Source organism: Dromiciops gliroides, chromosome 5 (assembly GCF_019393635.1).
Source record: "Dromiciops gliroides isolate mDroGli1 chromosome 5, mDroGli1.pri, whole genome shotgun sequence".
In the NCBI taxonomy this organism is placed as follows: domain Eukaryota; kingdom Metazoa; phylum Chordata; class Mammalia; order Microbiotheria; family Microbiotheriidae; genus Dromiciops; species Dromiciops gliroides.
The window spans coordinates 187,703,365-187,775,453 of NC_057865.1; the positions used below are offsets into that span (position 1 = coordinate 187,703,365).

The 72,089-nt window shown below is 39.9% G+C and overlaps 2 protein-coding genes across 2 annotated transcripts in view; one reads left to right on the forward strand and one right to left on the reverse strand.

The window, feature by feature from the left end:
• Positions 1–19,952: 19,952 nt before the first annotated feature.
• On the reverse strand, positions 19,953–33,234 carry NECAP1 (NECAP endocytosis associated 1). The gene is made up of 8 exons (XM_043967901.1): positions 33,014–33,234; positions 25,663–25,763; positions 25,423–25,527; positions 24,077–24,158; positions 23,633–23,741; positions 23,351–23,537; positions 22,223–22,340; positions 19,953–21,865 (listed from the first exon to the last, which is right to left on the reverse strand). The coding sequence occupies exons 1-8, from the start codon at positions 33,106–33,108 to the stop codon at positions 21,817–21,819; spliced, it is 846 nt and encodes a 281-aa protein (XP_043823836.1). The 5' UTR covers positions 33,109–33,234; the 3' UTR covers positions 19,953–21,816.
• A 37,642-nt stretch (positions 33,235–70,876) lies between these two features.
• Positions 70,877–72,089, forward strand: part of C3AR1 (complement C3a receptor 1) — a 3,451-nt gene continuing 2,238 nt past the window's right edge. The window contains exon 1 of the mRNA XM_043968737.1: positions 70,877–72,089. This exon is cut by the window's right edge and continues 303 nt beyond it. Coding sequence (XP_043824672.1) covers positions 70,877–72,089 — 1,213 coding nt within the window.

Sequence of the window (72,089 nt, forward strand, 5' to 3'; positions counted from 1 at the left end):
AGGGGAATCATTGCCAAATAAAGGGGAAAAACCCTATCAAATTTTCTTATTATTGTGCAAGATGGTATTTTATCATTAACTAAAAAAATATAATTTTCAGGTTGAAATCACCACAATTTTTTTCCCTTTTCATTTCTGATGAAGAAAATTTATCAACCAATCCTCTGATTAAAACACAATTCCAAAGGAGCCACACAATGGAAATCTATTCCTTTTTCTTCCAGTGTCTACATCTAAGAGTATAACTATATCTTAGCAACCAGTAACAGATGTTCAGCTTTAAACAATATGATTAGGAGGTATCTTTTATCTTGATAAATTCAATATCAGCTTATCCATATGACACAAGAATCTGCAGTCTCATAATCTTGGAATAGAAATAGATTCCTAGAAATACACATCACATGGCACAGAGAAGGTAGTTGTGATAGAACGTTTAAAAAAAAAAAAGACTCATTCTGTCGTAATCTTTTGACATCCAGAGATCATGTTGCTTGATATATGTGTGCCTCCAACTAAGAACTAAATTAAAGTCGTGATTGTGATTATAGTATTTTAAGAAAATGAATTGTGAGAAAATGTATTTTTCTATAAGGACAACTTATTTGGATGGCCAAATTTTATTTCTGTTCATCTGTAATTTAAATTCAATAAAAATATCTCTTTGAATACAATCAGATGCTTAATTTTGCATTGTTGATACACACACACACCCTTTCCTATGGACAATCGGTTGTAAACCCTTCCCTTTTACCTCACATGCTCCAAAACTATTCCATTCTTCCTCAACCTTTGCTGAACAGTGACCAGGCTATCATGTGCCCAATGGCTTAATCTATGGCTACTGCTAATTCACTATCTCCTCCCTAGTAAATAAGCACTTACTGTACCTGGAGCACAATAGACACAATATTTATTGACTGACTGATACCATAGCTCCTTCCTAAAGTGTTTTTTTTTTAAAGTGAGGCAATTGGGGTTAAGTGACTTGCCCAGGGTCACACAGCTAGTAAGTGTTAAGTGTCTGAGGCCGAATTTGAACCCAGGTACTCCTGACTCCAGGGCCAGTGCTCTATCCACTGCACCACCTAGCTGCCCCCTAAAGTGTTTTCTTAACCTACTAAGAGCCTTTTTAACAATGCAGATTAAATTAGTGATTTAGAGCCTTTTTATAGGACTAACAGTAGCTTGTATTTCTTTCTTTGAAAGCAGTCCCATTTGTCTATTGGGTTATGTCTCTTATTATCAATTTGAATCAGTTCCTTATGTAAATTAGATATGAGATCTTTATGTTTTTTAAATGCAAAGCTTTTTCCTTGTTACTTGTTTTCCTTTCTATTTTAATTTCATTAGACTTGTTTGAGCAAAAACTTTTTTAATTTTTATAATCAAAAAATTGTCCATTTTATATTCTGGGATACTGTTTACCCCTTTTTTGGTCATGTACTTTCTCCTCAGTCATAGATCCAAAAGGAAAGTTTGAAAAAGGACTATATTGGGGGGGGGGGAATGTGTTCTGTTTTGGACATGTTGAGTTTCAGATGTCTCCATGACATCTAGTTTTAAATATCCAGCCAGTTATGTAGAACTGAAGCTCAGGAGAGAGGTTATAAAGATCTGGAAGCCATCTGCATAGAAATCATAATAACCTAGCCCCATCCTCCCTTTCCAGGCTCCTCATACTTTGCTCTCCTCCAAATACTCTTCTATCCAATGACACTGGACTCCTTGATCTTCTTCCTCACACAAGACACTCCATCTTGGGGGGCAGCTAGGTGGCGCAGTGGATAAAGCACCGGCCTTGGATGCAGGAGTACCTAAGTTCAAATCTGGCCTCAGACACTTGACACATACTAGCTGTGTGACCCTGGGCAAGTCACTTAACCCTCATTGCCCCGCAAAAAGAAAAAAAAAAGTAATGAGGGACTGAACTAAGTGTGAACTGTGTAAGTGAAGGAATCAAGTGTGAAAGATGTGGAGGTAGAAATGGCAAGGTTTGGTAACTCATTAGATATATGTAGTGAGAAACAGAGAGGGATTGAGAATAACACTAGGGTTAAGAACCTGGAATGCTGGAAGAATGATGAAAACTTTGACAAAAAAAAAAAACCAGGAAAGTTTTAAAAGGACTATGGGGGGGGGGGTCGGAATAATGTGTTCTGTTTTGGACATGTTGAGTTTCAGATGTCTCCATTACATCTAGTTTTAAATATCCAGCCAGTTATGTAGAACTGAAGCTCAGGAGAGAGGTTAAAAAGATCTGGAAGCTATCTGCATAGAAATCATAATAACCTAGCCCCATCCTCCCTTTCCAAGCTCCTCATACTTTGCTCTCCTCCAAATACTCTTCTATCCAATGACACTGGCCTCCTTGATCTTCCTCACACAAGACACTCCATCTTGGGGGGCAGCTAGGTGGCGCAGTGGATAGAGCACCAGCCTTGGATTCAGGAGTACCTGAGTTCAAATCTGGCCTCAGACACTTGACACTTACTAGCTGTGTGACCCTGGGCAAGTCACTTAAACCCCATTGGCCCGCAAAAAAACCAAAAAACAAATAAACAAAAAAAGACACTCTGTCTCCCAACTCTTTACATTTTCATTGTCTGTCTCCCATGACTGAAATGCTCTCTTTCCTTGCCTCTACATCCTGGATTCTCCTCTGCAAGAAGCTTTTCTGGGTTCACCTTAATGTTAGTGCTTTTCCTCTGAAATTACTTTCCATCTACCTTGTGTATATTCATAGTTGTTTGGATATTGTCTCCCCCATTAGAATGTGGGCTCCTTGAGGGTAGTTATGCCTTTCTTTGCATCCCCAGTGTTTTGTGCAATACTTGCCATATTTTGTTGTTGTTCAGTCGTTTCAGTCATGTCTGACTTTCTGTGACCCCATTTGGGGTTTTCTTGGCAAAGATATTGGAGTGTTTTGCCATTTCCTTCTCCAGCTCATTTTACAGATGAACTGAACCAAAAAGGGTTAGGTGACTTGCCCAGGGTCACATAGCTAGTAAGTGGCTGAGGCCAGATTTGAATTCACAACAAATGTTAATGAAGCAGATTAAACTTAAAAGTGTATCCTGCCTATATTTTTCCACCCTGAGACCCAGTTGTTAAAATTTCACCAACATACCCCAAGATATAGGCCAATAACTTGAGGGGATTCCAGAATCTAATGAAAGTTGTTTTGTTTTGTTTTGTTTTTAAGGATGGGAAAGACTTTGTTACGTTTGAAGCCAATAGGGAAAGTGATAGATACAAACAAGTTGAAGGGGAGAAAGAAAAAGAGAAAGACAGAGGGAGAGAGGGAGAAAGAGAACAATGATTAAGGTTTCAATCTGCTGAATAATCAGTGAGAAAATAGGATCATAACTGGTATTTCATAAATACTTGTTAATTTAGGGAAAGATGGAATTACTACCCATTCTCCTAAGGTCTTTAGTTTCTTGATGAAGATTGTTATCTTTAGCAATCATTTTTAAATTCCTGACACTGCTCATATGAATTGCCAAGTCTTGTGAGGTACTTTGTAATATCTTGGGTATGTGACTCTGGAGTAGATCAGACCTCCCTGTTGTTCTCAGGTCAAGGTAGAGCAGCGTTAAGACACCACCCCAGTAGGGAGTCACCAACCACCCACTACTAAGCTAATCATCTTTTATTTCTCTGAACTTTTCAAAATGATCTCTCATTTGACAGTACCTGTGGATATATGTGTGTGTGTGTTCATATGTGTATACACATATACATATACACATATACACATATAATTATTTCTTGAAGGACAGGAAGTTTGCCCTTCATAGCATCTAACTCTGAATTCTTTGAGAAGAGACTCAAATGCATTTTGTAGTTCCAAGTGTCAAGTGATTCCTCTTTCCCTCTCTGTTTTGTGTGGTAGTTTGACAGAACAAGATTCTCCTCTGCCTCTTCAAATCCTTTTTCTTCTTTCTTTTCTCTTCTTTCACTTTTTAAAAAGAACATTTCATTCTCCCTGAAAAAGTTTCCCTTCCAGACTCTTTACCTTCTCTTCTAAGAGGAACACTAGCATTTACTTTTAGGATACATTAGTAGTCACCTACCAGTGGAAAAACCTAAATAGTACATAGTTTATTGACATCACCACAAAACTGACCTTGGTCTCTCTATTTGATGCAAGTGAAATCATAAGCTTTTGTCATCCTTGCTAACAGCATCCCCTAGAGAGCTGCAAACATTTGTGAAATTCATTTTTACATATGCCCACAGTGGTTAAGTGATTCACCCAAAAGTTTACGTAAGAATATAACTCCTAAATCCTGTACTCTTGCCTGGGCAGCCTGGCCTAACAGTAGACTCTGACTCAGGAAGGTCTAAATTCAAATGCCACTGCAGATACCTGTTAGCTGAGTGATCCGAAATAAGTCACTCAACCTCTCTGAGTCTCAATTGCCTGATCTGCAAAATGGGGACAATAGTAGCACTTCCCTCTCATAGGACTATTAGGAACCAAATGAGACTTTATATAGTGCATTATGTGATCTCTAAAGAAGCATATATGTCAACTATTATTTTAATTGCCTATACATCAGACTATCTCTCTCCCTATAGTTGGACAATATTTCAATATGTTGTAAAAATTGGAGTGACGCCACCTGCTAGAGAGTTACTGTAGGAAAGCTCCATCATGAGGAGAAGGCATCTTAGGGCAAGCCGTGTGGCTTGGGAGGTCAGTTCCTTGGCATCAGGAAGTGACGTTTGCTCGTGGGTATTGTTTATCAAAGCTATCATCCAATTAGCTTGAAGCTGTGTGTAGATGGGATGTTCCGAGTTTCAGAGGAGGCTTGTGGGACAAAGAAGGGGTGAGATTTGCTCTCTCTCTCTCTCTTTCGCAAGGACCTCAGCGGGGAGAGGAGGTAGAAATGCTGGGTCCCTGAGATATACAGCTGTAGGCATCTAGGCTTCTTTCTCTCTTCACCAAATTCTTATTCTCCTTAATAAATGCTTAAAAGTCTAAACTCTTGTTAAAGCTTATAATTTATTGGCAACCATTCATTAGATAATTTTAGACAGTATAGCTAGATAGCAACTTTACAATGTCAAGGATCCATAATTTCCTTTTATATGTTTTTGATATGGAGTTCCATCTACCTATGTAGACTGCAACCTATTTATAATCTGTAGTCTTAGCAAATTGCCTAAGGCTCAGAGACATAGAATGATTTCACAATAGCCACACAGGTGTCAGAGATGGGATTTGAACTCAGTTCTTCCTAACTTGAAATTCAGCACTCAATCCAATATTTAGTGCTGCTTCATGGTTGGGTGATAGTTCCTAGGTGGTCTTGGCTTCCTTGAAACTTATATCATTCCTTACATGGGGTAGAAGCAACCCTACTCAGAATCTGATTGGAAACCATGGCAGCAAGCCCCACTGCACAGAGGGAAATTCACCACACATGCCTAAGAAGACTGCAATATCTCTTCCCTATAAACTAGTTTTCCCCTAAAATATCAATGAAACCTTCCATGAAACTAATACTCAAACCATTGCTGTAGCTTCCTGATCACCAATGGTATGAAGCCCAGTCTATGAGTAGTCAGACAGTCTATGAGTAGCCAGACAGTCTATGAGTAGTCCTATAGTCTATGAATAGTACAACAGTTTATGAGTCCTCAGATCTGACAGACTTCCCCACTGCCATGTGAGTCAAATACCCTTCTGACCAGGTGCTCACAGTGGCAAATACGGAGTCAAGACAAGCTGCATTTAACTGAAACAACACTGTATCTTTGCTGAATCTCTTTACCATGATACTTTTGAGTAAACTTCCTGTTGTTAAATGATATATGGTATATATGTGACTCATTTTCCAGTCCCAAACCTGAACCATGGAACCAGCCTGAGTCACTTCTCGCCCACCCAGAACACTATGGTAATATGTGCTTTATATCTCATTCCTAATCCTGCCTGATCTTTATGTGATTAAACTTGAATATTGTCTCCTTAAGTGACCTATTTTGCTCTGAAAATTTCAACTATGACCTTATAATTTATTTGAACTTAATTCAACCAACTTTAAGCACCTACTACTTGTACAATACTTGGAGATACATAGTTTACATAAAGTCCTTAACATCACAGAAAGTTAGTGTCAAAAAAAAAGAAAGAAAAGAAAGTTAGTGTCATATGAATGACTACACAATTTTAATCTCCAGGTTTTACCTCTCCCCAAAGTTCCAGGTTTGGAGTTTTTCTGACTGCCTACTTTATATTTTCATTGGGTTATATAGATACCACATTTCCTTCAAACTCAACATATTTAAAAATGAACTCTTCATCTCTTCCCTTTCCCCCCAAAAAACCACCCAACTCCTCCTGACTTCCCCATTTTTATAAAAGGTACCATCAATTCTCTTAGGCAAACAGTCTTAAAACTTAGAGTCATCTATAAATCCTCCCTTTCCATTGACCTCCACATCTAATGAGTGATCAGGTCCTATCAATTCTCCCTTTATAAGTTTTCTCATACTGGATGCAGTTTTATTCTAATGGGATCCCAGAAATAGTTATTAGGTACACAGGGGTAAGAAGATGATGTCTTCTCCCTCTTTCCACTAATGTTATTAAATGACTGAACTTTCAATCAACTTGGAGCCAATGAGTGAACATCTTAATTGGTGGTTATGCCTTTATTCTCTGGCCAGATGCTAACTTGACAGTTCAACCAGAGATCAAAAGATGAAGTGAGAACACTGGAAAATGCTGGACAAGAATATAAAAAAGTCTTAAGTCAAAGTCTGAAGATTAAAAGTGTCCACTATTGCTCTGAAAATGCTGGAATAGTTAAGAGCTAAACTTTATTTTTGTTATGTGACCATCAGTTGATTCAAATTAGAACACGTGATATTTTCTTAGTCTTTCTTTAACAATCTTTTTTTTTAATCCACCAGAAGGGAATGCATTCTGTGTTCTAGAAAGCAACATAGAATAAACTTCTGAGAAAATATTGAGGACCCAATTATATTGAAGATTATATTTTCCCTTCCTTAATCATAATATCTTTAAAAATCATAAAGTTTAGTTTCTTTTTCATTAATATCCTTATTTTTCAAATTTCATATTTGTATCCATTTATCACATTAATTTCAAATACTTGAAAATTAGTTAATAGGGGAAGCTAGGTGGCGCAGTGGATAGAGCACTGGTCCTGGAGTCAGGAGTACCTGAGTTCAAATCTGGCCTCAGACACTTAACACTTACTAGCTGTGTGACCCTGGGCAAGTCACTTAACCCCAATTGCCTCACTTTAAAAAAAAAGAAGAAAATTAGTTAATAGTCTAAGGTAATAATTTCCCATTATAATTCCACTACCAATTTAGTCATTTCATAATCTAACACAACCCTCCATGTATTATAACAATTTCTGCTACTCAGAAGAGGCCTCTTCTGAGGCCTTCATCTAGCTGCCTTCATTGTGGAGCAATGAAAAGACTACTCAATTTTCAAATTCAAAGACCAGAGTTTGACTCTCAACTTTGTCACCTACTCGCTGCATAGTTTAGGGCAAGTTATTTAATCTCCCTGAATCTCAGGAAATGCATGAGGATAATGGGTTAAATTTAACTAAACCCAGCCCAATCTAAAATAGAATGCTGTACTCTTACCTCCCTCTTTCTGAAGCTAATCTTGGAAAATCCCTGGCAAGCCTTAAGGACATGTTACCTCAAGATCTTGGGGGGGGGGGATGGCTAGGTGGCACCTAGGTGGCAGTGGATAAAGCACCGACCCTGGAGTCAGGAGTACCGGAGTTCAAATCCGGCCTCAGACACTTAACACTTACTAACTGTGTGACCCTGGGCAAGTCACTTAACCCCCATTGCCCCACAAAAAAAAAAAAAGAGCTTGTGGGGATTCTCTTCCTTTCAATAGGTATCAGTTAACTAATTACATCTTGGTGTCTAAACAGTATAAACTGAGAAAAAAAAATGTAGCTTGTCTGCTCCCAGAACAGTAGGGAAGTAATGCTGCCCTGTCCCCCCAAGAAGTTGTGCTTAATCTTCATGTTAATAAGTAAGAAGGACATCAGAGGACATTTTAATTAGTCAATCAGTAAATAAGGTTAAGTGCTTCATTTTCTCAGAAAGTCCAGTTTAGTAACTGAGAACAAGAGGAAAGAATATGTGGATGGCTCTACACTCTGATTTCCTAGTGGACATGTTCATTTTTTCCCATCAAAAACCACCCACTACCTCTACTCATAAATTTGAAAATCAGGAGAGGATTTAAGTCCCCTGGTCTGGTTGCGAATATGCATGCTTTCTTTTTAGAGGGCTCTGTCAAAATTCCTTAAAAGAGCTGTTTTGTAAAGTGATTGCCACTAGAGGGCTCTTCAGGGTTCCTGCTAAAAGCCCCTAGCTAAAGGTAGCACTAAGAGTAACTGAGCTGTCCAGATGCTGAATGATGACACAGGAGCTATTTCAGTTCGAGGAACGTCTAACAGAAAGTACAACCTGTCTGTTCAAGACCACTGGGGTGGTATTGCTGGAGAGAGAGAAGAATTTCTACCAAAAAACCTGGTGGAATTGTTGGCCTAATAACTCTGAACCGAATCTGTCAGCGATTAATAGAGATTCTAAACAATATCCCAGCCCTTGATTTTCTAGCAGGAGAGACAACAGAGAAACAGACTTATACAGATTTTTGGGGGTGGGTGAGGAAATGAAACTTGCTATTAAGAAACACATGGAGGAATACTAATCCACACTGCTAAAAAACAATCTAAGCCTCAAAGGTTGACATGGAAGTGATGCTAATGTAATACTTCACCCACCCACGCACACTTCGAAAGACCTTCTTGCAGTTTCACACAAACTGGATCTGATTGAGAGGCTGAAGTCCAAAAGCCTGTGTTTGATTCCTGACTCTGTGATTTATGAGCTGTCTTTGAGCAAGTCATTTAACATCTCTGAACAAAAAGTACATAAAAATTTAGTTAAATTAAGCCATATTAACCACAAATATTCTGCAGCCCTTCTAAGTATGAGAGGATTCTGGAATCACATTGCCTAGAAGACCAAAATCTCCACATCTCATCCATGATTAGGTTCCAGAATATTGTCCATGATGTCTCTTGAGCTGAGTGAGAATACAAGTTTACTTCTACCTGGTGCTTCCACAGAATCTATCAGAGCTCTAGAAGCAACCATTTATTATGGAAAGTCTGCTCTTGGGCACTCTCAGCTCAAACTATGTACAAGCATACTCTCATGTGCTTCTGCTGCAAGTTTCCATCAACTGTCTATGCAAAAGGTGATGCAGAAGTCAATTCCCTTTCCTTCCTTGAGATGATCTCACTGATCATGGACTTTCCCTAATCAACTCCCCAAACTACTTTACAACAGCATTAAAAATATGTCTGACTGAATTAGAAAATCTATGTGTCACTTCACCCACTCTGGGCATCTGTGTCTTCCTCTCTGAAATGCAGGCATTATCCTCAATGGTTTCTAAGGTCCCCCTGAGATCTGACACTCTATGAGCCTTTGGGATTTGATATTGGCAAAACACTTTTGTTAGAGAATACAATCTTCAGGCATTTGTTCCCAAAATAATCCGAATGTACATTTGTGTCCATTTCTTAGAAATTTTGTATGTCAGATTTTCATTGGAAGTGTTTGATTCAATGATCTTTCTAAATTGTTTTTTACCTTATTTATTCAGACATACAGACATACACTCTGACTTATAACCCTAGAGACAATTACAATCCCAGTCTATACAAATACATTCAACCACTGACTTTTTTTCCAACCACTGACTTTTACACATAATCACAGCTTTAACCTGAGTTTCTCTATTAGTTTATCACTGTAGTTTTTCTTCCCTCCCTTCCTTTACTCTTTGTTTGCAGATTCCCCAGTACCTACCCACAATACTCTTTCTAGTTTTGGATTCATTCAATAAACTCTGTAAATGTCTTTATAGGTATATGTATTTGAGTTGGGGGGGGGGGGTGAGAGGATTACACTTTTAAAGTATTCACTCCCATCCAGCCTCTCACCATTCCTAGATAAGGAGTGTGGCTTTTAAGATTACTAATACTAAGGGCAGCTAGATGGCACAGTGAATAGAGCACCGGCCCTGGAGTCAGGAGTACCTGAGTTCAAATCCGGCCTCAGACACTTAACACTTACTAGCTGTGTGACCCTGGGCAAGTCACTTAACCCCAATTGCCTCACTAAAAACAAAAAACAAACAAAAAGATTACTAATACTTCCCTTTCCTTACCCCAGGCCTGTTTACTTCATATTTGTGATGCCCCAAATTTTTTAAAAAATAGTATTCTTAATTCTCTCCCCTTACCTCTTTTTTCTGTTTATAAGTATATGAATGTTATTTATGTAGAGTCTACACCAAAGAGGATCTAGTTAAGAATGTGATGAGATATATCAAAGAACCTGAGCCTCAGAACCCCAAAACAGAAATTCTCTCTGTTTTCAAGGACTAAGAAAATTGGGAGTTGAACATCTAATACATATAGCTGGGTTGCCTCATCCCTTTCCATCTTTTATTGAGGCTACAGGAATATAAGCCAGTGAGAGTCCATTGTCTGGTCTGGAAAACCTAAATAAGTTATTTATTAATCAATAAGCAAATTTGATCAAGGATATGCTAGATACTATATTATGAGCTAGGAATAAAAAAAGTTCCCTCCCCTAAAAGTGTTTGTATTCTAATGGCATAAATAACATGTACACATATGTCCCTTTGGCCTAACTCCAACTCCCAAGATGTATCTGGAGTACAGACTAGGGGTTTGGGTTTGGGACTGAAATAAAATGAGACCTCTATAGACCATCTAGCATTAATAAAAGAAGCACCGTAAGGATATTCAGCAAGGATATATCATCTTGTTATGGGCCCAGAACACCCCAGAAGTTCTCTGGGGCACATCAAAGAACCTTCTCCTTGAGAAACTAAACCAAAGGACAGACACACCTAAAGAGATGAGTGGAACCAGATCGGACTGAGCTGGCTCTGGGACCCCCACCCTTCATTCCAGTCTCCCCCACCCCTGGGGAGATAAGATTAGGTGTGGCTGCTGCTTTTGTGCTGGGAAGATGAGAGAGATGGCTTGAGAGATCTGCAGCCACCCCTCACCCAACTCCCCCAGCCACCACCAGAGCGGGGTGGTCCTCCCTCAATAGGGGAACTTTCACAGCCAGATGATCACCTCATCAGACCACCATCGGACCTCTATAAAAGTATCTGCCTGTCTCCTGTTCAAGGAGATTGGTATCTCAGAGCCACTCTTTGTGCCATGCCTTTCTCCCCTTGAGAAGAAGTCCAAGGATTTCTCTCTTGGTTTCCCTTCCCCAGCCCCTAAATAAACTACTATCTTATTCTAATTGCTTTTGTGTGCAAGAGGGTATAATTCTTTAAAGAGGAATTCCAAAGGACCCCAAACCCCCACCCCTATCCCAAACCCCCCTACCCAATTTTCCCCACATCAATCTTTAAGGCAGGGTTTGTAAATTTGGAGAGTTTACATCTATCTCTAGTTGCTGAATGTCCAAGAAACTGTTTTCTTCCTCACCCCTGGGATAATAAGGGTTGCCTCTCATTAAGATTGATGATGGACATCACAACGGATCCACATCTGTTGGCTCTACTCCAATCACTGTCCCTTCTGAAACAAAAAGGGGAGAAGCAGGACTCTTCCTGGTCATTCCCTGGAGCTGAGTCCACTTCCCAAGGGACACCCAATGCATACATGAGATGCTATGAAAACAGCAGACAGGATTGCTTGGGAAGAGTGGGGAGTAGGAATGTTCCCAAGGGTATCAGCACAGCTGTTACTATGGTTGCCCAAGTCATGTTTAGGGTATAAATTCCCAGAGGGACTGATACTGGTTCAGAAGGGGGAAGGTTGGGAGTTTGCATGGCAGTGGAAGGGAGCAGAATGATGAGTGTCAGAGCAGGAGGTGGAGAGAATGGGGTGAAGGGTAGGTATGGTTGTGCTGGTGTTAGGCACAGGCTAAGCTGATTGTCACATTTTCAGTGTGAGCTTTTATAACTCAGAAGTCAGCAAACACTACAAAACAAAGCTTGATTTATTGTTTTGTTCATTGTCTAGAACTAAGAAAGTGATGGAGGGGCAGCTAGGTGGCACAGTGGATAAAGCACCGGCCCTGGATTCAAGAGTACCTGAGTTCAAATCCGGCCTCAGACACTTAACACTTACTAGCTGTGTGACCCTGGGCAAGTCACTTAACCCCAATTGCCTCACTTAAAAAAAAAAAGTGATGGAGTAAATGTTAGTGATACTGATTAAACTTAAAAGCATGCTGTGTATACATTTGTGGTTGTTCTCACCCTCTAATTAGCTCATCACACCCCCTTCAGGTCATACCCCTGATCTAGAGAAGCTATGTTTACATTAGAACCAGAAAGAAGAAAAAAGTAGGTGAAGAGAGATAGGATGAAATAGAGTTTGTTAATAGATCAAGGAGTGTGAGAGAGCACAAAGGAATAGGAAGACAAACTAAGATATAGACATCATATATGAATTGTCCTCTGGGACAATTAGAGCAGGAGCAGAGCTAGAAGCTTATTTATGAGACTGTCATGGGACTGGCAGAAGAACTTGTTGATTGAAGTCCCCCAAGCCTACCAACTCCAGGGATGACAAAGTAAGGGGATTAGTGTCAGTTTCCAGGGCTGAGCTAATGGTACTGGGGGTGGGGGTGGAGAGATAGGCCAACAGGAAGGAGACAAGCTAATAGGTCTATCCAGGCCTATATCCCTAGAAGGGTCCCACACCATTCTGCTCACCTGCCCCATAGTTCTGTTGCTTTTCCTGCTGGCAAGGGCACATCTCTAGCACAATGTGTGCCCCACCATGGTCTACTCCACTGATTTCTACTGCAGGCATCAGTACAGGGACACCATGAGGTGAGAGAAAATGGAGAATATCCTATACCTGTCTTCACCAGTAGAATTCTCCCAACCACCATTATTCTACCTGGAATAGTTAACGACCTCTTACCCTCTCTTAACTTTCTCCATCTTTTTGATACAGAATTCTAGTCTACTGAAAATAACCCACCCCCATATCCCTGTTGCCTCTTCATTTATCCCCAATGACTTCAATACCAGCCCCATGATGTCCCACACTATAACTTCCTGACTTCAATATTTTTTATCCTTTTTAAATTTATATTTTGAAAAAACAAACAAAAACAAGTCAAGCACAGAAGAAGCAGCTTCCCAAGTGATCTGCTTGACCCAGATCAGCAAAAGATGAGATTCTGCTAACAACTTGTCTAACAGTTATGCTATTATGATGTGACTCTAGAAACTGCTCTAAGTTTGAACCTCTTCAAACCTATACTTGAACCAGAAACAGAGACAGTATAGGAGAAAGCATGCCCTAGGTGTATGGGGGGGAGGAGGGGAAGGGGTGGAGAAGGGAGGGGAGTTTGTACTTCTGTTCTCACTACCAATAATCCGCAGACAAATGAGATAAAGAAAATTGGTTCAGGATAGAGCACCTGACCTAGAGTCAGGAGTACCTGAGTTCAAAAAGAAAAAAAAAAATTTGGTTCAATAAAACAAAGCTTCCAAAGGCATTTGTCATCTGTCTGGTAGAAGTCTCACGCTTTCAGCTATGGGTTGTGCTAGTAAATCTTTAATAACTAGTCTCTGGGGGAAAAAATGTATGCATGACATATATTTAAGTGTAGCCTGCATTATTAACACTTTCTCCATCACCTTCTTAAGTTCTGATAACCAACAGAAGAACAAATCAAATCCTGATTTATAGTGTTTGCAGATTTCCAAGGTGTAAATGCTCACAGTGAAAATTTAACAATCAGTTCAAGTTGGTAGGACTTGGCTCAAGGATACCCCTGCATCTCATCCTCCGTAAGATAGCCAATACTGGTGAAACAGACACAGAGACAGAGACAGAAGGAGACACAGAGAGAGAGGGAAGTAGAGATAGACAGTAAGAGACAGAGGGAAGGAGGAAGAAGGGTCAAAGGTTGTGAACAATTTGGTAGATTGTCTTGAATAATTTCAAATCCTAGTCCTTTTTTAGAGGCTTCTGAGTCTCAAGGTAATTTGTGTGACCCCACTCACCCAGGAGGAGGATGAGAAACGGAAAGAGGGGTTGGTGCTTTTCCCCATCCCAAAATGACTGCGGCAGGGGAGAGATAAGGGAGGAAAGCTACCCAGGTAGAAAACATTCTGACTTGGCACAAGGAAAGGAAGAGGTGCATGCAACCAGGTTGCCTTAATTCACCATGAGTGAGAATGGAGAACCTCTGGTTGAAAATGTATAAGAGGGGAGGTGGGGGCAGCTAGGTGGCACAGTGGATAGAGCACCAGCCATGAATTCAGGAGGACCTGATTTCAAATCCGGCCTCAGACACTTGACACTTACTAGCTGTGTGACCCTGAGCAAGTCATTTAACCCCCATTGCCCCGCAAAAAAAAAAAAAAAAAATGTATAACAGGCTTGAGGAAAAGGAACAGAAATAGTTAAATGTCTCAGAGGTACCCCAACCCTGAACTTTCCTGACAGTTCCCTTAGGAAGAGAATAGATCACCAAAGGAGATGAGAGGACCACAGTGTGCTAAACCTTATTAGAAGCAAAGGCTCTCCACCAAATCAAGTGGTCAACTTTCTAAATCATTGCAGATGCTTATAGCCCCCTCTAGTGGTCTTGTGCCAATCTGCAGTCAGATTTACTCTAATACAGCAAACTGAGTCACTAACCGTTTATTAAGCACCTACTATGTGTCAGGCACTTTGCTAAGAACTATCTATACAAAGAAAAGCAATAAACATACATAGTTCCTGTCCTCAAGAAGCCTACAACCTAATAGACCCTTTGATGTGACAGGATTGAGATAAAGCAAAGAAATTAAAAGAAAGATCTGAAAATTTACAATTTGAATGTTGAGAAAAGATGCACTGAAGGAAGAATATCTGTTGAAATACCTATAAACTCTTAAGATGAAAAAGAATCTAAGAAAAGAGCCAGTAGTAAAACTCCATGGCTTCAAACGTATCTACACAAATGCACAGTGTAGGCAATAAGCAAGAGGAACAAGAGAGCATAATGCAAAGAAGCAAATTTGACCTCATGGCTATCACCAAGACTTGGTAGTATGAGACCTATGTCTGAAATTCGGGTCTGCAGGTATATGCCTTTTGCAAAAGCAATAAGATCAGTACATTCATGTGAATCATCAGGAACAGAGGACTCACAAGAGCTTTTGGGTAAAGATCAATGGAGTCCGAAACAGAAGTAATTTTGACACCAGAATATACTTCCAACCACTTGGACAGAGAGAGGTAATCTATGAGAAATCTAAAAGAAATCACGGTAAAATGGTGGGACATATCAATTATCCAGACTGCAAGATACACTCTCTTGTCAGAGTAGCTAAAAATGTCTTGATATGCCTGAATGATTATTTCTTCCTTCAAAAGGTAGAGGAAACCAACAAGGAGAAATTTCTACTCTGGATCTGATTCCCATTGACAGGAAGTGCTTGTTGTAGTATGTCAATACATATTCAAGCTTTGGGAAATACCAAAAGCCAGTACAAGGAAACCGGAGGCTCACAACAAGACAGTAAATCTAGCCAGCTTAATTGAGGAATCATGTTCACAAAATGAAGAGCAGTCAGAAAAAATGGTGGAGGGGGGCAGCTAGGTGGTGCAGTAGATAAAGCACCAGCCCTGGATTCAGGAGGACCTGAGTTCAAATCCAGCCTCGGATACTTGACACTTACTAGCTGCATGACCCTGGTCAAGTCACTTAACCCTCATTGCCCTGCACCCCCCCAAAAAAGAGGTGGAAATAAATCCTTTAGGTCCCAAGGTAGAATTGGGTACCCACTGGGGACCCAAAAGAATTGGGGTATCCCCTCCTCAGCTTCCCTATCAGGTGTTTTTGAGCTTCTGTTAGACTTTTTTAAGTGAACAGAAAGGATAATGTATTCCTTATATGGTAAAAATGATGAAAATGTTGAAAGAAAGTCTTTTCCTCCTAGATTTTGTGACAGAAATGCCAAGTACACATTCTAGAATTTAAAAGAACAGAGGGTTTTTTTTTCCTTTTTCTTCTTTGCATTTTTAACTTTATATTTAAAAACTTAATAAGAGTACATTTCAAAGGGAGGATAGACAGGAAGATCAAAAATCTCAAGAATTAAATTCTGAAAAGACAGAAAAAAATCCTAATGAGGAAAAATTGAAATCATTAACAAGCATTTATTTTCTCTCCCTTCTACCTCCTCCCTCCCAATTAAGGAAAAAAAAGTCTTGTAACAAATAGATATAGTCAAGCAAAACAAATTCCCACAATGATCATATCCAAAAACGTATGTCTCATTCTGCATCTTGAGTCTTCTTAAGCATCATTTTTCATCATTTGTCCTCTGGAATCATGGTTATTCATGGTATTGATCAGAGATCTTAAGTCTTTCAAAGTTGTTAAAATGGAAGTCATTTAAAGAATACAATGTGGGGGGCAGCTAGATGGTGCAGTAGATTAAGCACCAACCCTGGATTCAGGAGGACCTGAGTTCAAATACAACCTCAGACACCTGACACTTACTAGCTGTATGACCCTGAGCTAGTCACTTAACCCTCATTGCCCCAGAAGAAGAAGAAGAAGAAGACGACAACGACAATGTGGATGCACAGAGAACTCACCAACCAATCTAGATTTGTTAAAAGACAAGAGTGGGGGGGCAGCTAGGTGGCCCAATGGGTAAAGCACTGGCTCTGGATTCAGGAGGACCTGAGTTCAAATCCAGATTCAGACACTTGACACTTACTAGCTGCATGACCCTGGGCAAGTCACTTAACCCTCATTGCCCTGCAAAAAAAAAAAAAAAAAAGACAAGGGTGGAAGCACAAGCAATTAACAAAAGATAAATACAAAGGCGTAATAGAGTTCTGTAAGAATAGTGTCAGGAGGGGACAGCTAGATGGCGCAGTGGTTAAAGCACTGGCCCTGGATTCAGGAGTACCTGAGTTCAAATCCGGCCTCAGACACTTGATATTTACTAGCTGTGTGACCTAACCCCCATTGCCTGCAAAAAAAAAAAAAGAACTAAATAAGAATAGTGTCAGGAAAAAAAACAAACAAAACAGCGGGCAGCTAGGTGGTGGATAGAGCACCGGCCCTGGAGTCAGGAGTACCTGAGTTCAAATCCGGCCTCAGACACTTAATACTTACTAGCTGTGTGACCCTGGGCAAGTCACTTAACCCCAATACACACACACACACAGAATAATGTCAGGAATGCTAAAGCTCTAAATAATCTGGGGCCATCAAGGAAAGCAAAGGAAAGCATAAAGGGTTCTAAGAGGTGGAAGTGAAAAGGAAGGGGAAAGGAAAGAATGGCAAGCAGACCAGTTTATAGCTAGAATATGCATGGTATGTGAAGGGCAGTAATATGTAACCAATAAGTCCCATTAGAATGTGAGCTCCTTGAAGGAGAAGGAAAGAGCCTAGAAGACAGACTTAGGCTACAGCACACATGGATGAGGATCTGAAGGTGAGAAAGACTGTCCGACAGGTAAGAAATCCAAGAGAGAGCAGTTTCACAAAAATCTAGAGAACAATAATCCAGAAAGAGGAGGTGGTCAAGGGTCAAATGCCTATGATACTAACAGCTAGTATTTAAATAGCCTCCTTAATTTTGCAAATCACTTTACAAATATCTCACAACCACCCTGGGAGTAAAGAAATTATCTCTATTTTGCAGATAAGGAAACTGAGGCAGAGGTTAAATGACTTCCTCAGTCAAACAGATAGAGTAAGGTTGATTTGAACTTGGGTCTTCTGGACTCCAGAAGCACTGAAATGCTCAGGATACAAAGGCTAAAGTGAAATAGTCCCCGACCTCGAGTTTACCTTCTAATAGACATGAGAACATATGCACATATTAGTATAATCCTGTAATCAGCAGAGGAGCTGATGGATAGTGTTATTTTTCCCCAGCTGGAAGGATGGACAGACGAAAGAATTATGAGAGGCAGGAACTTTTGAGCTTATCCAGCCCATGTGACAAGGCAGTGGTGAGAGATCACAAGTGAAGGGTTCTACTATCCCAGAGTGAATGTAATCCTGACAGTTGGAACCTTCTCTGGCTCAATGATCTGCTTAAGAGTGATCACCCTGGGGGGCAGCTAGGTGGCACAGTGGATAGAGCACTGGCCCTGGAGTCAGGAGTACCTGAGTTCAAATCTGGCCTCAGACACTTAACACTTACTAGCTGTGTGACCCTGGGCAAGTCACTTAACCCCAATTGCCTCACTAAAAAAAAAAAAAACAAAGAAATACCTGGCATCTGGTTCTCTAAGTTTTATTACTGGCTCAGGTAAAATCTTTTTTTTTCTTCCTTTCCCCATCTTCAATAGAGAATTTGGTTTTGCCCAAACCTGTGATTTCATCATAACAGCTAACACTCTCTTCCAATGCAGATCAATAACTGTTCTGAATTTGATCCTATAGAATTGCCAGGAGCACTGACAGCATTGACAGGTTAAGTGACTTGCCCTAGATCACAAAATCGGTATGTATCAGAAAACCAAGGATACCCTGACTCCAAGGCTAATTCTCAATCCACTATGCCATGCTGCCTCTCAAATAGGGAGACTGATACTAAGGAAATAACAGCAGTATTAATTAATTATAAGTGAATTAGAATGGGGAAAAAATTTTAAAGCCACCTTTAAAGGATGAAGAATGATTCTGGCTATCATTAAGACTACTCAGGGGCAGCTAGGTGGCATAGTTGCTAGAGCACCAGCCCAGGAGTCAGGAGGACCTGAGTTCAAATTTGATCTGACACTTACTAGCTGTGTGACCCTGAGCAAGTGACTTAACCCTGATTGCTTCCTCCCCCCATCCCCCTAAAAAGACAAATCAGGTACCTCAGTTTCTAAAGACAACTCCAAGAATTAAAAAAAAAAATGTTTTAAGTACTAGTTGTAGCCTCTTTTTTTTTTTGAAGAGGAAACACTTACTTGAGTTTTTATTGTATTTGTTAATATATATATGGGCAGCTAGGTGGTGCAGAACACCGGCCCTGGATTCAGGAGGACCTGAGTTCAAATCTGGCCTCAGACACTTAACACTTACTAGCTGTGTGACCCTGAGCAAGTCACTTAACCCCAATTGCCTCACTAAAAAAAAAAATACACACACACACACACACACACACACACACATATATAACTGATGTGGTAGTACATTAAAAGAAGAATTAGATGTCAGGAAATCTGGATTTTACTCCTAGAACAAATCATAATTTATCTAGGCCTCAAATTCCTCATCTATAACGTGAAGGGGGTTATAACAGGAGAACTCTACGAATCTTATAGCTCTAAAATCTATGCCTTTCAGGTTTAAATTGATATGTCATCCCAAGCATGAAATACTTCAGATTAAATATCATTTCATTACTCACTTGAAGAAGTTTTTTAAAAAAAGGAAAAAGTAAAAGCCATCCATAATTATGCTGTGATAAATTGACTGCAGCTTATAGGTATGAAGTCCTTTCCTATTTTCAAAAAAAATATTTTCATTTAAAAATATAAAATAAAATAAAATCTATGCTTAAGTTTATAGTTACATCTTGCACTGTTTTGGGAGTACAAAGAACAGTAGCTGAGATATAGTAAGGAATATCCCAGATTGTACTAAGAGAAACAAAGAATTGTTCACAGCTGATAAAATCAAATATGGGGGGCTTCAGAGACCAAGGCAAAGCATTATTGCTTTAAATAAACCTAGCCTAATATCTGAAAAGTCCAATGAGTTTCTTGAGAAATAAACACAATTCTGAAGTGTTCCTACATTGTCAGTCAGAGGGCTCAGAAAAACATAATCAATAAACCAATAGGGTAATCAACAAGGCAAATCAAGCTGAAACAGACACCACCCTTTTCTATATTTTAATTACCATTATTGCACCAATACACCTTATGTTTTATATACATATATATCTTTTTTTTCAGTTTTGCAGCAGTTCATATACATAATATATTATCATCTTGGGGAATGCAAAGTAAGAACAGGTGAAGGAAGATGAGAAAAGAGGCTCCCAATGGTTAACCACTAGTGATTCTCCATATTTTCTTTTAGTGTTTTCCATCTGAAATTAAAAAGGACCTTCTAGAGCTCAGCAAGTGCAGAACTGCTTGATACACAGCATAGGAATAAATAAGACAAAAATAAACCTGGACCCACAAGTCCATGGAAAGGACAAGAAAAGACTTCAGGGATAGGGAAGATCATATGTGTTTCCAGGTTGGACTCAAAGGCTCTTCATCCAGAATTAAAGAACAGCAAAAGGAATGATACTGATTTATCACAATAAATCCTCCCCTCATCATAATTAGCTCATTAACAGCAACAAATGAGAATGTCCTTTCCTATTGGAAAGGAAACTCTCTTCACAGCATTGAGGAGGGAAAGGGAAGTGTTGTTTAAAAAAAAGCAAACAAAAACCCCTCCAGCTTGACTCTGCTATTCCTCTGGGTCACGGCTGTCAGAGCCGCCTTCCATTGGCAAAGCTTGTCAGACCAATGTAGCTATGGTTCTCCTGGGCTTTCTTTACTAATGGCAGGGACCAGCAGAGCAGCAGTCCTTCCTTGAAGAGCTGAGTCAGGGGGATTTCTCTGGTTACAAGGGCCAGGCTTTATGGGAAATGGGCAGAGAAGACAGACATGGTCCCACAAAACTACCCAGGTCAGACGCCAGGTGCCAAGAAAAGAAGGAAGGGAGGGCACATTACACCATCACTTGCAAGAGGACTAAGCACTCTGTGCTTCTCCAGTACAGACCCTCACTCCCTCAACTCTAGGTCACACAAAAGGCAAAAGAAGGGAAGGTCTTGCTTCCAATGAAGCGACTAGATGGGGCTGCAGGAACCTAACGCCTACCTGGGGCAACTTGGGAGAACAGCCAAAATCTTACCCTGGTCAGAGACATTGCCCTGGTGAAGAAACACAAGGTGATAGAGCAAATGGCACCAACACAACCCTCTTCTCAAAGGGAGAGACGTGTAAACATAGAAGAGGGCAATGGAGTTGCTCCCAGCACTGTCACTTCCCCAAATGAGATTAGCAAGAAGAGAATATGGCAGAAAGTGGGGAGCAAGAGCTTCACAAATCTATCTCCATACCCTTATGCTCACCTGTCACCACTCATTTTGTAAACACACAGGCCTGAAATTAATCTCAGACAACTCTATCCCAACTAGCTCCGGATAAAGAAGACAGTGATGGGGTCAGTGTCTCCTTAGCTCCTAACATCTATTCCCAAAGGATTAAGTCCCTTCAGCTGCAGAAACCAAATGGAGCTGCAAAAAGGTTTGCACCTACCTACTGTGTTACTTGAAAGGCCATTCAAACCCTCCCTGCCACAATGCCACCCAAAAAAGGCAATGGGCCACCAGATGGCCTTGGAGAAGGGTAAAGAATGAAAAAGGGGGAGCTGAACAACTGTGAGAATAGGTAAATTCCCCTTGAAATAGAGACCCTGGCCTTGCAAGCACTGCATGCTCAGGTACAAGTGGGCTCACAACCCTCCTCTCAGCCTCATTAGGCAACAGCTGCTCCCTGGGCTGTCCAGCGTGTAATCAACAGTAGGGAGGTGCATAAACCAGCTCTTGATTGCAAGAGGAAAGCTTTTTAAAAGACTGTCCAGGAATTTCAGTTCTGGAGAAGGTGGAGTGTCCCAATTCCCCCCCTCAAATTGGTGCCCTTGGATTCTCTTGGTCTTCAAGTTTATCCCTGCTGCTCAGAACTGGACCCAGTTGGACGGCTGTGGTGTCTGGTTTGGAACAGAGCTGCATTCCAGGAGACAAGAGAAAGAAAGCCAAGAAAGTAACATTAAGAAAAAAGCTACCCAATTTTTTACTCACAGCAATTCCCAAAAAATCTCAACTTAGTGTTCTATAGTCTAATGAATCAAAACAATGATCCCTTCTCTAAAAATACTCTAAAAAATATACTCACACCTTACACCCAGATCCCTTGATCCACTATGCATAATATCCTCATCAAGAGCATCTAACCTCAGGGCAGGCAGGCTAATCCTATTTCCCAGATTAGGACTTTCATATGACTACATATATTCCACTCCAAAATTTCTACCCCATCCTCAACCCCTGCTTATGAGTAAGCTTCTTCTTCCTGACCATTACCTGGATGCAGTACTGAAGTCTCCCCATAGATCAGTCACCGCAGAAGCAGGAGCAGGAGCAGGGGCAGGTGCTGGTGTCTTTGAGACAGGAACAGGAGAATCAAAGTCTAACAGGATATCTGAGCACAGAGCAGATTGCAGAGGAAAATGCAAAAGAAAGAGTTATTAAATTTGAAAAGAAATGGGAGAAATTATCTGGTGCGTTTCAATGTCCTTGAAAAGTCCAAAAACCCAAACCATCCTTTTTGCCCCCTGGCCTACTACAGGAAAAAAAAGGAATCATCCTAAGTAATCCAATAATAACAAAAACTTGATCTTATTTGGTACACTAACAATTTTTTAAAGCACATACATCACAACAGCCCTGGGAGATAAGCAGGATAAGTATCATTATCCCATCTATCAGTTGAGAAAACTAAAGCTCAGAGAGGACCCAGAGATAAGGAAGTGGCAGAGGTGGGAGGAGAACATGAATCTCTGGACAATACCCTTACCACGCAGGCATACTAAGGAAAAGCATGGCTTAGGAAACTGTTAGGGTTCTTGGCTGGTTAACTCCTAGTACAAAGATTTTAAGGAAAGTTTCATTTCTTATTTCAGCATCCTCATTCAGAAAAAGGAAGCAGGGAGGAACAGAAAGGCAAGTTCCCTTGTCCCTACCCACTTTCCAAAAGGGCCATGAGAAAGAATGAGAATATCAACAAAGCAAAAGGTTTATTCCAATCCCCCAATCATGAGATAAAATGATAATGGAACCAACCCTAAAGCCTCCTGGAATATAACTGGGATCTGTCCTTTTACCATCAAGGTGGAACTAACCTGGAAGCCTAGAGCTGATAAGTTCCACTTCACAACGTCCATGTATCTTTCGGTCAGGACAGAAAAGTCCACAACCACCTAACTCCCAAGGCACACTACTATGACTCAGATAAAACAGAAGAGGCTAGTTTTCAATGTGAAAAGTAAAGAAGGGGGCAGCTAGGAGCAGTGGATAGAGCATGGGCCCTGGATTCAGGAGGACCTGAGTTCAGGTCCAGCCTCAGACACTTGAAACCTCCTAGCTGTGTGACCCTGGGCAAGTCACTTAACCCTCACTGCCCTGCCCCAAAAAAAGTAAAGCAGGATTTACCTGCATCATTATTGCCACTTTGGCTGGATTTCTGGATGGGAGGTGGGGTGACATGATTAGCAATGGGTACTGAAGTTGAAGGTGGGGGAATAGTCACTTTGCCCCCAGGTGGAGGTGGCAGTAGGCTCAGGCCCCCAGTTCCTGCAGGTCGAGGCTTAGAGGTTCCTGCTTTCTTTGTTGTAATATTCTAAAAGAGACAGAGTTGCACAAACAGATGAAGGCATAAGAAATAAAAACAAGGGTATTGGTGGAGTTGGGTCAAAAGAATATATACAAACTTACCCCAATACTCAATTTGATAGTTTGTCCTTCCTTAAAGCCTAGATCCAACTTGGGGCGAGTGTCCATTTCCTGAGATTCTTTGGTGATCTCAGATTCCTGCTTTACCCATCTTCAAGGAAAGGAAAAGGTGGCTAGGGGTACAACAATAGATAACTCCCCACCCACAGTTCACAAACAACCCTGATGGAGTTTTCTCTTTCTTATGAAAATTACAGGTGAAATCCTATAAGAATAAGAACACAAACCCCAAACTTCAAAGAAGCATTCCAAACCCAGATTTACAGAAATAGGGGATGGAAATGTAAAATGGATGTAAAACCATGGGTGGTAAGGGGAAAGGGAAGGGAGGACTCTGGATCACAAGAGATGGGGTAATTCATGTAGGCAGTAGGAGAAAACAACAGAAGACTATTCTCCCTGATTTAAGAGACAGGTCACACTCACTTGAAGTGATCTTGCAGAGAAACGTTGAAGTCAAACGCATCACCCCGATCTGTGAAGCCGATACCAATGAAAGCGCTACGTCCTGTAGGAAGGAGGGCAATGCTCAGGACAGAATGTGTCTTCTAGGAGAGACCCTGCTACATGGAAGTCAGTTAGCCAACTGCTAGATCCTTCGCTACCAATGCAATGACCAAGTCCCTGGTCCAGATCTCTAACATGCACTTGAAGCTACTCCACTAAAATTCTACTCCAATGCCTCATCATAACATGGAGATGGCCTGACTAAAAAAGCTTTCAGTACCAGCTTGCTAAGCGACTGCATATATATTGTCCAATGACCAACTACTTAAGATCCAAAGAGACTCATTATCAGGTTTGCAGCATGCTGATCAATTATTCAGTCATAGTAGCTCTCGAAGAATATCCCTAAGGCACAGCAAGGTTGTAATTAGCACCAATGGAAGGAGTACCCACAACAATTAAATTATTGATTATTGATCTAGTGAAGGCAGTCTTGTACTACAAAAGTAAACTACAAAAGGAATTCCTGTAGGATAAGGTCACACCAAACCTCTGAACTCTCTGAATAAGCATTAGATCCCCTCACTTGAACTGAGAAACTAGACTAAGTCTCCATCTTATCTACACACAGTCCTGAGCATAGGATGAGAATTCCCTCATATATGGATAAAAAACCCCAGAAAGATAACAAGATAAACATACCATCCATCCTCTAAAAACTGTATATAAGCCTAACTCACATTTACTACTATTACTTCTCCTGTCTTCTCGCCATATGTACCTTCAATCTAATAATCCCTCTAACTCTACTAAACATGTGTTACAGGAAATATATACAGAGATTCCCACAAACACCAAACACACAGAGAAAAGGAGCTATAAGAGTTATTCATTTTGGAGGCAGCTAGGTGGCGAAGTGGATAGAGCACCGGCCCCGGAGTCAGGAGGACCTGAGTTCAAATCCAGCCTCAGACACTAAACACTTACTAGCTGTGTGACCCTGGGCAAGTCACTTAACCCCAACTGCCTCACAAAAAAAAAAAAAGTTATTCATTTTTGTTAGACGTTCTGATTGGCTGGCTCAAGTCTACTTATGAAGCTTGTCTTGGTTACTGTGCTCATCTCTATGACTTATCAAAATTCCCCTACCGACCAACAGAAGAAACAATGAAACAAGGGATAATCTCCCTTTCAGTATCTCTAATGAGTTAGTAGGGAGCCAAGAGAGTTTGGGTGAGACAGACACAAACGTACCTGAGCCAATACTGAAATGAATAACTGGTCCTCCCTTAACCCCTACCAAACTCCAACGTTGGTTCCCTTACCAGTGCCATCTTGAATCCGGATCACAAAATATCGGCTAGAATCTGTTACTGTCTCCACAGCAATGCCAGGATATTGGTCCACTGGTGCCTGAGCAAATAGCTCCCCTAAAGGATTAAAGGGGAGGAAGAAGGGAAAGGTATCTTTTGAGCTAGCATTCTTACTTAAGATATCTCACAATGCCTACCTGAGCCTAAAACCTAAAGATGCAACTCTGTTAAAGGACCCATTGACTACATTACCTGATACTTTGTCTTCAAGTTTGATGTAGGCAATCTTCCCTTTGGAAGTGATTCGGAGACGACCAGTCCAATCAGGCTGATCCAGTTTCCAGTCAGATGCCCTGGGACAGGAAAATGAGGAGCTTCAGGTTCATAGTAATGTTCTTTTTTATTTTTTTTTTGTAATGTTCTTTTACATCTAACATTTCATCTCCACTCCTTGGTACTAGATTCCAAACAGCTGTATCCCTCTCTATTCTGTCTACTTCATTATTTAGTCAATAGCAATTACTTTACAGAGGGAAGTGACATGGAATAGTGTTGAACTTGGAGTAAGAAAGGCTTGGATTCTATTACATTCTGAAATACTTATTAGCTATGTGACCCTGAGCTCTCCGTGAAATAGGGATAATATTATCACTTGCCTTGTGAGAATCACTAGGTAATGTGTATAAAGTCCTTCAAAAACCCAAAAGAACTACTGAAATGTTAGCGGTTAGTGTTGTTATTATTATTATTACTCTAAAGTGAAACTCCTTCCTAGATACTATAATTACTAAGTATCTGAGTAAGTGTAGAAGGCACAGAATCATCAACTAAGATATGAAAAAGCCCTTAGGATCACCTAGTCCAACCCCCTCATTATACAGATCAGAAAATTGAAGAAAAGTCCGAAGAATGAAGTCACGCAGCTAGTAGAGGCAGCATTTGAACCCAGGTCCTTAGACCTCTAAATCCATTAGTATTTCTACTGCATTACACTTACTCCCCAAAATAATTTCATTAGCTTAAAAACCTTCTCAAATGCCTTGACAGTTAACAATTCACATAAAGTGCTTTATGTATTACAAAGACCTTTTCCCACAACAATCCTGCAAATCAAGAAGTGCATTAATTGTTATTCCCATTGATATATAAGGAAATGGAAGATTGGTTTGCCCAAGATCACATAGCTAGTAGGACTCAGAAGCAAAATTTGAACATCGGTCTCCTGACTCCAGTTCTATCATTATTTCCATTATATCATGCTGCCCCTCTCATTACAATATTCTATTAAATAAAAATACTCTATAATAAGCCTTCACAAGTTCCTACCCACTTAAGAGTTACTCTCTATATAATAAAGACATTGTTGTAAGGGATTTATGATTCATGGTACAACTCTATACAAAATGTAAGCTATTCTTAATATCTGATACAATTTTTTTCCTTTTTTTTTAAACTGTTTGCCTTTTTAGGTATTGTTTTGTTTTTTAGAGAGAGTGGAAGAAAGGACAAGAAGTTGTTAGGAATTTAAACACTCAACAATTGGAGAATGGAAAGGTGATAGCAGAGTCAGGATGTATAAACAGTAGCAAGGTAAAGAAAAGGCTGATTAGAAAAGCTAGAGGGAAAACCAAATAAAACAAAAAATTACCAAATACTAGAACCCATAAACAATATCACTCTGTCCATCTAAGTAAAATTGAAATATTTAATAAAACAATTTATTGTACCAAATTCTTTAAAACATGGGTTTAACCTCTAAGTGCTATATAATCTTAGCTATTTGTACCAGCTAACAATTATTCATTCAACAAGTCAACAAATATTATTTCCTATGTTCAAGGCACTGTGCTGACATTGGGGAGACAAAGATCTTATGTCCCTCCCCTGGGAACTTAAATTTTAGAAATACACAGATACAAAATAGTGTATAAATGAGTTAAATAAAAACTCAAAATGTTCTAGGAATACCTAAGGAAAGCGTGAGGAAGAAAATACTAATAGTTCTGAAAAGTAGGACGCTAAGGACAAAGCAGCACCAAGCAAGGTGCCCTGAACCTAGTAGGCACTTCATAAATGTTTACTGAAATTAAAACCAAAATTCTAAAAGATGGAAGATAGAGAGTGGGGAGGGAGGGAATTCCAGGCATTCCAGTTTGCACAATTGGGAAACAGTTAGCAGTCCAGTTAAGCTGGAATAAAGGGTGCATAAAGAGAAGTTATTGTTCAGTCTTGTCCAACTCTTCTTTACCCCACTAGGGGTTTTCTAAATATTGGAGGAGTTTGCTATTTCCCTTTCCAACTTATTTAATAGATGAGGAAACTGAGGCAAAAAGGGTTAAGTGACTTGCCCAAAGTCACAGCTAAATATCTGAGGCTGGATTTAAACTCAGATCCTCCTGACTTCACAGGTGGCACTCTACCTATTGAACATCTAACTGCCTCATATACATGCATACATACATACATAGACACAAAGATATATACATGTAAATGTATTCACATGTTTATATGCACATGTGTGTAAATGTGTGTGCATTTATGTGAGAAAGGTCCGTGTGTGTGTGTGTGTGAACATACACATATATGAGTTTATGTGCACCTATACATTTATACATATTTGGGATTCATCTACCTAGAGTTGACTGATGATTCTTCAATCTATGGAAGATAATGAGTGTAGATATAAAAAGGGCCCAGGACACAGCCCTCAGGGACACTCGTGCTAATGGCCCAAGAGAAACAGATGATATAGCAAATGGGAGTGAGAAGGAGCAGTTAGCACTGTTGCCCTGACTGGACACAGCCCTGATCCTACATATAGCATGGTGTAGTACCTTTTGCTGAAACTAGGTTATCATGGGTCCCTGTGCTGCCCAGAAGCACTGCAGTGACTACTTTGGGAGGTGCTAAAGCTGGTATATCAGTTTAATATGGGATGGGTGGAGACTGCTACTTCTGGCAAGTAAGATAAAGCACCTAGTTCTTTCCCACCCTAAGAGGAGATCTGGAAACTGCCTCTAGCTTTCTCCCCCAGTGCTTGTAATTAGGCCTCTACTCTATCCTTTTGACTAACAGCTGCTTCAATGACTTGTCTCATTCTAAACTTCTCCACTGATCTCCCTCAAAAGAAAAAAGAAGGATGAGGAGAAAAGGACATCTTGAAAACTGTGTAGGAAGACAGGATGGTCAGTAATGTCAACAACTGCAGAGAAATCATGGAGGGTGAGGGCTGAGGAAAGGTCATGAAATTTAGCAGTTAATAGGTCATTGGTAATCTCGGAGAGAACATTTTCAGTTCGTTTCAGAACATTCACTTGGGTCAAAAGCCAAATTGCTGGTGGTAAGCAATCTGGCAAAGCGAACATAGATAATCAATGAAAGGAAGGAGACATATATAGAAAGGTAGCTTAAGGGATGACAAAAGTTAAGGTTTCTTTAAAACAGGTTAGAGCTGAGCAGGTTTGTAGGCAGCAGGAAGGGTACTAGTTGATAGAGAAACTAAAGACAAGAGAAAGTGAAGTAATGATTCCTGGGAAAATCACTTAGAGGGGATAGGATACAGTAAATAAGTAAAGGGGTTAACCTTAGCAAAAAGAAAGGCTATCACATCCTCTGACACTGGACAAAAGGAGAGGATGGATAATGAGGTTTGGAATAAGAGAAACAGAAACTTACAAGGTCTGGTCTCCCATTTTCTTTTCGTTAAGGAGACAAGGTCAATCTCCTGAGAAAGAGGGGGCAGAGTACCATTGGTGTTTTGAAGAGAAAGAAAAAAGTCTAGGACAGCCAATGTGGGAACTCTAATACTAATGTTGCTACGTAACAGAGAGAGACCAATTCAGTTTAGATAACATTTATTCATTGTGGACCCATCTGACATAGTTGCCTAACTTCCTACAGCAGTGAATGTCAGCAGGAAAACAGAGATGGACAGATGGTGGGATTACGGAGATTTGGAGACTTGGCATTTGGTGGAAAAACAAGGAAACACAAGAGTCAATGCTGGAATCTACTGTAGGATTCAATGCTATGAACAGAAAAAAGGCTAGAACAAGGAAAACTGACTGAGAGAACAAAGAGGAACAGAGATCAGGAAGAAAACAAAGAATGAGTTTAAGAAGAATGAGGTAGAGATGTGGAAGGAGATTGTCATCAGAAAATTAATTTCAGAGCTTTAGATGATAGAGGTAACATTACAAAATAGTCTTGGATGATGGTGAGGCATAGTATATGACTGACAGCGCCTGTGAAGAGCTAAGATAAAGTGGATGTTTTGGTCATGAGAGTTCAAAAGGTTGATGAGGGGCAGCTAGGTGGCTCAGTGGATAAAGCACCGGCCCTGGATTCAGGAGGACCTAAGTTCAAATCCAGCCTCAGACACTTAACACTTACTAGCTGTGTGACCCTGGGCAAGTCATTTAACCCCAATTGCCTCTGTAATGATTAGAATGATGCCACCTACTGGAGACTTGCTGTGGGAAAGCTCCACCATGAGGAAAATGCCTCAGAGGCATTGTGGCTTTTCCTTGGCGTCAGGAAATGACGTTTGCTTATGGGTGCTGTCTATCAAGGCTACCAGCCAATCAACTTGAGGAGCCTCCTATTTTCTGGGAGGAGACAGGAAGGAGGAAAGGGAGCCTGCGCAGAGAGCTCTTGCGCTTTTTGGGTTCCTGACTTGGTGGTGGTGGCAGCAGAGGACTTCACAGGAAATTTGAGGAAAGATAGGAATGCCAGGCTGTTGGAATTCTGTTCTCAATCTTTTTCTTTCTATTTTCCAATAAACCCTTAAAAACCTAAACTCGTTTTATCAGTGATTTTAGTCAGTTTCCCCAAAAAACTGGGGGAACAGATTAGAATCCACATTTAGAATCTTAAATTACACACCTCATACACACACAAAAAAGTAAAATGGGTTCAAGGAAATAGTTTCGCCTGTAATAGGGAAAAGCTAAGCTTGGGAAAAGATTAAAGGAAAGGTAAAATGCAGAAAAGTTAAATAAAGAGTGACTAATGACAAAATCCCTCCTGGATAATGAAGTGATGATTCTACTAAGCCGAAAGCTGGGAGAACACAGAGGAACAATATGACAACAGCACAATGAGAGTTAATGATGAGAGGAGAGACAGTATTAAAGTGGTGTAGGGAAAAGCAATGTGATTAGCATAGGGAAATAAAGCAAAGAATCCAGCTAGGCAAAGATGACTGTCAAGTCTTCAGGCAGAAGAAATAGCACTTCATCTACTCTAGAAAGTCCTAAACTATGCAAAGGTGGCCAATCTACCCTCATGAATATTGATTGTTTACATTTTTCTGTCAGCAAAAACTACTTCCCACATTCATGTTTGGTGCTTATAGCTACAAACAATTTAAGGAGGGCAAAGTCACTTTTTGCCTACAGTTTATGAATCTCCTAGATCTCACCCAGGATTTGTAGGTGCTAAGGTATTACTAATTAAGAGAGGTAGGGGGACATCTAGGTGGCACAGTGGACAAAGCACTGGCCCTGGATTCAGGATGACCTGAGTTCAAATTCGGCCTCAAGCACTTAGTAGTTGTGTGACCCTAGGCAAGTCAATTAACCCTCATTGCCCCACAAGAAAGAGAAAGAGAGAGAGAGAGGGAGAGAGAGTTAGTTGTAACATGGTACAGTGAAAATGGAATGAGAAAACCTGGGTTTGAATCAAGCCTATGAATCCTACTTAGCTGTGTGACCTGAGCACACTGTTCTGTTCTGGCCCTCAGTTTTCTCATGTGTAAAATGTGGATAATAATACTTGTACAACCTACTTCACAGGCTAGTTGTGGGGGGGAAAGGCTTGTAAACCTTCAAGTACTATATAAAAGTGAGTCAGAATAGTGATGATTATGATAATGATAGGGAGGGAAAGAGGAGAGAGAAGACAGACTGATAATAGTGAACAGAAAAGGTTGAACTGGGAAATGTCATGGGATAAAGACCCAATGGTGATTTTGGTCAGAAAATACAGCCAGGTGATTGCCTCATACAAAGAGAAAACTGATAGTGAAGGAAGAAGAAATCAGGGTTGGCAGAAAAGGAAAATAATACTTTTTTATGACAAATGGAACAAGAATAATAATTTCTGATTACTAGAAAACAGGAAGGGGGAGGTACGGCCTAGTGACTGCTGGCTTCAGAAGACAAATGGCAAAATATGAGGGCTAGATAAGGATAACTAGGAAATGGGAAGAAAACAGGAAAAGGAGGAATGGGGGGAAAGTAACCTGAAGGAAGCAGGGAAGACTATGGGGATAATATGGAAGAGGATTAGGGAGTGTAGTATATGGGGCTCACTGTGAGTAGATTTCATTTTTATACTTGAAACCCCAGAGTCTAGGGCAGAGTGGGGCACATAGTAGGTGCTGAACAAATATTTAATGATTTATTGAAAGCACTGGAGTTAATTGGGGGGGGGGGGGGTGAGGGAGGGAGTTAAGGGTGAAGAACAGATTGAATGAATAAAAAGATACAGAAGAATTAAAAAAAAACTCAGATGGGCTGGGATTAGTAGTATTTCAGGGGTGGGGGCTATTTTAATGTGGGAGCCTGGCACTTAGTGCTTACGGAACAAGCCAGAAAGGGGGTTAAGAAAGGTATGAGGTGGGAGATGACAGGGATTCTGAGGGAGAATCCAGAGGCAGGATGGATAATGATCATAAGGGGGAATAAAGAAATAGGATGGGAAAGTGATGTTCCTTCTGGGAGTGAGGGGGACAAAGGAGGAAGGGAAGATGGCAATGACTGTGAAGAGATGATCCAAAGATGGGATGGGAGATGGGGGGAGTTTCTAATAGCAATCCTCCTGGGGGTGGAAGGGTGAATCCAAAAATGGGACGAGGGTCCCAGGGGTGAGATGTAGGGGTCCAGAGGTAGGTTGGGAAATGGCAACGGGTGGGAAGAGGAAAGTGGTTCCCTACAAGAACTGTCTGAGCTGATGGAACGACTGGAAGTACCTTGGTTGCTATTAGCTAATAAGAGCATTTATATAGCGGTTTTTCAGTTTGCAAAGTGCTATCTCATTTGAGATAACGCAGGCACAGGGTATGAATAGGGACCAGCTGACAGGTGTCCCTTCCACTGGGTCAAAATTCCCGGCCTTGTTCTTCCCGGGTCTGACTAGCCGTAGGATGAGGATGGTCTCAAGGTGGAAGGGAGATGCTCATCCTACCGGGGCGAGGGGTCCGGAGGTGGGACGGCAAGTGGCAAAGGGGGTGGGGGGTGGCAGGGGTCCCGAGGTGGGATGGGGTCTAACACCTGAGGAGGGAGGTGACAGGCAGGGATGGGGGGAGGCGACCAAAGGTGAGACGGGCTATGACAATGCAGGTTGAATCTGGAGGTGGGTTGGGGACGCGGCATCCCAAGGTGGGGCGAGGGACGGCAACGTCCTGCGGCGGAGGGGTCCGGAGGAGGGCAGAGGGATGGATGACCACGAGCGCCGCGGGGGTCGGGAGGAGGCAGAGGGGAAGGGGGCAGTCCTCAGGGGTAGCGGGGGGGGGGGGGCGCGGAAGGGGACAGAGGGATGACAACTCGGGGAAGCGGCTGCCGAGGTGCGGGACGATGGGCGTGGGCGAAGGCGGCACTACCTGTAGCCACGGTTGGAGGTACGCGGCGGGATGCGGTAGACGCTGATCTCGGGCTTCACGCACAGGATGGACTCGTATTCCGCTTCAGCCGCCATCTTGGATCCGCTCTCCGAGTCTCTGGGAGAAGCGAGTGCAGAGACCTCACCGGGGGCGGGGGCAGGGGCGGGGGAGAGAGGGCTAGAGGGTGACGTCACCGAACGCTGTACGGCTGCGCCACTTCCGTGCCGTACCGGCCGGGGCTCCTGAGAGCCCCCAACAGAGGGTTGGCGTCGCAAAGCAGGGCCGCCAAGTTGAAACCTGCACGGGGTGAAGCCGCCCGTAACTCGGCGGCCATCTTGGACACTGGCAGATCCGCCTCTTCGATTCGCCGCGGACAGCCGTGGAAACGGCGCTTACCTTGGGAGAGCCATATTGCTTTCTGGCAAAGGGCCTGCGCTTCTCTGCCTAAATAGCCATCTTTGAAACTGGCAACGCTTCGTGCCCGACCGATGGACCCTACTTTGATCGCTGAACTTTGGTCTGTGTGGTGGCCACACCGTCTCCCGCCGCAGGGCACGGAGGCCAGAACTATCTGAGCTGGAGCAATGGCTGAGCCAATCAGAGCGTGTATAGAGCGCTCTCGCGGTCTCAAAGCGCTTTTCATAAAGATGATAATCGCGGGAACACTGGAATTATGGACAAGCTGACAGGTGTCATGGATACTTTCAAAATTCTCGGCCTCAGCTCTCTCCCCTTGGCTTCTAACTACCTTTTCTCTCTTGCGATAAAGAAAGTAAGAGGGAAATAAACATTTAGTAGCGGCACACCATGTGCCAGGAAGCGCTTTAGAAATATTCTCTCATTTAATCCTCACTGCAACACTGGGAAGTAGGTGCTATTTTTTACATTTAAGGAAACGGAGGCAAACAGAGGTTAAGTGACCTGCCCAAGGTCACACAACTAGCCGGGGTCTTCCAGCTTCCCTATCCTCTCCATCACCTTAGCTGCTGTGAGGGAAAAATTCATCCTCTTTTCAATAATTCTCAGGAACATAGCAGCGAGGTGACAAAGGCTTTATTTTCTTCTCATGAGAAGGAGGCACCCTAGTGTGCAGCTAGTGGGTGTCCCTAAACGGGCTCGCAGGCCCTGTTTTATACCCTAGTCCCTAACGGGAATGGACCTTCCCCTTTTTCATCACTGGTCCCATTACTCAGGGGTTACAATCTACGCACAAAAACTAGCTAATCAGAACGCAGTATTCCCACCCCTCTTCCTTGTATGGGCATAACTCAGGAGTGGACCTTATACTTCCTTATATGGACAGAACTCTGGAGAGGACCTAATTGAGACCAGGGCTCCTTGAACCATGTGACCTTGCTAACCTGAGGGGGAGGAGGGGATCTGAGACCTTTGTCCTACAAACAGGTCAGGGTAGTATGACTTAATGTTATATCCACATTGAGAGGAGACAACTACCCATTTCTCACAGCTGCCCACAGTGAAATTCCGTCTTCTCTCCGGAAAACAAGTCATTTCTGCTCCGAGGGGCACAGTTTCCCAATCTTTCAAAAGGCCAGGGTTCTACTAGATTATCTCTAAACTTCCCTCCAGTTCTGCCATAATTCTTCCCCCACCCCACCCCCACCCCTGGGGCAATGAGGGTTAAGTGACTTGTCACACAGTTAGTAAGTGTCAAGTGTATGAGGCCACATTTGAACCCAGGTCCTCTTGAATCCAGGGCGGGTGCACCACCTACCTGCCCCCCATGCTATAATTCTTTAAGGACAATTTAGGGGACAGCTAGGTGGCACAGTGGATAAAGCACTGGCCCTGGATTCAGGAGGACCTGAGTTCAAATCCAGCCTCAGACACTTGACACTTACTAGCTGTGTGACTCTGGGCAAGTCACTTAACCCTCATTGCCCCACCAAAAAAAATTTTTTAAAAAATAATTTAAGTAAAAGTTTTTATTATTTTGCTCACCAAGATATGGCTGGGAGAAGTCTAAACTTCAACTCCCCAAACAAAGAAGATGATAATTTTATAGAGGAGAGAAAGGGGTGGGGGGAGAGACTTAAGACTGAGAAGTTACAGCAGTTTGAAAATGATGATGCTAGCTTCCATTAAAAAATAGATACATGAATAATAAAAATTCTACATTTCTAACGAGATTATTGTCACTACCTGGTCCTAATCTCATAGCAAACATGACTGGCTCCCAACTAAGCTCATACTATAAATTCAAGGCGCCTAGCTTTCTGGGTGTCCCTGACATGTCAGCTTGATTATCTGTTTGGTGAGTAATTTCTAACTCTCCCTAGCAAGCTGATCAACCGTATTTCTCCATGAACAGTGTCCCCCTCACGGTCAGAGCATCTCTAACTGGGCCCAGGCCTACCAGACTGCTACTACATGCATCATACATCCATAGCACCCCTCTGGACTCCCTTGCCCAACTCCCACTTGCACTGGTAAGTTGGGTCACCAAAGGGCAACTATTATCAGCTTTCTAGGGGTAACTCTTAGGGTCACTGGAGTTTCTAACAGTATAGTTCCAGAGCCCTCATCCCGGTTACTCTCCACCATCAAACAACCATTAGAACTCTCTTAGCTTTTAGATAAAGGACATTTGCTAAAGTGATATAAGGGAAATGTTACAAAAACATTCCTCTCCAAATTCCAGGGACTTAGTCTCCCCTTAGACAAATAAGGTCCCTATGGAAAGTGGGCTTAGAGTTGACTTGAGGAATACTCTAAAGAGTTCTACTGGCATTGAAAATCCTTTTACTCCTTTGTGAAATCCTGAGGAAGTTCCCTTTAAGTATAGCTTTTTGCTGGATTTGAAATATTGGTGCATTTTGTAGCTGGCTCTCTTCCCTTCAAAGGTCACACTCCCTGAAGCCACCACCATCCTTGGATGACCAGCCTTCCATTTCCATCTGCCAGGGTATTCTCTGTTATCAGCCATTGTCATTCCCTCTGGTGGACTCAGCTACCAACCCTGTTTGGCACCTCTGATATCTCTCCCGATCTTTCAGTTTCCAGTCACAACTTGGTCAATTCTGCCTCCAGATACTCATTCACTTAAGATCAGGGGAGAATGAATACAAAAGAAAAAGAGGCACCATGTACTTATTAACACATGATGACCAAAAAGGGGAATTTGGCCCTCTTACTACTTGTGCATCCAGCAGGACACAGAGGTTCTTGCTTCACTCAACTTTGGGAAAGACAAGAACAAAAAGGGCCAACAGAGAGACACACTCTATTTATATGTGCACCCAATTACAGTTAAGCAGTTCATGAGTCATCAGTCCCTCCAGCTCCTTAGCCAAGCAAAAGACTCTTCATGACCACAAAGTACTAGCCTCTCAGTCACTCATGGCTGAAAGAAATAGGCTCTCCAAGTCTCCACTCATGGTTATATTAGAAGCAGGCAGAGGATATCTATGTCTGCTCTAAGGACTAAAACCAGGCAGAGAGTATGCCCCCCACCATTGCAAATACATACATTTGTTATGGGGGAAATGGGGTATGGGGTTTGGGTTAGGGGTAGGGATTCTTAGGAATTCCTCTTTAAAGAATTACACCCTCTTGCACACAAAAGTAGTTAAAATAAGATGGTAGTTTATTTAGGGGCAAGGGAAGGGAAGAGGGGAGGAAGGGAAACCATGAAAGAAATCCTTGGACTTCTCATGGGGAGATAGGTATGAAACAAAGCACATGGCTCTGAGGTACCAATCTCCTCGAACAGGAGACCAGCAGGTACTTTTATAGGGGACTGATGGGGTAGGGAGGGGTGACCATTTAACTGTGGAAAGTTCCTTTAGTAAGGGAGGACCATCCCCCACTGGTGGTAGCTGGAGGAATTGGGTGAGAAGTGGAGGACCATCCCCCACTGGTAGTGACTAGAGGAATTGGGTGAGGGGTGGCTACGGATCTCTCTTCAGGACACAAAGGCCATGCATACCCAAACTCATCTCCCCAGGGGTAAGGGAAATCAGAATGAAGGGTGAAGATCAAAGCTAGCTCAGTCTGATTTGGTTCTGCTTATCTCTCTAGGCGTATCTGTCCTCTGGTTTAGTTTCTCAAGGAGAAGATTCCTTGATGTGCCCCAGAGAACTTCTGGGGTGCTCTGCACCCCATGACACATTGTTGTTATAGATTATATAAAAATACCTACTTTGCCCAAGTAAATGGATGTCAATAAAACTGTTTTAGGGTATTGTTAGTCTGCCCTTTACCTTTGGAAATTTCCCATTGGGTTCTCTTGAGTGGTAGGGAAACCAAGGCTCAAAGTTGTGGCATCATGCTCAAAATTTTCAACAGCCCTTCCTTTGCCATCAAAGGATGAGATCCCAGAACTGGTACTACCATGTGTGCTAGTCTGGACCCAAGAATGACAAGGAGCAGGCAACTCTGGGTGCTCTATCTGGGCAAACCATCAGGGGACACCACCAGGACACATGTAAATATGGGAAGTCTAAAATCCTCTGTAATCTTAGAAACTTGAAAGGTTTTCCTCTGGCCAAGGCTGTAGACAAGACCTCTCCTTCTTCTCTACCCAAGTCATTCTTCCTCAGGGTTTTTGGGGGTTTTTTTTTGTTGTTTTGTTGCAGGACAATGCTAGTTAAGTGACTTGCCCAAGGTCACACAGCTGTCACATATCTGATATTGGATTTGAACTCAGGTCCTCCTGAATTCAGGGCCGGTTCTTTATCCACTGTGCCACCTAGCTGCCCCTCCTCGGGGGTTTTTGCTGGAATGTCACACTTGCTTAAATACCTTGAATAATCCTAGTTCTAAACTAACTTGATATTTTGAAGATGTCCTCCAAGGCATGACAAAGATTTCTCATTCGTGGTTCCTATACAACAGCCATGCCAGTTACAAGGATTTTGGATACTTAGTTTAAATCAACACTAAAGTCTATAATTGAGATTGACTGATTGAGACTTTTTCCTTGCCTGTTTAAAGAATCATTTATTCATTCAACAAACATTTATTAAGAGCCTACTACGTGCCAGGCACTGTGCTAATCACTGAAGATACAAAAAAAGGCAAAAGACAATCCCTTCCTAATGAGGAAGACAATGTGAAAAACTGTACAAACAACGCAGGATAAATTGGAGATAATCAACAGAAGGCACTAGCATTAAAAGGGATAAGGAAAGGCTTTCTGTAGAAGGCAGGATTTAAGCTGGGACTCAAAAAGCCAAGGGAGGCCAGGAGGAGATGAGGAGGGAGGGTATTCCTATCATGGGAAACAGCTAAATAAATGCCCAGAGTCCAGAGATGGAGCACCAAGCAAGCAGGATAGTGTCACTGCATCACAGGGGGTGGGGGAAGCAGGGGGAATGAAGGAGCAACCAATCTATGAGAGTACTAGAAAGGTAGGACAGGTCAAGTTATGAAGGGCTTTGAATGCCAGAGAATTCAGGGCATCTTATTTAAGTAGGGTAGAGCAACTTGATCAATTTATACAGCTAACTCCCTCCACTTGCACCCCTCCATCCATAGTGACCCCTCTCACCCTGACTGGCTTTCTGCTGTAGGGAAAGTGATGTCACGAAGCAATATGACAGAGATACAACGGACTAAAGCTCTGATGGTCAGAGAAATGAGAGGAATACCAGAGTAGAATGGTAGCAGGTCTTGTGGAAAACAAGGATTTGTTATATTGTTTGGAAAAATTATTTAAATCCGTCTTTTATATCTTCAGCTCAGAAAGGGTCCGGACCCCAGTAACTCTCTAGGAATGCTGGAAATGGCTATAAAGGTATCCCTTTTGGTTCCCCCACATCCTGGATCTACCCAAAGCATTTTTGTTTTGGGTTACCACACCCACGACTTGTTTGGGGTCCATCTAAGCATGTGTTCTGAGTTCCCTTCTTGTGATTTGTGTGTGACGCCTATGTGGAATTCTATATAATGTAAACCTTCCAGAACCTGGGGGAGGGAGTCACATCCCCTTTCTGGATCCTTCTCTCTCTTTTTTTCCCCCTTCCTCACTCCAAGGACCTAATAAATTTCTTTCTAAAACTTTTTCAGGTTTTGATGTTTGTTTGTTTGTTTTGGGGGGTTGTGTTTGTTCTTGAGAATTACAATCTACATTCACTACTTCAAAAACGATGGGTTAAATGGCACATGTATAACCTGGGGGGGGCGGGAGGGAGGGAATGAGGGAATGAGAGAGGGATAGAATTTGGAACTCAAAACTTTAAATAAATAAATATTTTTTAAATGATGGGTTAGCCATAGTGAGAAATAAACAGTTGGAGGTTCCTCTCACTTGCAGGATACAAAACAAATAGGCACTGAGTTTCAGTTCTTCCTGCGTCCTAGGTTATTCTCTTGCGCTGAGGCAAGGTCCTAGATTAGGTTTCTGAGCATTCATTCATCTAATGACTTGCCCTACTGGATGAGCACACCAAACAGTTGCAAACAGTGCTGTATTAGTTATGCTCCTTTGCCTATCTGGAAGAAGCATTGCCATAGGGGCTAAGCAAATTAAACTGTGCATTTCCTAGAACTGCCAGGATACATTGCAAGCTATGTATTAGCTGAGTGTGAAAAAGGTTGCAGGCTTGCAGTTCAACAGAAGGTGTTTTACTATGTATCATATTATTACTGTTATTGATTCTATGCCAAGAATAAAATACTAAAGAGTATCTAAGCATTTCCTACAAGACTGTACTCCTTTGCATTTCTCCATCATGCCGCCAGTAGCCTCATCATCCCATAAGATAGGTATCAACCTTGGTACTCACATCTCCTGAGTACCCTCTGCCTCTGATTGAAGGTGGACTGAAGAGGTCCTCCCAAAACCTCCTTTGAAGTAGGTCACCCATCTTTTCATTTCTCACCCAGCTGCATTCCTGTGGATTTCTCCATCCTGCCAACCCCACACTGCACTCCCCCCAGGTACCTTCCCCTTTCCTTCCCTTAACCCCTCCTTTTCAGCTTCCTTTTGCATGCTGTCTATCCCCATTAGATTGTAAACTCCTAGAAAGTAGAGACTATCTTTTTATTTGTATTGCAAAGTGCGTAGTAGGCACTTAATGTTTATTGACCGACTGACCAACTAAGCATTCTTTTTCTGTTCCTGTGGGAAGATGACTCACTTATCCTGAGGTCATGTGCTCAATGAAATATGGCCACGTTCAGGGAGAAGGTGGAGTTTTGATGCAGGATGGGGATTTGGAATTTAATTAGATAAAGTGTTACTACTCCACACTGCTCTCCTAGAGAGCAGCTAAGGATTAGAAGGTTCTTCCCCTCTGAGAAAAATAAATAGCTGGAGGAAAAAATTCAAGCCAAAAACATGGAGTCCTAGGTATAAAGTTCAAAGATACATCAGAGGCTATCTAGACTCATCTCCTGTATTTGAGAATAATCAGTTCTAGGGAGGTTAAATGACTTGCCCAATGCCACCCAGGTAGTAAGTATCAGAGACACAGGATTTGGTCCTCTGGAGTCAGTGTTAAGTAATCATAAGATAGGAATAAACATTTTTTTAAAATCAGATTATGAGTAATCATCTGAAAAATCATGAATAATCAGAGAAATGCAAATGATATCAAACCTAAAATGTCACCTCATAGTCATCAAATTGGCAAATGTTATGAGATGGAAGAAATCAGTGTTGAGGAATTTGTAGAAAGACAGCTAGTGGACCTATGAAATGGTCTAACTTTCTGAAAAACATTTTGGAAATATATAAAGAAAGTGATTAGGGGCAGTTAGGTGACGCAGTGGATAAAGTACCAGCCCTGGATTCAGGAGGACCTGAGTTCAAAGCCGACCTCAGACACTTAACACTTACTAGCTGTGTGACCCTGGGCAAGTCACTTAACTCCCATTGCCTCTCAAAAAAGAGAAAGAAAGAAAGAAAGAAAGAAAGAAAGAAAGAAAGAAAGAAAGAAAGAAAGAAAGAAAGAAAGAAAGAAAGAAAGAAAGAAAGAAAGAAAGAAAGAAAGAAAGAAAGAAAGAAAGAAAGAAAGAAAGAAGGAAAGAAAGAAAGAAAGAAAGAAAGAAAGAAAGAAAGAAAGAAAGAAAGAAAGAAAGAAAGAAAGAAAGAAAGAAAGAAAGAAAGAAAGAAAGAAAGAAAGAAAGAAAGAAAGAAAGAAAGAAAGAAAGAGATTATATATATATATATATAAGGAAAATTATTAGAATGAAAAAATTTCATTTTTGGAAAGAATCTGAGAGATCAACCCATAGCTGAACAAGAGGATCTCCTCTATTCCATACCCAACAAATTTTTATTCAGCATGTGCTTAAAGATCTCCTGTGAATAGTGAGTAGTCAATAAGCAAATGTGTGCCAAGGCACTGGGCTAAGTGCTGTGGATACCAAAAAAAGAAAAAGAAAAGAAAAGAAAAAGAAAGTCCCTGCCCTCAAAGAACTTACAATTTAATGGGAGAAGATAACAAACAAAAGAAAACTAAAAAGATGAAAAGGAGGTACTCACTGGCATGATAGAGAAGTCAGAGAAGTCTCAAAGTAGTGCAGCCAGTTGGGAAATGAAACATTATGGCTCTGCCCTCAACTGAGAGTGGTAAAGAGATGTGAATACCAAGGCTGATTCCATCTTCTAGGATGATGAAGTTTCCCAATTCACTGAGAGATTAATTCTTCCATTAAAAAAGAATTACTGGGGCAGCTAGGTGGCACAGTGGATAGAGCATCGGCCCTGGAGTCAGGAGGACCTGAGTTCAAGTCCAGCCTCAGACACTTAACACTTACTAGCTGTGTGATCCTGGGCAAGTCACTTAACCCCAATTGCCTCAAAAAAAAAAAAGAATTACTAAAATACTATTGGGCTATAAGAAATGATGAACAGGCAGATTTCAGGAAAATCTGGACTTACATGAACTAATGCTAAGTGAAGTGAGCAGAACCAGGAAAACATTGTACACAATAACAGCAACATTGTGCAATGATCAACTGTGATAGATTTAGCTCTTCTCAGCAATACTATGATCCAAGACAATTCCAAAAGGCTCATGAGGAAAAATGCTCTCCACATCCAGAAAAAGAACTGTGGAGTCTGAATGCAGATCAAAAGTATACTATTTTCACTTTATTTGTTGTTATTATTTTTTTCCTGTGATTTTTCCCCTTTTGTTCTATCTCTTCTTTCACAACATGACTAATGTGGAAATATGTTTAATATGATTTTATTTACTTATACACACACACACCACACACACACACACACACACACACACACACACACATACAAAGTAAAATTTGGACTCCCTGTTTTTCAGAGCTAAGGTCCCACAAGTAAGCAAGATGCACCTTGAGCTTGGCAGGACAACAATCCTTTGTGATCAACCTCTGGATGATCTCGCCTCTGGGCTAGTCATACAATTCACCAGGTGTTCTCTGATCAAAGACAAACACTAGACCAAGTCAGAACATCCTACAAGTGAATCAAACTTGTCACATGCTTGCTGCCCCCTCATTGTTAGGGCTACAATTCACTAAACAGTCACTAGTATAAGTATTGAGATCTCCCCACACTACCTCCGGTCCCCCCCACCCCACTAGGAGCAGGGGCGGCCTGCATATGTCTATAGCTCACCTTGCTTGCAAGCCTTTTTCCTCACTTAGAAAACAAACTTTCTCTGTAACTCCTGACACCAATCTCTGGCCTATTTTGTGCCGGCCACACATAGGTTAGAGACTGCTTCTGGAAAAAGTTATACCCTAAATACAGAGCTGAAGGCCAATATAGAGCTGGGTGTTTGCCCTCTCCTTCTCCACTAAGAGCTCTTCTCAGGTCTTGATAGGGTTCAGCTGGAGAAGGATTAGACCCTTTCCCTAACTCCCTGGCTCTTTATGTCCCTACTCCAGAACCACAGGCAAAATTACTTGAAGCTTAGAATTGGCTTATGGTAGGGTCCCCCCAAAAGAGAGAGTAAAAAGGGATTCCATGTACAATATATAGATCAAATATATTTCCACCATACAAACAAAATACTTATCACAAGGGATTCATAAACACTCATTAACAAAGGCTCAAAATAGGACATTATAACTTAAAACTAATATTATACTCTCCTAGAGGATGATACTTAATTTCAAAACATTGACAGCAGTTTGTGAGCTTGCTCAATAGACACTGTGACATTTACCTCAGCTCTGCAAACAAGGTTCACATCTTTTAATAAAAATTGGCATTCTTCCTTCTATTGGAGGCTATCTTCTCCAAGAAGAGTGCCATTGCAAATATCCTCCCACCATTCTAGTCAGCTCTAATTAAGGAATCTAGAATCTGATCCAGACTTCGCCAACTCCCATCTCAAGATTGCTTCTCACTTACCTATACTTAAGGAAGAAACAAAATAGAAGAAGCAGCCTAAAACTTGAGCTTGAGGGTTGCTTATGTAGAAGAAAATTTGCTTCAGCTGCCATGGGCCAACAGTTATCATACTTCTGGGATAAGGAGAAGTCATCAACCCTTTCCCTAATCCCTCTAGGGAGAGGCTCAGATGATCCTGGCTAGCTCAACAAACAGATAAAGAGAGAATAAGGGGGGCAGTTAGGTGGCACGGTGGATAGAGCACTGGCCCTGGATTCAGGAGGATGTGAGTTCAAACCCGACCACAGACACTTAACACTTACTAGCTGTGTGACTCTGGGCAAGTTACTTAACCCCAGTTGTCTCACAAAAAAACAAAAAAAAGAAAGAGAGAGAGAGAGAGAATAAGGGTTGAGGGAGATATTACTTCCAATCATATTATTTTCCCTATCTATGATGCTATAAGTTTTATAATCAATCATACCGCTTTCCCCATATTTGATGAGGCCTTCTATTCTGGATGTTCCTCCTTTGGTCTATAAAAGAGAACCATCCCCCTCGTTCGGAACCTTAGCTTTTTTGAGGGGGATGAAATCCTGTTTATTGGCGAATTGGTACTTTGTCAATACATTGATTGTTCTTGGAACTTCATGCATCAGTTTACCTTCATTTCAGTCATAACAATGCAAAAGTCCAAAGGAAATCCAAAAGCTGTGTAGCTGGTGGGAAATGGGGAAAAGACTGTGCTCGGCTCCCTCTGAAATGGTTTTTGTTTTACACCCACATATTTATTTGTATACAGACCCACATACATCCACATATATGTGTGTATAAGCTATTTATATATGTTAGATACACCTTTATGTGAGAAATTTGATGTGATTTTTTTCTGCATTAGACCACTTCTTATTCTAGATGAATTTTGTGCAAAAGTCTTTCAATTTCATGTAATTGAAATTATATTTTTTTCTTTTGTAATTGCATTTATCCTTTGTTTGAATAAGAACATATCTCCCAGTCAGAACTATGAAAGGAACAGTTATGTCCTGATTAGTACAAATAACAAATCCAAAATGGTCACATTATTTGAATTCCTACTATTCAAAGTTATAATTATATGTAAATATGGTCATTGGTTTTCAGTCCAGTGGAAGTATGCAGTGTGAATTTGAATAATATGACCACTTCATGGGATTCATTGTTCACACTAATTGGGACCTAGCTGTATATGATGTACTTCTGTTGCAATTTTTTATGTGATCTTTAATATTAAACTCATATATCTATTTTTAATTCATTGTAAAATATTTTGTAAGTTGTTGTTCTAAGGTTATTTTCTGCCAGACTACTTTCTAGTCTTCCAAGAGTTCTTATCAAGCAGGAAGTTCCTGCCTGAGTAATTTATGTTTGGGGATTTATCAAACACTAGGTTGTTGAATTCCATCATTTATAATTCCTCCTATGTCATCTGTTTCACTGATTTACTTCTTTATTTTTAATCATACCAAATGGTTTTGATGATTGTTGTTTTGTAATATAATTTGAAGTCTGAAAGTGTTATTGACCCTTCCTTATTACCTTTTTCCTGAATTTCCTTTGTTCTCCAAATGATTTTCGTTTTCAATCTATTATGTTCTGTAAATATCACTTTGATTGTTTGACTGGTATAGCATTAAAACTATACATTAACTTTGGTAGTTATTATAATTATTATGTTGATATGTACTAACCATGAACATTGTGTATTCCTCTTGCTATTTAAATTGTAATTGAAACTATAAAAGCATTTTGTGTGCTTTGGTAGACTGATCCTTAGATATTGTATATATTTTGTAGTTATTTTGAATGGGACTTTACTTTCTATTATTACCCCTTGGATCTTGTTATTATAAAAGAAATGCTGGGGGCAGCTAGGTGGCGCAGTGGATAAAGCACGGGCCTTGGATTCAGGAGTAACCGGGTTCAAATCTGGCCTCAGACACTTGACACTTACTAGCTGTGTGACCCTGGGTAAGTCACTTAACCCCCATTGCCCCACAAAAAAAGTAAATAAATAAAATTTTAAAAAATAAAGAAATGCTTGTGATTTTCATGGGCTTATATTCTAGCCTTAAATGTTGTTGAAGATAATGGTCTCAATTAGTATCTTTGTTGATTCCCTATGATTTTATAGGTAAACCATCATGTCATCATCAATTAGAATTAGTTTTATCTCCTCTTTACTTATATTTATGCCTTGGATTTCTTTCTCTTTTCTAGTTGATACTGTTAGACCTTCTAGAATTATATCAAATAACAGTGGGAAGAATGGGCATTATCCTGGCTTTTATTTAAATATAAACAATTGTTATTGTCATTATTATTATTATATTTTTGTTCATACACTGAGTAAATTAAAGAAATATTCTCTCATAGTCCAATCACAGATCTAGTGCAGTGTTAGAATATTAGAACATATCTCTCTAATTCATTGAGGGCACATTTTTTGAATGTGATAATTATAATAACATTTATGTTGAATTTAAGTTTTACAAATTGCTTTACATGCATATGAAAAGAAATTACTGGGAAAAGATTTTTAAAAACTGATCCAGCTATAATCCTGCTGGCTATTGGGCATTTTCAGAAACTTAAAATACTTGGAAACTTTGACCAAGGATGAAAGGAAAAAGGTCTCATATACACCAAAATATTTATAGTAGCACTTTTGTGGTAGAAAAAAAAATGGAAACAAAATGAGTTTCCATCAAATGGAGAATAGCTATTGAATATAATGCAATATTATTGAGCCATAAAGAATGAGAAATATGAGAAGTTCAGAGAAACATGGAAATATTTATATAAGCTAATACAGAGTAGCTTTAGTAGAATCATACTAATATACATAATAGCTATAATGTTGTAAATGAAGGTACCGTACCATCAGCTTTAAGGCCATTATCCTCTTCTTCCCACTAGAAATTTGCACCCTGTGCTTGAAGTCCCTGGCTTTGATAGGTGAGCTTTCACCTTATCTTGCTAGGGATCCAGACCTTCAGTCTATTTAAACACCATTAGTTCATCATGCTGCTGCAAGTTCTCCCTTTTCAACTCTTCTTTATGTGCTGTTTCACCCATTAGAGGGTAAGCTCCCTGAGGAGAGTATCATGTTTTTATTTGTACCCCTAATGCTTAACACCATGCCTGGCACATAAGTGATTAAATATTTTTTATCACTCTATTATCTAGCTAGCTAGCTAACTAACAAATGAAACTAAATATTGTGTAATTATAATGACCGAACTTAACCTGTAAGAAATGATAAAATGCATTTCCTCTTTTCATTGATGAAGTAAAGTTCTCCTAGTATAGAATGTAACATATACAGTCAGATGTAGCATGCTCAGCTTTGCTGAAGCCAACTATTTCACGTTTTTTTTGTTTTGTTTTGGTCAGGCAATTGGGGTTAAGTGACTTGCCCAGGGTCACACAGCTAGTAAGTGTCAAGTGTCTGAGGCTGGATTTCAACTCAGGTCCTCCTGACTCCAGGGCCGGTGCTCTATCCACTGTATCACGTAGCTGCCCCTATGTTTTGTTTTTTTTAATCTTTGTTACAAGGGAAGGTTTGACGAATGGGAGATGGGAGGAGGGGGAAGGAGAGAAGAGATGTACGTTTTTAGATAAATGTACATCTTCTGGCTATTAGATATTTCCAGAACCTTATAATACTTAGGAGCTTTGACAGAAGAGCAAAGACAGAAAGATTCCATACACATCAAAATATTTATAGCAATACTTTTGTGGTAGTCAAAAAAAACCCCTATAAACAAAGTGTGTCCATCAAATGGAGAATAGCTATTGAATATAATGCAATAATATTGCATTATTGTATGAAAGCAAAAGTCTTTTAAGTGTTTACATAAATTATGCCATTTTAGCCTCACAACAAATCTGTGAGGTAGAAATTTAAAAAACAGAAATGAAACAAAGCAGATCTACAGATATAAGACCACAAAGATATCTGCCTCCAGTACTTAGAGATGAAGCACTGATGAAGAACCGATGAAGAACTATCTACCAGAATAAGGGCTGTGAGGATAGTCAGGTGGACTTTCTAATGCCCACAAAGCTATTTCAGTAAATACCTAAAATTTGTTCCACACCTACTAATGACTAAAAAAATCCAATGAATAACTACATTAAGTCATTTCTTCCACTTAAGAATTGGGCAGCTAGGTGGCACAGTGAATAAAGCAGTGGCCCTGGATTCAGGAGGACCTGAGTTCAAATTCAGCCTCAGACACTTGACACTTACTAGCTGTATCACCCTGGGCAAGTCACTTAACCCTTATTGCCCCACCAAAAAAAAAAAAAAAAGGAAGTTTATTTGAGCAATGGAAAAGAGTTATATGTGTGTATAGTGATAGAAAAAGAAAAAACAAGCATCTCTTCAAAAAATGTTTTTCAAGAGTATTGATTAAAAAAAACACAGGTTCTGGGGCAGCTAGATGGCGCAGTGGATAGAGCACTGGCCTTGGAGTCAGGAGTACCTGAGTTCAAATCCAGCCTCAGACACTTAACACTTACTAGCTGTGTGACCCTGGGCAAGTCACTTAACCCCAATTGCCTCACTAAAAAAAAAACAAAAAAAACCCCCACAGGTTCTAAACCTGGAATGATTCAGTTATGAGGTTTTTAAGAGGGGAAAGAGAAAGGAAGATAAAAGTAATGTATTAATGTGTAGAAAGGAGGGAGAAAGGATGGAACTACATATCATAATTGGGATACATGAGAAGAGTGTAAAAAAGTAGAAGAGGTAGAGTGGTGTGAATTGGCATCAAATGAACCTCACTCATCTGAGCTATAGTAAATTTGAATACACAAACACAGAGAGAGTTTGGCATAGAAATATATCATATTCAACAGGGAAACAAGAAGTGGCGTGGAGACACTGAGGTGGCAGGGAATGGTGGTTCAGAGAGAGAATAATGCCAAGTAAGAAATAGTTACAACCAAAACAAACTTCATATTGAAAATGGAATTAAAACGTAAAAAAAGAAAAGAAATGAAAAAACTAGAATCTAAGGGGACTGACCAAATAAATTGTGGAATATAATGTAATAGAATAATATTACTCTGTAAGAAATTATGAAAGAGACTATTGCAGACACCTTGGTAGAATGAACTAGAGGTAAGTAAGCAGAACCAGGAGAACAGTTTATACAAAATGTATACAAAAAAGCAGCATTGTAAGTAAAAACAATTTTAAAAAGACTAGAACTCTGAGCTATGTAATGGCCAATCTTTTCTCCAGGGGACCTATGAAAAAGCATGTGACCTACTTCCTGACAGAGAGATGATGCCATCAAGGTGCTGAAAAGGATACATTTTTGGACACTCCCACTGTGTGGATTCATTTTGCTTACATATGCTTATTTGTTAGAAGGGTTTTTTGGGTTTTTTTCCTACTCAGTTTGTAATTGGCGATAGTGGTGGTGATGAGGGAAAGGGAAGGTATAGCAATAGTGATGAAAAAAGAGGGGGCCATTGAAATATTTTATTAAATGCACAAAAGGAAAAAAATTCAGAAAAAAAACATAAGCAGGACAGCTTAAAAAGTTGTGTGTGGAATTTACAATATGCTTTTTTTTTTCAGGGTAATGGGGGTTAAGTGACTTGCCCAGGGTCACACAGCTAGTAAGTGTCAAGTGTCTGAGGCCGGATTTGAACTCAGGTACTCCTGAATCCAGGGCCGGTGCTTTATCCACTGTGCCACCTAGCCGCCCCTTGCAATATGCTTTTAAACAAAATTGATATGAAGAAATTCAGTTTCATAGAGAAGCCTTGTTTTGTGTTCTGCAGGGAATATGAAAATGCTCTTTTTTTGTGTATTCAGAAAAAAAATTAATAGAGAGGGCCTAGGTAAGAGACCCTTTCCAAAAGGAATTTCCTACATCTTTGAGAACTCTAATCAGATTTAGAGGCTACAGCTAGACATCCTCAAGCTAATCTGTTCTATATTGCTTTGTGACTTTTAGATACCTTCACAGGAAACCTAAATCTAACCCAAAGAAAGCTTTAAAAATCTAAACCAATTGCATGTATTGTAGATCTAAGCTAATATCCTGTACGCAAAAGATTATTGAGTCTAGGATATATAAATCTAGGCAGCAGAAATCCTCAGTAAGAAAACACTAAGTGTAGTCGGGTACCCAGAAGAGAATAAGCCTTACCCCTACCCATGATTCCCCAAGTGATATTTGACTCAAGGCCCAGGAGGCATTCTTCTACAAGGGACTGTGGCTGTGGGCTTATATGGCCAAGATTTAAACTGAAGGGACATGACCCCTCTCAAACTCCTGGCCCCTACCTCAGAGTAAATTCAAGGAAATCTTTAAATCAAACCTTAGGTATGGCTCATGTCTGGGGCCCACCAAGACAAATTGAGTGATTACTTTCTAGTAAAGGTACTCAAGGATCAACATAGGTATCAGTTAAAAGATAATGGTTTGGGGCAGCTAGATGGCGAAGTGGATAGAGCACCGGCCCTGGAGTCAGGAGTACCTGAGTTTAAATCCAGCCTCAGACACTTAGCACTTACTAGCTGTGTGACCCTGGGCAAATCACTTAACCCCAATTGCCTCACTAAAAAATAAAAAAAAAAAAAAGATAATGGTTTGGGGGGCAGCTGGGCAGTGCAGTGGATAAAGTACCAGCCCTGGATTCAGGAGGACCTGAGTTCAAATCTGGCTTCAGACACTTGACACTAGCTGTGTGACCCTGGGTAAGTCACTTAACCCTCTTTGCCCTGCAAAAAGACAAAAAAAAATTAGTGGCAGTTAGGTGGCACAGTAGATAAAGCACCAGCCCTGGATTCAGGAGGACCTGAGTTCAAATTCAGCCTCAGACCCTTGACACTTACTAACTGTGTGACTCTGAGCAAGTCACTTAACCCCAATTGCCTCACCAAAAAAAAAAACAAAACCCGACAATGATTTGGGGCAGCTAGGTGGCGCAGTGGATAGAGCACTGGCCCTGGATTCAGGATGACCTGAGTTCAAATCCAGTCTCAAACACTTGACACTTGCTAGCTGTGTGACCATGGGCAAGTCACTTAACTCCCATTGTCCCCCACCCAAAAAAAGATAATGGTCTGTGGAGAACCCAGAAGGCTCTCTGTTGCCCCTCTGATCTAATTTATTTATTTATTTATTGGCATTCGGTTTTTAAAATTTTGAGTTCCAAATTCTTTTCCCTCTAGCCCTTCCCTCACCCATTGAGAAACCAAGCAACGTGATATCAATTCTATAAGTGAAATTATACAAAACATATTTCCATATTAGCCATGTTTCCAAAAAAAAGGAATGAAAATAAAGAAAGTGAAAAAAGTATGCTTCAATCTGCACCCTGGAGATGGGTAGCATTATTCATTATGAGTCCTTTAGAGTTATCTTGGATCATTGTATTGATCAGAGTAGCTAAGTCTTTCACAGTCGGTTACTATTACAGTATTTAATTTTATTTTTTTTTGCAGGGCTTAAGTGACTTGCCGAGCGTCACACAGCTAGTGCATGTCAAGTGTCTGAGGCCAGATTTGAACTCAGGTCCTCCTGAATCCAGGGCTGGTGCTTTCTCCACTGCACCACCTAGCTGCCCCCATTATTACAGCATTGCTATAACTGTGTACAATGTTCTCCTGATTCTGCTCACTTCACTCTCCATCAGTTTATATGTCTTCCAAGGCTTTTCTGAAACCATCTACTTCATCACGTCTTATAGCACAGTACTATTCCATTACAATCATATAATACAACTTGTTCAGCTATTCCCCAAATGATTGATATACCCATCAATTTCCAGTTTTTTGCCACTACAAAAAAAAGCAGCTATAAATATTTTTGTGCATAATGGTCCTTATCCCTTTCTTTAATCTCTTTGGAGTATTGACCTAGTAGCTAATGGTACTGCTGGGTCAAACAGTATAGAGTTTTATAGCCCTTTAGGCATAGTTCCAAATTGTTCTTCAGAATGGTTGGACTAACTCTAACAGTTCATTAATGTACCTATTTCCCCACAACCCTTTCAGCATTGTCATTTCTGATATGTGTAAGATAGTATGTATCTCAGAGCTGTTTTAATTAGCATCTCTCTAATCAAGAGTGATTTAAAGCATTTTTTTCATATGACTATCAATAGCTTTTATTTCTTCTTCTGAAAACTATCTATTCATATTCTTTTTTTTTTTTTGTGAGGCAATTGGGGTTAAGTGACTGGCCCAGGGTCACACAGCTAGTTAAGTGTTAAGTGTCTGAGGCTGGATTTGAACTCAGGTCCTCCTGAATCCAGGGCCGGTGCTCTATCCACTGCGCCACCTAGCTGCCCCTATTCATATTCTTAAAAACCATTTATCAATTGGAGAATGGGACTTATTTTTATAAATTTTATTCAGTTCCCTCTATATTTGAGAAATGAGTCCTTTATCAGAGAAACTTGCTGTAAAATTTTCTCCCAGTTTTCTGCTTTCCTTCAACTCCCAAATGTCTTATACATCCTATAGTTGTTTTAAATGGAATTTCTTTTTCTCTCTCTTTTCTTTCATCATCTAAAATCATAGTGGGAAGATTACCCCCAGGCCTTTTGTTGATCTTATTTAACTCCCTCGATAAAATTGGAAAATATTAGGACTTGGTTTTTTCTATTTTTAGATTTCCTTATCATATAGTTCCTTCCAAAAGTTCCAATCTATTTGTTTCTAGGTTTTCTCCAAACCCCTGTTTTCATTTCATCCTTGCTTTTTTCAATTTTGCCAGGTAAGTTGTTCATGGTTTTAGGTCTTTCTCTTTTTATTTTTGGAATATTGAATCTTAAGCGCTTTCATACTTTACAGAGTTAGCTGCTACGTTTTGTGTGATTCTTGGAACTTGAAGTCTTTCTGGCTACTTACAGTATTGTTTCTTTAACCTGGAAGATCTGAATTTAGGCTATAAGATTTGTACATGCTTTCATTTAGGAAGTTACTAATGAATTCTTTGTATTTTCACTTTGCTCTCTCATTGTAATAGGTTTGAGCAGTTTTTATTTAGGATTTCTTAAAATATAGCATATACTTTTTTTTTAGACTTTTTTTGGAGGGGGGGCAAGGCAATGAGGGTTAAATGACTTGCCCAGGATCACACAGCAAATGTCAAGTGTCTGAGGCTGGATTTGAACTCAAGTCCTCCTGAATCCAGGGCCGGTGCTTTATCCACTGCACCACCTAGCTGCCCTGAAATATAGTATATATATTTTTTAATTATTCATCATTTTAAGTAGTCTGATGATTCTTAGATTATCTATCTTTGTTCTGTTGCTAGGTCAGTTTTGTTTTTTTTTTTTACTTTACATTTTCTTCTAATTACTTTTAATTCTTTTTTTTTTTTTGGTCAGGCAATGAGGGTTAAGTGACTTGCCCAGGGTCACACAGCTAGTAAGTGTCAAGTGTCTGAGGCTGGATTTGAACTCAGGTCCTCCTGAATCCAGGGCTGGTGCTCTATCCACTGTGCCACCTAGCTGCCCCCTAATTACTTTTAATTACATAGATTTCTGATTGCTCCATTCTAATTTTATGGGAGTCTATTATTATTTGAGTAAGATTATATCCCCAGACTTATCTATTTATTTTTATCTAATTCTTTCCTTTAGTTCTCCTATTTCATTTATATTATAATTATTATCTCTTGTTTCATCTCTTCTAGGAATTCTGATGGACTTTTGTGGTCAAGCCACTCCTTTATCTGATGCTCTGCCCCTAGTCATTGTGGAGTTCTGTGTCCTGATCATTCCAGGATCCATTACATTTCTTTACCATTATCTGTATTTCCAGTTTAACTTCCAGAATCGGGACTTTTTGTCAGGGTCAGGTTCCAACTGCTCCAGCACATTTTTGTGAAACATTTTTTTAGTGGTAAATGCTGGAATTTTATTTTTCTTAACCATACATGTTTATAGTAGGGGTTTTGTTTTTCTTTCTTTCTCACATGAGAGAAAGGAGAAATAGAAGGTTTTTGTTGATTGAAAATTTTTCATTAAAAAACAGAGGGGGGGGGCGGCTAGGTGGCTCAGTGGATAAAGCACTGGCCCTGGATTCAGGAGTACCTGAGTTCAAATCCAGCCTCAGACACTTGACACTTACTAGCTGTGTGACCCTGGGCAAGTCACTTAACCCCCATTGCCCCGCCAAAAAAAACAAAAACAAAAAAACAGAGGGGGGCAGCTAGATGGCGCAGTGGATAGAGCACCGGCCCTGGATTCAGGAGGACCTGAGTTCAAATTTGACTTCAGACACTTGACACTGACTAGCTGTGTGACCCTGGGCAAGTCACTTAACCCTCATTGCCCTGCAAAAAAAAACAAACCAAAAACACCATAGAGGAGAGGACAGCTAGGTGGCACAGTGGCTAAAGCACCAGCCCTGGATTCAGGAGGACCTGAGTTCAAATCCAGCCTCAGACACTTGACACTTATTAGTTGTATGACCCTGGGCAAGTCACTTAACCCTCATTGTCTTGCAAACAAACAAACAAACAAAAAACATAAAGAAACTAGAATAAGTACCTTCATCCAGTCTTATTTGACAGTAGGAGCTACCCAGGGGCCTGCAGGAACTGAGAAGGGGGTCCAGCTGGAGGAAACAGGTAGTCAAGGTGCTCAGAGGCCTTATGGCTTCAACCACTTATGACCTCTACGAGAATTCCCAGGGTAGTTAAGCGTACATGTACAAGGAACCAGAAGATCATAGTGAAGCGGTTTCAGAATGGTTAAGTGACTGAGGATATGGATGATGGAATGAGAGCTGGCAAAAATGTAAACTTAACCAAGAAGGCAGTGACCAGTCCTTAGGCTCTATAAGCTCTGAAAGTTTGTAGTAAGCTGATATGAGTCATCTTTGATGGCCTCCAAGAGCTCTATGCTTTGTACCTAGAGATACAATGAAGCCTGGGACCTGCCAGCACTTTATTCACAACAGACCCCAGTGGAAGAAAGAAGCAGTGGCAGGAATAGTATTCTATCACATTTGTATACCGTAATTTGTTCAGCCATTCACCAACTGATAGGTACCCCCTCAGTGTCCAATTCTTAGCCACCACAAAAAAAAAAAGCTGCTATAAATATTTTTGTATAGCCTTAGAGTATGTTTGCTTAGGACTAATCCCTCTCTTAACCTACCTTCTCTCTAATTCCTCCCTTTTCTTTCTCAATCAATAAATAAACATTTATTAAGTGCCTGTTATATGCCAAGTACTATGCTAAGCACTGAGGATAGAAAAAGAGGCAAAATATAGTCCTTGCCCACAAGGAGCTTACACTATAATGGGGGAGACAACATACAAAAAAATATATACAAAGCAAGTTATATACAGAATAAATAGGAAATTTTTAACAAAAAGCACTAGAATGAAGAGGGATTGGGAAAGCCTTCCTGTAGAAGGTGGGAATTTAGGGGGGATTTAAAGGAAATCATGGAAGCCAGTAGTCAGAGTAGAGGAAAAAGAATGTTCCAAGCATTGGACATAGCCAGAGAAAGTGCCAGGAGCCAAGAGATGGAGTGTTTTGTTCCTGGAACAATCAGGAGGTCAGTGTCACAGGATCAGAGTGAATATATGGTGAGAAGGTGTAAGAACACTGGAGATGAAGCAGCTAGGTGATGCAGTGGATAGAGCACCGGCCCTGGATTCAGGAGGACCTGAGTTCAAATCCAGCCTCAGACACTTGAAATTTACTAGCTGTGTGACCTTGGGCAAATCACTTAACCCCAATTGCCTCACTAAAATTTAAAAAAAAAGAAAAGAAAAGAACCCTGAAGAAGTAGGAGGGAGTTACATTATGAAGGATTTTGAATGCCAAATAAAGCATTTGTATTAAAACCTGGAAGCAATAAAGAGCCACTGGCATTTATTGAGTGGGACTGGGGGAGGGAAAGGGGGGTTGACAGGGCCAAACCTGAGCTTTAGGAAAATCACTAGAAGGCCATGAGGTGATGAGAGCCTACACTCTATACTATAGAGCGGTGGCAGTGTCAGAGGAGAGAAGGAGGTATTCAAGAGATGTCAAAAAGGTGAAATTGACAGGTCTTGGCAACAGACTGGATTTGCTGCATTATATATGTGAGAGTGAGTTGAGGATGTGAGTCTGAGGGACTGGGAGGATGGTATTGCCCCCTACAGTAATAGGGAAGGGGGGAGGGTCTAGGGTTTAGGGGGAAAGAGAATGAGTTCTGGTTGATACATATTTATTTTAAAACATCTACTGGACATACAGTATGAGATGTCTGAAAGGTATTTGGATATGTGGGGCTGAAGAAGAGTAGAAAGTTTGGGGCAAGATAAATAGATTTGAGAATCTTCAGCATAGAGATGGCCATTAAATCCATGGGAACAGATGTGATCTCCAAGTGAAGTGATATGGAACAAAGCTCACATAACTGAATGTGGGGGTTGCAAAAAATTTGGCAGAAATTGATTTGTATACCTATTTTATATACCTATGTGCCTAGCATGGTGTAAAAATTTCTGAGGCAAAAAGGGGTTGCAAATAGAAAAAAGTTTAAGAAGCCCTGGTATAGAGGGAGAAGAGAAGAGGGCTCAGGACAGAAGAACCCTGAAGAACACTTATCATGAGAGGGCATGATCTGGATGAAGATTCTAAGAAGGAGCAGTCAGATGGGTAGGAGGAAAACTAGGAGAAGAGTGCTGTCTGAAAACCTAGAGAGAAGAGAGTATTGAGGAAGAGAATAATCAAGAATGTCAAAGGTTATAGAGAATTCAAGGAGAAAGAGGACTGAGAAAAAGTCATTAGATTTAACAACTAAGAGATTACTGATAACTTGGTAACCTTCTCCCCTTTCTCTCCTGTTTCCAAATTTACTGCAATGTATTTCTTTTTTTTCCTTAATAATATTTTATTTTTTCCAGTTACATATAAAGATAGTTTTCAACATTTGTTTTTATAAGATTTTGAATTCCAAATTCTTCTTTCTTCCTCCCTTGTCTCCTCCCTCCCTAAGTCAGTAAGCAATCTGATATAGGTTATATATGTATAATCATGTTAAATGTATTTTCACATTAGTTATGTTGTGAAAGAAGAATCAGAACAAAAGGGAAAAACCTCAAGAAAGAAAGAAAATAAGACAAAAGAAAAAGTAAAGATACTCTGCATTCAGATTCCACAGTTCTTTTTCTGGATGTGGAGAGCATTTCCCATCATGAGCCCTTTGGAAATGTCTTGGATCATTGAATAGCTGAGAAAAGCCAAGTCTATCACGATTGATCATCACATAATGTTGCTGTTACTGTCTCTAGTGTTCTCCTGGTTCTGCTCACTTAACTCATCATCAGTCTTTCCAGATTTTTCTGAAATTTAGTGCAATGTATTTCTGTAGCCTAGCCTGTGTCTCTGTCCTTCCTTCCTAGGAGCAGTTCAGGTGAGAGTGAGGTTTGTGTCACCTCCCATCACCCCTTCCTCCTTTTTTGTATAGACTTCTATTTGTAGACCACCATTATGTGAGATAATTTTCCTTAACCTTCCTTCCCCCCCCAAAAAAATGTATTCCTCTTCCTCTCTTTATTTATTCTTCTTTTAAGATCATCAAACATAGTAAAAGTACTCCCAGGACCTCTCTCTAATTAGACTTCTATGACCCCTCATGTTAAGAGTTCTAAGGGGAAGCATGTATTATGTCCCCAAATTAGTATGTAAACTGTTTAGTTGTTTAGTCCATTATGATTGTTTTTATTTGTACTAACATTTTTATGTTTCTCTTGACACCTGTGTTTGCAATTAAAAGTTTCTACATCTCTGGTATTTTCATCAAGAATGCTTAGAAGTCATTTATTTTATTAAAAATCAAATTTTTCTCCGTAGGATTACACTCAGTTTTGCTGGATAAATTATTCTTGGTTTGTAAACCTATATCATTTGCATCCTGGAATATAATATTCTAAGCTCTGCATTATTTTATAGCGGTAGCTGCTAAATCATGTATGATCTTGACTGTGGCTCCTCGGCATTTGAATTCTTTCTTTCAAGCTGCTTGCAGTAATTTTTCTTTGACCTGGAAAATCTAGATTTAGGCTTTAGTGTTCCTGGGAGTTTTCATTTTGGAGTTTCTTTTAGACAGTCACAAATGGATTCTGGCTGTTCTGTGTTCCAAAAGAACTCACTTTTTGGAAAGGAAAAGCTTATCAATACCACAATTCTTTTCTATTATTCCATTTCACTGGCTTTGAGCCAATTTTATCCTCTGGCTGACTAGTTTTAAAAGTAAATGCATTGGGGGCAGCTATGTGGCACAGTGGATAGAGCACCGGCCCTGGATTCAGGAGGACCTGAGTTCAAATTCGGCCTCAGACACTTAACACTTACTAGCTGTGTGACCCTGGGCAAGTCACTTAACCCTAATTGCCTCACACACACACAAAAACAAAAACAAACCAAAAAAATGTAAATGCATTGGAACTTTGGAGCTTTGGTTTTGAGTGGCAATGGAGTCACAGAGTACTTTGAACCTGGGTAACTTGCTAGAGGGGTTCCACATTTGGCTTGAAGTGCTGCATTCCTCCAGGTGCTATATCCCAAAGGAATCAAAGGAAAAAACCAGGCAATTATTTTGACAATCTTCATAATATTACACTGGAACTAAACAAGCAAAAAATATTATTTAGGTATATCAATGAGCTTATGCAATGTGTTCAGGAAACTAAGCTGAAATGAATAATATTTAATTCCCTCCAGTCTAGCCAAAAATGATTTCATCTGTTTGTATCAAAAAGTTTTATTATATGTATGTATGCTTCAGTATATGTTTCCCCGGGAAGATAGGCACTACACATATGCAAAATTCATATCTGGTAACACATTTCTTTATATTTTGGAGAACCACACATAAACTTTCCTCTAACAATGCCTTTTCTTGCCAAATCTCTCTTATCTAAGCAAAATTTGCAAAATTTGGAGATGACTCATTTTGACCCTTCCTGTTAGATTATACCACAAAGCAACAGCTAAGGGGCCAGACATGGCTCCTTTAAAAAAAAAAAAACAATACCATTCACCAGAAGGGAAAAAAAAAACAAAAACAAAGTTCCCAAAGATACTGAAAATATACTCTATGTTGATGAGAACCAGAGAGGGATGTGGCAAGGACGTCTAGATTCAGACTGAATCCTGCTCCCAACTACATACAAGCTACTGTCCTTTGGTAAGCAAACAGATTCACCATTTTGGGTCTTTCTATTTCCTTATGTCTGTCTTTCAATCTCCATCTCTCTTTCCCTTTGTCTCCTTGATTCTGATCACCACCAATCATCTTCTTCCATGAACTCCTGCCCATCTCTTTTTTTTCTTAATCAGTTTATCCTGGAACTCTGTATCTTTCTTATATTTATGCCTCTCTCCAGCAAGACAATTTCTCTTTCATGTTCAAGTTTTCATTGCTGCTCTCTTATTCCAACTCCTTAATAGTCTACGATTTTCCTTTAAACATTTCCCCTTTCTTATTAGATCTCCTTTTTTATCTTTTGTTCTTTTCCCCATTGCCTCTTTCCTCTCTCATTCAACTGATGCATACCTTACACTATTTTTCTCTCATCACTGCTTCCAGACAATGGAGAAATTGGATTTTAGGTTTTTATTCATTTTTAAGCTACAAGGTTAAAAATAAAATTTAAATGTTCAAAATTACTAAATTCTTCAAAGGGTCTTTACCATAAAAGCAATTTCTAACCACTTCTCTCTACCCACCAAAGTAAAATATAGATATGTACAAATAAATTGGGTATGATGTTTAAAGACTTGTCCTTTTAATCCTAACCCATAAAAACATTTTCTTTTCTGGAAGGAAGATATACATTACTTTAGACACTTTGTATTCCATATCACTCAGTCTTCTGAGTTACTTACTATCTTGCTTCTTCTCCAATCCTTATTGTTTCATTTTGACTAAAGTCAATTAGTTGCTTTCCCTTCTTTTCCTTTCTAACCCCTACCATTTACAAAATTCTAAATTTAACAAACATCAATTAAAATGTGCACTAGCACATACACAGTACAATAGAAAGAGAGCCTACAAATCTCTATTATGTATCCCTTGCTTTTCTTTAAAAGTATATAATAAATTAAACATGTTACTTTCAAAACTGTTCTGCTTATCTGTGATTCCTGCTGGCCTTCCTAGACAAGTCACTTAATGTCTCTCCATACCTGAAACAAAAATTTTAATAGCTGAGGCACTGAAGGAATTAATATGCCCTTCACTGGTAGGGTTCATAGTTTCTTTTTTAGTTCTCTGGGCTCCTAGGGCTATGGTCTCTCATCTATAAAATAAGGAAAAGTCAAACTAGATGTCTCCCGAGATCTCTTCCAGTTTTTAAAGCCTAAAATCCTTTCTGCTCTTAACGTTTCTAATCTACTCTTTCTTTAACTCTTTGTTGGACAATGAGTACATGTATTTTCGGGTGGAAGAAATATTGGTGAGATTCAGAGCTGAGTTAGCAGAACAATGAGACAGAATTAAAGAATCATTGAACTTCAGAGTTGGAAAGGACCTTTCTTTAAGCCACTCATAGGATCATAGCTTTTGAGTGAAAGGGACCGTTCATGTTTCTTTGACCATAAATTTCTTGACTCAGTAACCCATTTGGTTTACTAATGGTCAAACGCCCCGGTGTCAACATTTGCCAACACAGCAGAAATGTTTTCAATTTACAAAAATATCTTTGGGACATCTAAAAAAAGGGAAAATGTTGACGGACTAGATTAAAATAAGGAACTAGAAAAAAAAGAGAAGGAGCAACGGGAAACTTGGTGAGGCAGCACTAAGGCTATGAAAATGAGCTTATGTTGTAACTAAAGGAGCTTAGGGTAGCCAAAAGGAAAAAGGGGTTTCTAACTTAAAAAAAATTTTTTTGAAGCATTTGTTCAACAAATGTTTATTGAGAACTACCACATGCCAGAACTATGGAAATACAAAGATGAATGGCATAGTCATTACCCCAAAAGGACTTAAAATCAAGAAGGGATGAGGAGGAAGCTACACAAGTAATTATAATACTAAGCAATATGTGACTGGCGCCAAAGAGGCGGTATGATATAGGGGAAAGAATGCTAGTTTGGGGATCCAAGGGTTTGGAATCAAATCCCAACTCTGCTCTTTACTGCCTGCAAACCTTGAGAAAGTCATTTTAGGCCTCAGAAAACAAAAGAGGTTAGCTAGTTGATCATGAAGGTCCTTTTCACTTAAAATCTATTATCCTATGAGCGGCATAAAGAAATAAAGGAGTTTGAAGTAGGGAACAATCACTTCTAGGTGAAGGATAGCTCCATGGAGGAGTTAGCATTTGATGCATGACTTGGAAAATGAGTAATAATCATAATAACTGGTTTTTCTTTAAGGTCTTCAAAATACTTTGCACATAATATTTCATTGGTTCCTCATGATAATTCTGTGGGATAATTTGTATACTATTGTCCCTGTTCTGCAGATGGAACAAGATTCAGAGAGATTGACTGACTTGGCCAAAGTTACACAGCTATTAAGTGGGAAAGTCAGGTCTCAAACCTAGTCCTTCTGATTAAATGTTCCCTGACCCATTTCCACTTAACTACAACTGCCTCCTTCAAATAAGAATAAGGGAGAGAGGGGCAGCTAGGTAGCTCAGTGGATAGAGCACCGGCCCTGAAGTCAGGAGGACCTGAGTTCAAATCCGGCCTCAGACACTTAACACTTACTAGCTGTGTGACCCTAGGCAAGTCACTTAACCCCAATTGCCTCACTCACACACACACACACAAAAAGAATAAGGGAGAGAGCTAGAAAGCTACAAATATATACAAGTAGAGATATAGTTATAGATGTAAATATAGGTATAGGCAGATACAGCTATCTACAGATAGAGGTATATAGAGATATATAGTACATTAAAATATAGATATAGATGGATAGAGGCATAGATATAGATATATACATAAGTATATGTATAATTCTTATTTTATTCTAGAGGCAACAGAAGGGAGGCATTGAAAATTTTCTGATCAGGGAAGGTTTATACATGGGTATAAGTTCGTATATAGATATATAGATATACACAATGAATAATGATTCATCTAATGTGTCCAGATAATATAGAAAGTCTAGAAAGGCAATTTGTAGTCAGATTGTGGTGTCTTAAATGCCAAAGGAGCTTGAACTTTATCTGGCAGGCAATGAAGAGTTACAAAGTTTTTTTGAGTGATCAAAAGCACTGTGGGAAGACCAATCTGGCATTAGTGTTCAGGGTAGTTAATAGACAAAGGTGTGCTGGAGCCAGCTCCAACTATCTTGTTAAACCTGATTGTTAAATTTTCTGTGTAAGTATTTATACCTCAGAAGCAGGCAAATGTTACAAATCTGGACTTTGTTGTTTTGCTGATTGTATAGACTTTAGAAGGGAATGGAGAAAATGTTAATATTGCAGATTAAATTTAGTGTATTGTTTGCCCTTTTTTTCAGACAGATGATTGTTAAACATTCACCAGTATACCTCTGTTTATAGGGGAGGGAAGCAATACTCAGAGAATAGTTGTAAGGCTATTCAGATGGTCCAGATATTAAGTAATGGTGACCATGGCTTGCGCTAGGGTGGTAGTCGGAAAGAAATATGGCAAATGAAAATTTGCAGGACTTGGAGAGTGATTGGATATGTGCTGTTGAAGAAGAAAGAAAAAAGTCATCAAAGTTATTTCAAAGTCTAAACATCTGATTGATTAGAAGAATGGTAGTAATGCTAAGAGAAAAAGGAAGCCCAGCAGTATGAATTTATTTGAGATAGAATATAAGTTTGTTTAAGATATGTTGAGGTGCTTTCAAGATACAGAAGTGGCAATATTCAGTAAGTAAGTATAAAGGCAAGACAGAACCTTGATTTAGAGGTCAAGGCTAAAGATATTCACTAATCAACTGCATAATGTTGTTGAATATATGGGATCACCATAAATCATGGAGGGATAGCATATAGAAAGAGAAGAGAACAGGCTGAAAGTAAAACCTTGGAGAATGTCTCAACAACAGAGTAAGGGAAGAACCAAGACATTCCAAGGTAACAGAAGCCAAATGTTTGGGTTTAGAGAAGGATAGGATGGACAACGGTGTCACATTCTGCTAAAAGAACAAATATTGAGGGGGAAACCATTGGATTTGTTGACTAGGCGTCATTGGTAACCTGTGAGAGAGCCATTTCAGTCCAGTAGTGGGGAAGAAGCCAAATTTCAAGGGGTTAAAACATGAATGGCTGATGAACAAGCAGATGTCAGGAGGATAGAGTACTCTTGAAAAATCTGATGTTTTAAAGAAAGAGATAGGACTTGAAATGGTAGCAACATGAAGAAAAGTGTTCTTATACAATGGGCCTTGGAGAATGCTTATAGAGAGTGGAGAAAGAATACAATGAAGAAAAATTGAAGGCTCAGGAGAGAGGGGGCTTTCTAAAGAAGATTACTGCATTTCAATTGATGGAGATTTTTTTAAGTAATTAAAAATATTGAGAGATTATTTAAGTGCTATTCTACAGAGGGACAAAATGACCATTTGAGATCCAGTCAGGTCACTAGTTCTATTTGTGGTGAGATGAGAATAATTCACCAAACAATTAAGCTCAACAAGTACTGATTAATTGACGACTATGGGCAAGGCACTGCACTAGATTGTAGGAGTACAAAGTTGGAAACAAAATGGCCCTTGTTCTCAGGGAACTTTCAATGGGATTAAGGAAGAAGTTGAATTTGCAGGGGAGGTAGGAAGGAAGACTCTGATATGGCATATGTGTAAATATGATAAAAGACAGGGAGTGGTAGAGGTGGCAGAGAAAAGATCCAATATGAAGAGTAAGAGAGCATTTTCAACTAAAGGAGTCAGAGAAGGCTATCCTAAGGAGATAACATCTGAGCTGAACCTTTGAGGTCCATGAGAATTATGAGAAGCATAGGTGAGGTGGGGGTCCATTCCAGGCATGGGAGTTGGTCAATACAAATACACACACAGTCATGGGGCAGCTAGTTGGCGCAGTGAATAGAGCATCAGTCCTGGAGTCAGGAGTACCTGCGTTCAAATCCGGCCTCAGGCACTTGATGCTTACTAGCTGTGTGACCCTGGGCAAGTCACTTAACCCCAGTCGCCTCACCAAAAAACAAACAAAAAACAAATACACAGTCACAGGTAGTGGCATGTTGAGTTCAGAAAATAACTAATAGTCTAAGGTGGCTGTAATGTCAAATGAATGAATCAAATAACATAAAAGAAGTCTGTAAATTTAGGTTGAAACCACACTGGAGAACATCTTGACTGCTGGGCCAAGTAATTATTTTATTCTAGAAGTAATAGGGAGGCACTGAAGATTTTCTGAGCAGGGAATAACATGGTCAGCTCTGTGATTAGATTATTTTGGCAATATGTATGAAGGGGTAGAAAGGGGGGAAGCTAGAATTGAAGAGATTGGTTAGCAATAAGGCTATTGTGGTAGTCTAAGTGAGATTCCATTGCCACATATATAGTGTTTTGTTGTTGTTGTTCCATCTTGTCTGACACTTTGTGGCCCTGTGGATCATGCCGTGCATGGGGTTTTCTTTTCAAAGATACTGCAGTAGTTTGTAATTTTCTTCTCCAGTGGATTAAGGCAAATAGAGGTTAAGTGACTTACCCAGGATCACACAGTTAGTGCGTGTCTGAGGCTGAATTTTAACTCAAGGCTTCCTGACTCCAGCCCCAGGTCTCCGTTCACTGCCCCCCAACTAGGTAAGTTTTTAACATATGCTTATTGAATTGAATCAAAGTAAGAGGTGATGAGTACCTGATCTACTGTGGTGGCATTGTGAGTGAAGAGGAGGGATACATGTAAGAGATGTCATGGAGGTAGAATACATTGATTGCTACATAAGGCATTTTTAAAAAGGCAAAATAAATTAATAATAAAATAAATCCATACGGTTATGTTACACCTCACCCATAGGGGACATTCTACCTCCTGTCTTTATGCCTTTGTACAAGTGATCCCCCATGCCTGGAAGGTTCTCTCTCCTCATCTCCGTGTCTTAGAACCCCTTGCTCTTATCAAGGCCTAGTTCAATCATAGTTTACCTTGTATAAGAGGCTTTTCCTGATTTGCTCAATTAGTATTTCCCATCCACTCCCAACCCTGGAAATTACGTTGGTTTTCTATATATGTTGTTTCTTCCCAAGAGATGTAAGTTCCTTGAGGGCAGGTAGTTTTTGTTTTCTTTTTTTATTCCTAGCTCCCAGTACAATGCCTAGCCCATAAGAAGCACTTAAATGCTTGGTGGATTGAAGTGAATTGAATGTCCAGCAGACATTTGGAGATATATGACTATAGTTCAGGAGATTAAATCCACCAGTTCAATACAGTCCAAGAAATATTTGTCCCAACTAAGTGCAAGGCACTAAGGATACTTACTACCCCCGAGGAATTTACTTTCTACTCATGCACACATGTAGATAAATATGAAGCACATACTGTAGTGTGCAAATCAACTGGGACAAAGTAAAATAATTAAATGTATTGACTTGTAAAATAAACCTTTTAAAGTTTTATCTCTTTTTTTTTTTAATTTTTTATTTAGGCAATGAGGGTTGAGTGACTTGCCCAAGGCCACACAGCTAGTAAGTGTCAAGTATCTGAGACCGGATTTGAACTCAGGTCCTCCTGACTCCAGGGCTGGTGCTCTATCCACTGCACCACCTAGCTGCCCCAAAGTTTTATCTCTTTAAAAACATAATACGCAATATGGCCTCCCTTTGCTGTAGTTACTTCTGTTATACAGTTTGACAGTGATAAGATTTTGACACATATCTATTAAATCTTTATCATAAAATAACACATCAGATTATAGATTAAGTATAACTTTGGTTAACAGTCCACTTTTCCAAATCTAGCCTTTATTATAACCTATAGGTTTTCTTTTTCTTTTTTATTCTTCACTTAACAAACACACACAAAAGGAACAAAATACAAAATAGGATAGAAAAATAGAGTATATAGAAAACTGTGAATATCTATTGCAGTTTGCTTCTTTTTTTAAAAAAGTATATAACAAATTAAAAATTTTACTTTCTCAATAGATTTTATTGATATATTTTGTTTACATTGCCTAAATTTCCCATTTTCCTTATATAGCTATACTTTCTGCATCCTAGAGAACCATCTCTTATAACAAAGAATCTTTTAAAAAAGAAAGAAAGAGGGGAAGCTAGGTGGTGCAGTGGATAGAGCACCGGCCCTAGAGTCAGGAGTGCCTGAGTTCAAATCCGGCCTCAGACACTTAACACTTACTAGCTGTGTGATCCTGGGCAAGTCACTTAACCCCAATTGCCTCACCAAAAAAAACGAAAGAAAGAAAAGAAAAAGAACAAAACTTATTAATCATTGAAATATTTGATACTAGAGAGTGGGCCAAAAGTCATGAAGGGGTTTCAATATTCAACAAATCCTTTATTTTTTTAAATTTATAATACCAAAGCATCATGTACAGTATATATAGGAAATGAATTTATATAATGTGTGAAAAATCAAGTCTCATAAAATGGCAAAAATAAAGAAAAAATAATTTTCAAAAAGTTATTAAAACATCACAAATTTTGGCCCACCCTGTATATTAAACAGTCCACACTTGTGAACTTTTTCCCACCCCTGCAAAAGAATAAAGGATACTATCTTCTTGTATCTTGTCTTTGTGGTCAAGTATATTCTTTATAATTTTACAACATCTATCTTATTGTTTTTGTTTTTTGTGGGGGTTTCGTTGTTTCATGGTTGTCATTTATAATATTGTAGTTACTGTGTATATTGGTTTTGGGCTATGCTTGCTTAACTTTGAATCAGTTCATGTAAGTCTTTTTATGCTTCTCTACCCCAATAATATTTAATTTCTTTCTTTCTTTTTTTTTTTTTGCTGGGCAATGAGGGTTAAGTGACTTGCCCAAGGTCACACAGCTAGTAAGTGTCAAGTGTCTGAAGCAAGATTTGAACTCAGGTCCTCCTGAATCCAAGGCTGGTGCTCTATCCACTGCACCACCTAGCTGCCCCCAATAATATTCCATTTCATTCATGTACCACAATTTGTTTAACCATTTCCAATCAATAACCAACAAATGTCAACATTTTACTTTCTTTTTTTTTCTTTCTTTTTTTTTTTAGTGAGGCAATTGGGGTTAAGTGACTTGCCCAGGGTCACACAGCTAGTAAGTGTTAAGTGTCTGAGGCCGGATTTGAACTCAGGTACTCCTGACTCCAGGGCTGGTGCTCTATCCACTGCACCACCTAGCTGCCCCAACATTTTACTTTCAAAGCTGTCTGCTTACTTTTTTTCTTCTGAACATCTTTCTGTAGTGTATTTTCTTTTACACACTTCAAGGATCCTCTTTTCTTTTGACAACACTATAATTAGGCTCCTTCTTCCCACCACCAATTACCCATCCCCAATTAAAAAAGAAAAAAGAGAAACAAGTTCTTGCAACAAATAGTATAGTCAATCAAAACAAATCACACATTGGTCATATCAAAAAATGCGTGTCTCTTTCTATACCTTGAATCTATCATCCTTCTGTCAGGAGACACGGTAGTTTGCTTCTTGATCAGTTCTCTGGAATTGCAGTAGCTCACAGGTTTTGTGTGGGATTTAAGTCAAATGGGTTTTCAGGCCAATGAAACACAGTTAACTCCACCTCTTAGATAAATTTCTTAATTTTTCATGATGTAAGGATGTTTGTGCTGCAGTATTCTGTCAAAAATGATTCTGTTTCAGGGGCAGCTAGATGGCGCAGTGGATAGAGCACCGGCCCTGGATTCAGCAGTACCTGAGTTCAAATCCGGCCTCAGACACTTAACACTTACTAGCTGTGTGACCCTGGGCAAATCACTTAACCCCAATTGCCTCACCAAAAAAAAAATGATTCTGTTTCTCAGGATATCAGTATATTTATCAGAGTTCATCATTCCTTCAATGGAGATAGGACATCGAAGCCCAGTGAAAATTTTGAAATTTCCAAGATACTCAGATCTTACAGCTCAACTAGACTAATTGCACCCATGCTTTTGGAATAATCTTAAATGAAATTTAAGTTTAAGTTTAAGTTTAAACTCATTAAGAAATGAGTTTCATTAGTAAAAATTAACTTTATCCAATTGTCAATAATCCAGTATTTGTATTGTCTTCTCCAAAACAAGATTTATTTTCTTCATAGTGATTGTTAGCAGCTTTGTACACTTCTTTGTACAATTCTTACAACTTCAATAAACCTATACCATACTATAGAGGAATCAGTAACAGTCCCTCTGGATACCAACTATATCTGAAGGCCTTTGCTTATTTTCTGAGGAATAAATAGACTATTTCTACAGCAATTGTTGAACAATTAATGTGTGTTAAGTGTCTAAGGCCGGATCCGAATTCAGGCACTCCTGACTCCAGGGCCGGTGCTCTATCCACTGCACCACATAGCTGCCCCAATGGCATTATTTTTAATGTTTAACCCCACTGTCTTTTGAGCTTCAAATAAGTTATTCCTTTAACACTGTGGGTTTGAATGATTCTTGAAACACTTGAGTTTTGTACACCAATAGCCACTGCAATCCCCCTAACAGTCAGTGAAGTGTGCTCTTTATGAACTATAACTTTTGTTTGTTTCCTATGAGTAACATCTCCTCTTTAAATTATGGAATTAAAACAAAACAAAACAAAAAACCAATAAAACACTATGGCACAAAATCCCTTACTCAACTGACAGGAAACTTACTAGGTAAGGAAAGCAGCTCAAACCAATTTCATCTGGTCAAGATCAGACATTTTGAGCCAGCCTATTGTCAGTAGAAGCATGTGCACAAGACCATTGCTGACACAAAATTAAACCACATCAAAATTACTTATTCCATTCTTCTGCTAAGGCACATTTTGTATACCTTAATAAAAGCTACTTGGTCATTGTTGAAATCTTCATTTATAATGAAATTTTAAGATCATTCTTTGTATTATAATAAAGAGATGATTTTAAGATTTAAGTTTCCTAAGAGTATGAGTTGCTCCCTTTTCATAAAATAAAAATTGCCCTTCTTCTCTCTACTCCCAAAATTGCTTATCCCAAGTACTTTGCACTCTGCTGTACAACATAATTTGAGGAGGAAGAGGGTGTTAGTAACTGGAGAATCAAGAAACACCTCACTAGGAGATGATACTTGAGTTGTTCTTTGAAGATCAGTAGGGATTCCAAGAGGCAGAAGTAAGAAAGAAAAGCCTTCAAGACAAGGGGAATTTGTGTAAAGGCACAAAGTAAAGAGATGAAATATCAAGCATGGTGAATTTGTATTTTCACTAAGGTAATGAAGAGTCACTGAGAAATTTTGAGTAAAAGGGCAACAGGGTCAAATTTGGTTTTTGAAAACATCAGTTTTGTAGCTATATAAGGGAAGAGGTGATGAGAATCTGGACTAAGATGGTTGTTGTGGTGGAAGGAGAGAGAAGGGAATGGTTGAGAGCAATGTTAAAGATATAGAATAGGGGCAGCTAAGTGGCACAGTGGATAGAGCACCAGCCTTGGATTCAGGAGGACCTGAGTTCAAATCTGGCCTCAGATACTTTACACACTTACTAGCTGTGTGACCCTGGGCAAGTCACTTGACCCCAATTGCCTCACAAAAAAAATGTAGAATACATAAAACTTGGCAACTGATAAAATATAAGTACTGGAGAAAGGGAAGAGTCAAGGATAACTTCAAATTTATCGAGAAAAAACAGTCATTCTGTCCACAGAAATGTAGGGGGAATAGGTTTGGGGGAAAATATAATGAATTCCATTTTGAACATATTGAGTTTGAAACGCCTTTGAGACATCCACTTAGAAATGTCTAGCAGGCAATTGATAATACAGGAATGAAATTCAGGAGCAAGATTGGGATTGGACATGTAGATATTCAGAGTCAACTCCATAGAAGAGAGCATTGAACTCATGAAGGCTGATAAAATGACCAAAGGAGACCACGTAGCTAGAAAGAAAGAGAAAGGGAACCAAAATAGAGCCTTGAAGGACCTCCACACTTAGTGAGGTAGAAGATGATGACAATATAGCGAAAGAAACTAAGGAACAGTTAGACAAGTAGAATGAGAATCAAAAGAGCAGTGTCATAGAAGCTAAAGTAGGAAAACATGTACTGGAGAAGTTAGTGGTGAATTGGGAAGTGAGAATTAAGGAAATGGGGGCAGCTAGGTGACGCAGTGGATAGAGCATTGGCCCTGAATTCAAGAGGACCTGAGTTCAAATCCAGCCTCAGACACTTGACACTAGCTGTGTGACCCTGGGCAAGTCACTTAACCCCAATTGCTTTACCAAAAAGAAAAAATTAAAAAAAGAGAATTAAGGAAATGGGATCAATGTGTATAGACAATGCTTTCTTAGGAGTTTAGATGTGAAAGGGAAAAGAGAACTAGAATGACAGTTTAAGAGATTGGCAGGGTCAACTGAAGATTTTTTTAAGGAAGGAAGAGTTATAAAGCAGGGAAAGAGCCAGTAGTCAAGTACAGATTGAAGATGAGAAAAAAAGAGAAAATGATCAAAGGTGAAATCTTCCAACAGAAAAAGGGAAGGATAAAACTAAGGCCAAAAGTCTTTCACTTAGCAAGGAACAGGTTTCATTAGAGCCTCGAGTCAAGGAGAGGAGAATGGAGAATGATGAAGAAGCATTTTGAGGTGTGGTTTTCAGTTAAGTAGGAATTGAAGTCTTTTGCTAAGAGGGAGTCGAGAGGAAGTAGTATAGGAAATCTAAAAAGAAAGAAGCTTTACAGTAGCTGGTGTGGGGAGTATAATAGTCCATTGGGAAAGAATAAAAGGATCATCATGTTGCAGAGAGGGTCCAGTTGCAATTAGATGACAAATTTATAGTGAACCCCATTTATTCTCCAGGAAGACTCAGTAGCATATATATAGGGATTGAAAAGATGGATGGTTGGAGTTTGGAAAATTGTGTATGGTTGAAGTAGTCAACATCTGAATCAAGGCTATAAAAAGAAGAAAAAGAAACTACAGATGGATAAATGGATTGAATGGAAGAACAAAGAAGGTTGGATAGATTTGAGGTCATGGTGATGAATAGGCAGTGATGGAAGAATAAGAGAATGTGATCAGAAAAATTTGAGAGTTCTTGATTAAGAAGGTAGAAAAATTTGGGATAATGATCTATCATTAGCCTAATGATGTCAAGAGATGACTTTCCTTGGACATAGCTGAACTGGAGTGAAACTAGAAGTCATGAAACTTTAGGAGATTTGCATACTAGGCAATAGGGATTGGATTGAGAGGAAGACTGAAAGATGGGGAATTAAGGCTAGATATATAAATTTGGGAGTGAAAACTGAAACTCTAGGAGCAGATGAGATCAACAAGAGAAGTGTGGAGAAAAGATAGTCCAGGACAGATAGTCTTGAGACCCATCAATGGTTTGTAAAGTCTGTACAAAGGCAAGAAGTTTGTGAGGAGGTATGACTAAAATTTGCATTTCCTGTGCTTCCTTTGCAGAATCTGCAGAATGCCTCCAACTCTAACCAATACCAGTTCATCTGATTTGATTTCCCAGCCCTTGAGGGAACCCCAGGTGATAATTTCCCTAGCCATCTTCAGTCTCACTTTTTTGTTGGGACTGCCAGGCAATGGATTGGTACTCTGGGTGACTGGACTGAAGATGAAGCGTACAGTAAATTCAATATGGTTCCTCCATCTCACTATGGCTGACCTCCTCTGCTGCCTCTCTGTACCCTTCTCCCTTATTCACATGGTCCACCAAGGGCATTGGCCCTATGGCTGGCTCTTATGCAAGATCATTCCTTCCATCATTGTCCTCAACATGTTTGCCAGCGTCTTCCTACTTACGGCCATCAGTCTTGACCGTTGTGCCGTAGTGCTCCAACCAATATGGTGCCAGAATCATCGCACTGTGAGGATGGCCTTCACCTCTTGTGCAGGCATCTGGGTCCTGGCTTTTGCAATGTGCATGCCTGTGTTTTTGTACCGGGAAACCTTTACTGAGAACAACTGTACTGTGTGTATCTATAAGTTTGAGGAGCACAACTCACTAGATGATATGTACTTTAACCTAAGCTTTGAAGAAGAAAGCTTACTTGAGAATTTCGCTACATCTGAGTTGACTGGGACAATGGAAGATATCTTACATCCTTCACTTTCCAGAGCAGATACTTATGCCTGGCCTACCACAACTGATAAACCTAGAACTTCTAATGTTTTCTTCTATACTAAGGCCACTGGAGGTCATTCTGGAGGTGCACTCACTGTAGATTCAATTAACTTATACAGTCATCACCCCTATTCTGATTTATCAGAACAGCCTGAGGAATTTCCTCATGCTGAATCACCTAGGATTCCCATTGTTTTACCTGAGTTTACCAGTAATGATTCCAGTACTGATATACTGAGAAACTCTGATATTCTACCCAGGGCTTCTAGCAATCCTTTAGATATAGCTAAAGTGACAGAAAGTTCCTGGGATGATATTTATGGAGATGATTTCTATGAGAACCAACTGCCAAAAACCTTGGTGGTAATCACAATCACAAGATTGGCGATAGGTTTCCTTCTGCCCTTCATCATTATGGTGATCTGTTACACCCTCATCATTTTTCGTTTGAGCAGAAGTCACTTTGCTAAAACTAGGAGCAAAACCCTGAGAGTGGCTATAGTGATAGTAGTCACCTTTTTTGTCTGCTGGACTCCCTATCACGTTATTG

Excerpts from the sequence above, each read along its gene's own strand:
- NECAP1 (XM_043967901.1), bottom strand. The coding sequence starts at position 33,108 with ATGGCGGCTGAAGCGGAATACGAGTCCATCCTGTGCGTGAAGCCCGAG. Across the intron at positions 25,764-33,013 it reads ACCTCCAACCGTGGCTACAG|GGCATCTGACTGGAAACTGG; the intron begins GTAGTGCCGCCT and ends TTCCTGTCCCAG. Across the intron at positions 23,538-23,632 it reads CTATCAAATTGAGTATTGGG|AATATTACAACAAAGAAAGC; the intron begins GTAAGTTTGTAT and ends TGTCTCTTTTAG.